This window comes from Passer montanus, unplaced genomic scaffold (assembly GCF_014805655.1).
Source record: "Passer montanus isolate IOZ18808 unplaced genomic scaffold, ASM1480565v1 scaffold23, whole genome shotgun sequence".
Classification (NCBI taxonomy): domain Eukaryota; kingdom Metazoa; phylum Chordata; class Aves; order Passeriformes; family Passeridae; genus Passer; species Passer montanus.
This window is the reverse complement of record NW_024366926.1, coordinates 3703667-3772942: the sequence shown is the minus strand read 5'-3', so window position 1 is coordinate 3772942 and position 69276 is coordinate 3703667. Positions and strand designations below refer to the sequence as shown.

Sequence of the window (69276 nt, the reverse complement as noted above, 5' to 3'; positions counted from 1 at the left end):
GGTAGAAATCAGTAAATTGGAGTTAATAAGAGAAAAGATGGCAAGTGAACAAAGACTCATATTCTTCTTTTTGCTTTTAAGTGCTTCTATCCCAGAGTCATTCACGGCCAAAACCTTCATTATGCTCTATGGCATAAAGCAACTTCTTTTTGAGTATTTTTTTACTGCTATATCTGGGGAGGAACAAAACCAGGTGGCAAGTATTGACAGAAGGAGAGCTCTCATCTGGATTTTCTGCTTGAGGATCTGCAATGCGAAATCTAAAAGGTTCCAGTCTATAGCCAGAGCTGCGATCGGATCCTGACAAAAAAACTGAAGGAATGAAAAAAAGAAAAACAAGAGTAAGTTAGCAAATTGAAAAATAAGTAAAATAATGTTAGCTGAAAATCATTAAAATAATTAATGTTAATGAAAATGTTAATCTTAATGAAATGAAGAGAAATTAGTGTAAACAAACATGTATTTTCCTAAGCTAATCTGTTGAATTTGCACCTGAATATAAATTAAAGCCTCTTACCAATTCACAGTAGTTACAAGCCCTCTTCTGCTTCATATTGTAGACTGTGTGGATGAGAAAGGCCAGGCTAGGTCTGACCTTCTGCCTTTAAAAAGGATGACCTAGCTTCTGCAACCCTTTGAAAAAGGTATACTGCTTACATCAGCACAGTGTACTCTCACAAACTGCAGCCTCTGACCAACAACCTCAAAAGTAATGGATAAAGTAACTGCAAGCTTCAGGGTGCACTCAGGCAAGGCTCAGGGGATGTGACGGGGTCAGAGCTGTCCCTTTGCAACTCCTTGTGTTATTTTTTTGTGGTTTTCCCTAGAAAATGTGGCAGCAGCAGCAGCAGGGGTGAACATGTTGAAAAGCTACAGTTTGGAACTATAGTACAGTATAGTATATAGTATGTGTGTTGTGGGGGAAAGAAGGGCTATGCAAAGTTTTAAATGCCTGATAAATTACCAAGAAACAGTTTCTTTTTTTCTTCTGATAGCTTGTGAAACACAGTCCAAAAATTCCTGATGGTTTGATCTGACTTCTCATACTTTATGTATATCACATTCTGTTAAAGAGACAAAAATAAAACAGGTCAGTTAATCCTCAATATTTCCATTTATATTTAAAGCAGCATTTTATCTGATAAATTTTATAATCCTGTTCATAGATATTCAAATCCCCTTAACCTCTGGAATCTGCTTGTTCATTTGTTTTTCAAAGATTCATATGACAATCCCTGAGTTATGGCTTGATACCTATTCCCTTTATTCTTATGGCTAACGTAGATTAGAGACAAAGTATCGACACAAATCAAAAAAAGAGAAAGTTCTTGGAGCTTCTGTCCATCTGTTATGCACCCAGTGAAAGAACAGGTCAGAAGTAGTTTATGCTTAGCAGACAGAACAGAAGGACACTGTGCTTGTATACAATACCTTTTCCAGCAGATGCCAGTCAAACGTTGTGCGTCCTTGGAGAAGATCCTGCAGCTCTTCAGGGAAAAACATCTTCCAATTTCTAGCTGGGCAGCCTCTTAAGAACCCTTGCATAAAGTCCTCAAATGGTTTCTGTACTGATTTATTGAACGTATAATTCACGTACAAATCAACATATTCTTTCCTGCAACAGATACCAAATGAGCATTAGTGGTGCTTTTCTAAAAGGAGAATTACAGAGAACTTTATTCCTTTGTTCCTGCTGTGGGGTACAGACTCTGTCTTCACTGAGACCACTTGTCACTGGCAATTAGTTATTCACTGAATAAGCTGGGAGCATCTTCACAAATAAAAGAGAATGCTGGCCAGAATGGATTAATTTTGGTAACACTCCTTGTACCTCATGTGAATGCTCCAATGAAATCCTGCCAGACACCTGATTATTATAAAAGATGGAACCTAGCACACCTAACTCCCATTGAATGCCCAAGAATTTCCCTGAAATAGAAACAGTATTTGCACAGCTGCTAATCAATAGTTTCACTCTCCTCTCTACTCCAGATGGGGATTTGTGTAATCACATTGTACTGTACAATCAACTCAATGTAAATGTTCTACTTCAAGCTTCTTAAACAGCCCTTTCATGGATCCCTATGGATCCTCAGGTCATCTGCATAATTCAGGACACAAAATTTCTCTCTGTCCTCTGAGCAGAGATTAATATTGACACAAAGCCTTATTGACAGATTGCTCCTTCTCCTTTATGTACAAGATACATTCCATATACATAACTAAGCAGGAAACATTTTGCTTTTAAAAAACCCTTACAGAGGTGTACCTATAGTTGGGTTTCCCAGAAAAATCACCTGGTTTTGCCTGAAAATACTGTCCAAAGTTATATTTTACATTTGTTAGGAATTTTCCTGTTAATGCAAAGTATCTGTATATGCAGACACCAGGATATCCAAGGATACCCATGTTATCCACTGCCTGCACAAACTGCTAGTGTTTTGCACATGTGCAGCCAGTACAGCAGAACTGAAAGTGTGCAACCTGTTGGACCAAGACCAATGGCACAACACAGAACTCAATATTTTCTAGCAGTATATGGGGATGGGTACAGACATGTTATTTCATATATTTGAAACAAGACAAGAGGATTAAGAAATATAAAAATAAAACTGACCTGTTATCCTTAGTGACGGGAATGTTAGCACCATTTTCTTTAAGTTCAACAACATCCGTGGAATCTTCTTCCATTTTCTATGCAAATAAATGAAAACATTGGCTGCTATATCTATATGTGTCAGATATATGCTTGCCCAAGTACCTTTGTGGGATGTCTTACCGTGAAGTTCAAGTCCAAGCTATCATCACTTTCTTCATTCAAAATTATCCGAAAACTCCTGTCCAAACACAAAAGGTATTGAAGAGAGAAGAAATGTGACCATTCAGTGCACTTGCAAATTCTTCTAAAAAACACCCTTTGACAAGCAGTATTTAAATGCATACATGCACACAACACCTACACTCACACAGAAACATGATATATGGCCCTGAAATTTCATCATGCTGTGACATAAGCTGAGCACAAATGCCTCCAGTAAAAAAAGTTTCCAGGCAAGTCCATCCCCATGCTGTGTGGACAACTTTACACCAAGTTCAGTGACAAATGGGTTGGGGCCACAGTATTGCTTCCAGACATTATCTAGTGAGGAATTAAGTGTGGAATAGAGGGATGATCTGGGAGAATTGTTTTGGGGTGCAGCACCTTTCCAAGTACTGCAGGCAACCTTGTGCTCCAATTCACTGAGGAACCTCAGTGAATTTAGCACCGCAGGAATTTGGCACCTCAACACAGTCACTGGCTCATGGGATGGGGTTCTCATCTTGGTTGTTTATATCACTTCAGGGGCCTAAAAACATTATTTTGGTGGCAGCAGCACCTCTCCCTCTTATATCTGCCTGATATCTCCTCTTCCAGTGCATGGAAGCTCTGCACAAGGGTTCTCAGAATTGGCAGCATTTTGTAATACTGTACTTGTGCAAGGCAATATTGTGGAAATTGATAATTAGAAATTAGAAAAAAACCCCAATTAATAATTGAGTCATTAGTTCTTTCAAGTCAAAACTACAGCCCAAAGTGTTTTGAACACTTATATATTCACAGTGTGGACTTAAGCTGTGGTGGGGCAGAGATCTGATACCCTCTAAGTCATGAGGCTTGGCATTTTGTTTTGGCAATGCTAGCCTCTGAGAGCAACATCCATGCCCTGGACAAGGACGTCCTTGGATATATGTGCCTTCTAGCAGCTTCACAAAGGCAAATGCAGATGCCATGGATGCCCCAAATTCAGCCTCTGGGATCTCCCAGTGCATGGTGAAGGCAAGGGACCCAGCTGAAGCTTGGGCTATGCCTGGCTCATACTGGCCCACGGTTGGCAGCAGATCCTCAAGGTCCTCTAGGGTGGGGGCCACGTCCAGTAGCTTTTTGTAGAGAGCCCTGGGGAAGGGGAAAGGCACCGTGCACTGGTTAAACAGGGCCATTCCACACAGTGTCCCGATCAAGAGGAAGATGTCCTCATCCTCACAGCTTGGGACCTGGTTAGGAACAAGCACACCTGGTTAGGAACAAGCCATGAGTGCCTTTTCCCATGCGTGGGGCCCCCACCCACCCCCGCAGGGCTGCCTTACCTGTCTGGGGAACCACACGAGGCCGGAGCGGAAGTGGCAGAAGATGCTGGTGCTGGGCTGGCAGAGGGTCCTGGCCGCAATGCTGAAGAGCTCCTGGGACACTGCACCTTCGTCCACCCCCAGCTCACCCACAAAAGACACCTGCAAGGCCAGAGACAGCTGTAGACAGAGACACCCATATTGCTCACAAAATCAGATTCCTTACCTGGGGTGCAACAAGCCAATAATTACACACGAGAGAGAGAGATGCTGATTATTTATCTCACGGTTGTGCCAACCTGGGTACTCGGTGGCAATCCACAAATCAAACCCCACCAGACTTTTTGAGCCATTATTTGTACACAGAAATTCAGAGTTAGTAACTGTCCGAGGCTGTTATGCTTGGTTAGTAATTTCCAAACAAGTTACACAAACCCAGCTGACTTCCACACACCCTCAGGGGAAGGGTCTTCACCTGGGCAGGGGTCCCTTTTGCCCTGTGGGCATGATTTTAACTATTATAATCAACACAGTTCAGCTACAGCCTACGTGGACCTTGAGTATTTTGCCAAGTTAGCAATGTATACACAGACATACATCAACATCTTGATTTAGGCATTTAGGCTTTTCATTCATCCTTTAGGCTTTTCATTCCCGCATGTCCTTGGCTAGGGAAGGACACTGCCTGTTCCACTGACTAGGTCTCCTTTCTTCCTGATTAAGCTTGAAAGCGTGCAAAGATCTTACACCGAAAACCATCCTGACGTAACCTCGATCTGTTTCACATCGCGGAGCAGGCACGGCGCCCGCTGAGGCGGAGCGGGGCGGGCGGCGGGGCGGGCCGCGGGCGGCGGAAGCGGCGGCCGGCCCCGGGCGGCCCCGGGCGCGGCCGGCACTGCCACCGGGCTCTGCACTCGGAGCGGGAGCAGGGCTCGGGTTCGAGCTCGGGCTCCGGCTCAGACTCGGGCTCCGGCTCGGCACGGCCGCAGCCCCTGGAGCCATCATTGCTGCGCTTCCTGGTGTGCCCGCTCTCCAAGCGGCCGCTGAGGTGAGGATGGGGCGGGGGAGCCGCGCCCCAGCCCCGGCAAACCCAGGTTAGTCCCTGCTCCTCATGTTTTCGCTTGGCTGTTTCTCCTCCCCCCACCCCACCCCGATTTGGCTGACCAGGTACGAAGAAGCTACGAACGAGCTCATTAACGAGGAGCTGGGCATCGCGTACCCCATCATCGACGGCATCCCCAACATGGTTCCCGAGGCTGCCAGGAGGACGCACAAGAAGCCGCCGCCGGCCGAGGGCTCGGAGCAGCCGTGAGGAGCCGCCGGGCACGGCGGTAACGGGGCCGGATGGCCGGAGCGGGGCTGCTGCCCTCCCTGCCCACGCTGACCGTGCTCGTCCCGCTCCTGTCCCTGGCAGGGCTCTTCTACTCGGCCAGCGTAGACGAAAACTTCCCCCAGGGCTGCACCAGCACAGCCAGCCTGTGTTTCTACAGCCTCCTCCTTCCTGTTACAGTACCGGTTTATGTGTTCTTTCACCTCTGGACCTGGATGGGGATTAAGCTTTTTAGGCATAACTAGTGCAATGCCTTTGCTAACCCCTGGGCTTCTCTAAATCAACATAATTTGTTTGATCTTGTCAAGTATTGCAGTTCGTTTGAGAGAGTTTCCTTCTGGCACTAGTGACTGGCATCGTTTTCCTGGTAGGATCTAGAACTGTACGAAGCAGCAGCCCACTGTTAACTACTGCTAATGCAGATGAAGAGTAGGAGCACTAATTAGAAGCACTAATTCCCTCTGTTTTATCCTTTCAAGAGTGCTGTGCATTTGTTGTGACACTAATTAGAACCTTAGTTTTCATGAGGAAGAACTGTACTCTGACCGAATAAACAAAATTAAAATTAAAACATGCAGTGATTTGAATCTCTCTTTGAGAGCTTTGGGGGTTTTTAACTAGATGTGTGTACTGAAATATGTTTGTCTTACTGTCAGAAAAGCAAAAATTAAAATAAATCAGGCTGGTGTTTAATAACAAGACTTGAGATCAGTTAAATTAAGACATTTCTTTCTTGGATGATACCCATGTCTGTATGTGCAGTACCTGCAGATCTTTTCTTTTTGGCCATGATGAGAGTGCCACAGGCCAAGTTCTCACTATTGTCTTAAAAACTTTTTAACAGGACACAGCTATGAAGGGGGCAGGTCAATGCTACAGTGAAGGTTTCTTTTTTATGTTTTGCTTTTGGGTAGTTTGTATTCACAACACGGAACACATTTGTGTCCTTTACCTGCTGAAAAATGCAGAAATGAAGCACCAAGTTGTAAATGCTGCACCAGGCTGTAAGTGCTGTGGATACTAACAGTGCAGTTATATTTTTCAGGCTGCTGCTGGGTAATATTGTGCATCACATAATATTGTGATGCACAATGTGAAAGGCAAGAGGTGTGCCCAAAGGCTGACTTGAGCTAAGGGCAGCTGTTTGTCAGGGCATGTACAATAGGTGGAGACTTGAAATCTAGAGAACAGTACAGAGCACACCCTCACTGCCTCTGTAAATAAATGCCTCTCTCAAATAGTGAGGTGCAGTGAGGAACCAGGAAGGAAAGCTAGCTCTGGGAGCCATTGTGAATCTTCTCCTAAGTAAATGGGAAAGAAAAGCTTTGACAGCTCTGTTTGGCAAGAAAGCTCACTTGGAAAGCACCAGGGCACCCAAATTCCTGTGGCACAGGTGTGGTGCCAGACTTTGTGTTAGTGACAGGTGGGGCACATGGTCCCTGAGCTGAACTCTGCTCTGGGCAGGTTCTGCTCCCATGTCAGGCAGCTGATGGTTTCTGCAGGGCAGGGCCAGTATCACCATTCCTGCAGGAAATGCAACTGCCACAACCTTTGGATCTGTGTGGAAGCTACAGATTAAAGGCACGTGGAGACAGCAGCATTGTAATCAGATGCTCATCTCCCTGGCAGCACTTTCTTTCCCTTTGACAGCATCACCATGAGAGAAATGTAATTTCGTGGCTGTGTTGCTTGCTGACCCCTCCGGCTGGTTCCCCAGACATTAAAACCCCCAGTAGGAAGTCTCAAACGTCAGTCTAGCAGCAACAGGACTGGACTTTGACAACTGAGCAATTCCATTACCCCAAAGCACCCTCACAGTGAATAGCGCTGCCACTTGCACCTAACTTATGCCAACAAAGCTACCTGGAATAAGGATGTAAAATACTGCCTCCAGATTTACTCTACACCATCTATGGAACATGTTTTATAATAATTTGAGGAGCAGTTCTTTCGCTGTATGCTCAGAAGATACTGAAACCCTTGTACCAATATGCTGTAACACTGAAAATCAAGGAACACTTTAGCAAGATACTCAGAGCTAACAAGTAATACAATTTAGTGTCTTACCTTTAACATCTTCCTGAAATCATGGTTTGAGGCAGATTTTAAATTTTTCCATATGTCTTGGAGAAGGCATTGTCTTCTGACGCAAAAATTCCATGCCTCATGGGTCCATAAAAAGGGTATCTGGATAAGGGGCATCCAAGGATTGAAGCAACAGTCTGTTAGCATTGTGGTTATCTCTTCTGATTGGTAACAAAATTGGTTGCACTTACAGTAAAGACTCTGGCCAGAGCCTCGCATTCTGTAGTATGAAGGCTTATCTTGTTTTCCCTGTCAAAGATGCATGGGTACTTGCTCAGCTGCTGTAGGACTGTCTGAAAGGAAAGGAAGAAAGGAAAAGACGCTGATTTTCCCTTGTGAAACCAGAGTTCAGGGACATGTCTGCAGACTGAACTGCCAGTCTGTACCCTGGCAAACTTCTGTGTCTCTGAAACGAGCCCTTGTGTGCATGAGCACTGCACTAACAGAGGTTCACATCCTACAAACAGCTCCTACATACTCCTGTGAGTGAGAAGCAGAGAGAGGTATCTAACTTCTCTGTGCAGACAGACACTTGTCTACAGTAGTGTCTCTAGAATAAAACAGAGAGAGTGATTTTAACAGCATCTTCCATAATTTAAACCAAAATGTTCTGGATACTCAGGTTATGGTACATTGTTTTTAAAAACTGCTGGGTTTATTATATGTAATACCAAAAATAGATACTGGTCTAAAAATAATCTAATTTAAAGTGTTACACCTCCAGTGTGATAAGGCACCAACTTCACGTAACATCCTAACTGGCTTTTGGTTATAATCTGTTGCTCAAACTTCCTCCTCCACCCTGGTTAATTGGTACAAAATTGGTACATTACCAAACAAAAGTTTATGAAGGAATTATGCAGTTGCCCTACAAATTCCAGCAAAGTTGCATGAAAGTTGTTTTTTTTTTTGCCAAAGGAAACCCCTACTATGCACATTTCCATTTCATACTGCTTCCTCTGACACTGACTGCATTTGGTAGCTAATTCTCACTCTGTGTCAAGAAATGCCACAGATTATTTTTTATTATCACAGCTTTGTTTTAAGATGTAAGTACATTGAAATGCTGAAGAGGATTTCTAAATAAAAGTTTAAAGACACCTCAAAAGATTTCTCTTAATTAAACATAATTTACTTAATTAAACATAATAAAATCCAGAGTAACACAAAGTATAGCAACCATCCCTTGTGCTTCTATTTCACAGTGATTACTAGTGCAAAGCAAATAGAGCTGCTTAAGATGCTGGAGGGCAGCTCCAACTCTCAGAACCAGGGACCATCTCAGGAAAAGCTCTATTGTAGCTGCTGGAACACTGGGATGGTAAAGGGCTTGTATAATTTAAAGATTTGGAGAACTAGGGAAAATGAAATGCCTTTGAGATGTGCTGGGTTAGTCTCTAGAGTTGACTTATATATATATATATAAACTATTTAAATAAAAGAAAAAAGAGTGTTTTGCACTACTGGTAAGATTTATACTTACTACTATATTGAAGAATGAACATATGTTGATAATCTCTCTCACCGCATGTACATGGAAGATGCTTTCATGTACTCCAAAACCAGTTCTGGAGTTCACCTGCATTGAAACACGCAATATATCAGCAGCAGAACTAGTGAGCTGTGTCTGTCTGGCAGGACAGGACTGACAGGGCTTTCTTCAGAAAGGGTTCTGAGACCCTGCACAGAAGTTACAGGATAAAAGTGCTCAAGAAGCACAGTGCTCCACAGTGAGAAGTCTTAGAAAGCCTTGTATAAACTAGCAGGAAAGCAATTTTCATCTACAATTAAGATCCCTTAGCAGGACTCCATCAGAAAAAGTGTATTTCCCTTGGAGTGTCTTTCATGTTTCTGCAGTTCTCTATTCATGTTCCTGGACAAGATGCTTGCAGGGGGACAGTGAACATTTAAAGCTCCAAATCATATAATCACTTACAGAGGAGGGCCTGCTGCATTTTTTAGTTTATTTATCTGCATAAATACAAATTTGAGAGTCTAAACTTTGAGGCCCAATTATGCATTCACAGCCAAAAGGATATTCAAGCCTGAACAAAATTTAACAAGTCTCTCTGATTTATACTGTGTGCTTGAGCTCTTAACTTCCGTATACTCTGAACATCTCCACAGGAATGTGGAGAGAAAGTATGGTTGTCCAGAAGAACACAGTTATTGCTTCCTTTGTTTCCCTTGTTCATGTACAGCTAAATATGTTCTAATGCTGTTGCCCCAGAGAATCTGTCAGGTTAATGGACTCTTAAAGCATCACAGAGCATTTCTGTGGCAGCCACAATGTGCCAAGCAGGTAGGTTGTCTTTCAAATGCTCTGAGCAGTTACTGGGGCGAGGGATCTGGCCAGCAGAAAGGGGAATGGACATGTTACGTAGAGGACACCACATCCATAACTGTGTAGGCATCAGTGGATGCACTCCTGACACCACTGAAAGCATTCTTCCCCCTGCCAGGGCTATAACATGCTTTAGCTCTTCATTTCTGCAGAGGGTCAGTTTGGCACAACTCGAGCAGGACTTCTTCAAAACTGTGCTGGTGTAGAGCCAAAGAGATTCCTGAAGCAGTGTCAAACCCAGAGAATTCAACAAGTGAGAAGTATTAAAATACTCTAGGCTACATTGAGGCACCCTGTCTAATTGGGATCCAAGCACCTTCTCACCTGGTAAAGCATCTGCAGTATTTGCATAGGCCCAATTTCAAGCGGGTCCAGGTTGAAGAGACGGTTTAGCCCTGTGGCTTCGAACTCCTGGACAAATGAGAACAGAACTTCCTGGGAAGCCCTCTGATACAGAATGACCAGCTCCTTGAAAAAGGATGTTTCTAGATTTGACCATAGGCATTCTGTAAAGAAAACAGCTAGTGAGGTCACAGGTAACATACAGATCACTGCAATTTGTGGATGAAGCTGCTTTTTCTCTTTATCAAATGAATTGAACAAAAAAAAAAGTTTAAGCTTGCACTACAAAAACGATTAAAAGTCGGACAGAATTTTTAAAATTCCTTGCTGCATAGTTCCCATGTTTCTATGTCTATCAAAAGCAATTATTTCAAGCTCTGGAACACAATCATCAGGGATAATAACACTTGTTCTGCAGCAGAAAATGACCAAGCATTTAAATAATTCAGTTCTACCATCATAAAACCCTACCAAGAGTTTGCAGGCCTTCTGGCTGGAGCTTCATGATGGCTTCAGCCAGAACAATCAGAGAAAGGACAGGGAATTCATCCTCCTCCCTTAGAAGAAAAGGCAGGATCAAGTAGACTCTGAAATTTTCAGGTGAGATGGGAGAGGAAGACAATGATGACAGTAAGTTCCTAATCCCCATTTGCACCTTCGGAGGGGAAAAAATAAAAAGAGACAAGGGTTAAAATGCAATTATATTTTGCCAAAGTAATTGGGTTAGCATGAAATTCTTAAGTTTCATGCACAAATCCAAAGCTCCTCACTATCTGTGTTGTGAGCATCCTTATATCAAATCCTTACCTCCTCGCAGACTCTTTGGTTTTTACTGATCTTCTCATAAAAACGTTTCACTTCTGACATGTCTATGCCTGAGACTTCTTTGGAAGTTTTGAAATGTTTGTCGCTATCACAACATTAAAAAACAAACAAACAAAAAAAACCACTAAATAATTTTTGTACTGAATAATGAAGCATTGTAATATCAGAAAATACTTGGAAAGTTCAGCCCCAGCTCCCATGGGTATAATTTCATGTGTTCTAAGAAGACAGACAACACAAGCCACTGTTTTGTGACTTGATTAATATCCTGTCCTTTCTGTCTTGTGTGGCTGTGAACTATTAATGGTAGACTCCTGTATTTCACCCTGAAATGACTTCCACTTCAGTCCCAGAAGGAGCTGTTAAGGATGCTTTCAGAGCTGTAATATTGCATGGGGGATTATCATCATCTGCCAAATATCACTAAAGGATAATCTTCTAAAATGTGAGTTTCTCTAGCACATTTCAGTAGGACCAGGGCTATAAAAATCTTAATAATTAGCCTGAGCTTTGAAGAATAAAGACTTGTTTTTTGCAAATTCAGATAAAACTAATCTTTTCTACATATGTGACCTAAAATAACATTTTCTAAGTCAGTTTACAAGCAGCCAATATATTCTGTTATGTCTAAGTCAGTGTGTACTACCTTTTGTCCAGGAAGCTTCCATTGATGCAAGCCTCAGATGAAAAGATCAGTTTGATATCCCTGATAGTAAAAAAAACAAAAAGTCAACGTTAGGATTTTAATTCTGAAAGAACAAAAAACGTGTATAAGGGTGTCTGCACCTGACCACACAAAACTTTTCTTAGCACCACTTCCCTGCCAGTGTTGCAGAAGACGTTGGACTCATGGAGTTACTGATCTTTGGCAAGCCACCTCTGCTCTCCTGGGCCTTGTAAGGGAACCTGCTCAAGGTTCTGCCCCATGCCAGCCAGTGTTCCATTCTGGTGAGTGTTATCATGGACATTCTTCCCCTCACAGGTCAGATCATTAGCTGCTTTTGTTTGTTATGCAAAATAAAAGGCTCTGTAACATGGGAGGGAGGATAATCCCCTCCACTGGACAGCATGTGAAGGGAAAATCCATCAGGCTATCAATTTACTACTGCACAAAAGCTGGGTTCCCAGAACCTGAAGGGATGTCAGACTTACTAACTTACAATATTTCTGGTTCTGTTCTTATTGAAGTAGCTGTTTTATCGAGCAATTTGCTGTCAAGCCCTTCCTACTGAGATCTGGAAAGAACCCTCTCTTTCACCCTCTCAACCACCACTTTTCACATGATCCAAACTGTTCTAAATGTGGTCAGGGAAACACTTAGTTCCAAGTTAGCCAAGCTTTTGAAATGCTCAAAATCAGCAGCTGGAGCCAGATTTTCCCAAAGAAAATAAACTCCCATATAAAACCCGTGAAAGACTGTAAATGTAGGCATATCACAGTGGTATATACACATATTGCTTTTGAAAATGGGTAATTAAAGAAGTGACCACTAATTTTTAAATGCTGGTGCAGCATTCCAGTTTGGGTACTCTGGATTAGGCTTTTTGCACAAGGCCTTGGTCTGCAGGCAGGGTCCTTTCACTGATTTAACTTGTCAGCTCCTCATGAACTTTGTGCCAAGGTACGAGATTGTGCCTTGGCTAAATTCTTGAACAACAGTTCCTACAATAGCCTCCAAAGAATAATAATTTGTAGAGAAAATCATGCAACAGGGAAAAAACCACAAATGAACCTAAACAGCAAGTTTCTGGTTTACCTTTTTATACTCTCATGACATTTAGAATTAGAAATCCATGCATCCACTTCTTTATCCTCCAGAGTGGCAATTCCATTCAAATATGAATTCTGTGTGAAATACATGAAGACATTGACAAAATTAAAATTGTAGCAGATGGGATTCTTTTTTTTTTTCAATCCAATCATAGCAAGATTTCAGCCTAAGTATGAACAAATTAATGGCCATCCAGCATGATCCAGATGCATTAACCACAGAACATATATAACTGCAATACAAGTTAGTCTGTAGGTAAAGCACAGAAAAATCTGCAATAGATACATAAAAAACTGAAGTGCTACAAGTGCGTTCAAAATTCCAAATGTTTCCAGCAGTAATGTGGACAGTGGTAAAATCAGAAGCTATGACCAAATGTGAACATACCTTGTTCTCCTCCTTGCAACGGGCAAAACTTTGTTGTATTCCTTTAGTAATTTTAATCCCCTTTTCTGATGCACCCTTTTCTGTGAAAGAACAAAAAGATTGTTGTAGGAACATTTGAAGAGACAGTAATTATCTTCAGAGAGTTAAGTGCACAAAAGTGGAACAGTAAAACAACCCTTCATACAGTAGTTATTTGTTGAAAATTTGATTCCATGAGACCATTACCCATGATAATCAAGCAGCAAATGGAATAACTCCTGGCAGAATTTGTTGGGATGGCCAAGCAAGCATGAGACATAATGTTTGCCTTTCAGTGTAAACATGAAATCAAGAAAGCAAACATCTCCATGGAAGAAACAAATACAGATTGTATATATCTGCAGTGGTCATTACCCTGGTAGGATTTTCCAGTATTCACTGGTGAATTGATGGGAAGTGGTATCAACTGACTGGGCTTCCTCTCATCTTCCAGTTCTCCTTCATCATCAGAACCAAAGAAATAGAATTTGTCCAAGGAACGGACATAGACCAGGGTGTGTTGTCTGCTCAGGGAAAAAAAAAAAGTCATAATAAGTGAAAGCCACAGGGCAAAACAGAATAAAATTTACAAATACATTTTCAGAGTGTACACCTGAAGCTTGTCTTTAAAAGTCCTGACAGTCTAGATAAAGAATCCCTTAACCACAGTGTTACAACTCTTCATTGCATAAGCATTCAGCAATAAAGACACATATGGACTCAGATTTCCTATACTACCCTCTAATGTTTGTGATTTACCTTGGTTCCACGTACAAAAATAGTTACAACATGCTTGCTTCACACCCTTCTGTTTTCAAACATGCAGTTTCTGTGCTGCTGAGCTTGATACCAAGCCCAGGTGAGTTGTCAGAAGATTTTTTTTCTGGCGCAGTTCCAGAAGGTCAAAGTGAAACTGGGTAATTATCACTGCTCTTCAATTCTTTCAATTAAGACCCAGCCAGTTTGTCAGTCGGGTTGGGAATTCAGTGGCTCTCTGGATGCAGGCTTTTGACAGTCCTTTGCCCTTTGGAACCCAGTACAAACCCAGTGTATTGTTTATGAAAAGAGAAAAAGACCAAGGGCTTTTCTGGTGCTTTTTGCAGCTCTCTACCACTGCTCACCAGGGACTGAGGGTGCTGCTCTCACTGGGGCTCTGGCAGCAGGGTGGCTTATACTTGAACAGTGGATGGATACTCTGACAGTGCTGATCTATTGTGATACAGGGATTTCAACATCTTGGTGACCCCCTTCCCTGCTGTTCTTCAGTGATTCCCCAAAGGCATTGACCTTAGAAGTCATTGGCACATCCCACCTGCCACAGGCAATGTGTGAAACCCTTGCTCCCCACAGCTCAGCCACCACACGAGGCAGGAGTTCATTCTGGGTGGAGTTGTGACCCAGCTGGCCAGACTCTCCTGCTCCAAAGGTGCACACCAGCCCCTCCTTGAAACGAAGAACAAACAGGATCATTGCATTATTAACAACAATCAAACGGTCACGACCAAGAATGAGGGCCAGCAAAACATGCTATGTGTTACTTGATTCAAAACATCTCTGATTCCAACATGAGGAGGGTTCACTTTGTATCAAGTCAGATCACACACTGAAAATCCAAATCATTTAGCTCATGAGAAAAGCAATTTAACTTTGGAGGATAACTCCCTGTTGCTTAAGAATTTTACTTGTATGAGTAAACCCTAGTGAATTACATGTCATTCACATCTTCTGATGTCCCCAATGTACTATAAAAGTAAAAAATTCATAAAGTACTGGGAGTTGAACTGCACCTTTTTGTCTCAGGATTCCCATTCACCATATCCCTGCCAAAGGTTGCATGCAGGTGACAGGAATATGAGAAAAGACCAGCTTTCCCAAAAGCTTAGAAAACATCCCTTGGGGATCACCTTCAGGCTTAGGTGGAAGCACACATTACCATCCCAATTTCTCCATGTTTTCTCTTTTCTTCATCTCTCTCTCTTTTAGCAGTGTCTCTTTTCTCACAAGGTGAGGTCTCAGATGCTGACTTTCCACTTCAGACTCACCTTGGAGAGAACTGCAGTGTGATCTCCCCCACATGAGATAAATACAGTCTTCCAGTGCTCTAAAGCTCCAACATATGTTGGGCAATCCCTGTCTGAAAGAAAGATAATACTGCTAGATTGAAAGAGTACTGGAGGGTCTCATATACCGAAAAAATTAGAAGACAGGAGGATTAAGTGTTTTTCAGCCCTCTCTCACAGCAATTAATGTAAATACAGTTTGGGTTTGGGTCGTTTTCCCTCCAGTATAACATATTCTTTCTCATAATGTTCTGTGTTTTTCATATTACTTTATTTTCATTTACTTTGGTCTGAAACAAAATGCAGTACTTCCGTATCTGCTTGCCAAATGGTACTTGGCTTTAAAATATCTGATTTCCAAGGTGTGGACACATTCAGATTACATGTTCTGTCTGTCTAGGGCAACTCTTCTCTAGTATTCTACATTTGAAGACAAGAGGTGATTTAAATTCTTCTCTCACTTTGTTTTTACAGAGGATTAAAGAAGATTAAAAAATATAAATTTATTTCTTTCATACAAGTGGAGACAGGAGTGGAAACAGATATGTAAGACCTCAGAGGCTTTAAAAGCCCACACTATCCAATTAGCCACATAAAATAATTGCAAGTTCTCTATAGAAAAACAACCACTAAACGCATCATTCCTGCATGCCTTTCCTTGTCAGAAAACAAAGAACATATCCTGATATACTTTTTTCAAAATACTTTACTGCCCACCCCTGTTCCACAGGAGCTTGACAATAGTGAGGAGCAATTTGGTGAGCTCACTGACCAGGCAAACACCCTCCTGGTGCTCTGTGCTCTCCTTCCTTACCTTTTGTGTCTCCGAGTCCCAGCTGTCCAAAACTGTTCTTTCCCCAGGAGAACACAGCTCCAGAGAGTGACACGGTGGTGCTGTGAGCTCCTCCAGCAGCAATCCGAGCAAGTGGGATGCCCTTTAGTCTTTCCACCAGCTGTGGTTCAGGAGTAAGCGTGGTTTGGCTCCCCACTCCAAGCTGTCCGTGGGTGTTCTGGCCCCAGGTGAAGAGCTCACCCCCTTCACACATAGAACAAAAGAAAACAGCTCAGCCACACTGCTTCTTCCCTTGAGTATTTGCATTTTGGGAGTAGGAGCAAAACTCAGTGTTGTTTTCAGGAACCTAGCTCCAAGGCAAGAACATGATGTGTGCCCAAATTTGTTCTCTTTTGACCTCTTTGGGACAGTCCCATGTTGCCACGTAACTCAGCACAGCAAGAATAAAGGCCCCTAAAGTCATACCTGCTAGAAGTTCCCTACCAGAATGGTGTTGCAACTTAAGAATGAGCAGGTCTGGTGACTGCAGAGTGGGGCAGCCACATCTGCTCATCACAACACACCTTTGTGGAGGGGCAGTGCTCAGGAACTGGAGAGAAACATAGAGAGATCCCGGTCCCTGGGTGCTGGGAGGAAGGAGCAGCACTGACAGCCAGTGCACTTTGTGTCCCCAGCTGCTCATTACTCTATAATGGTGTCACCAACTACTGCAAGTTGCACAAACACTGCCTTCTCAGAGCAAGCATGACTCCTGTTTGGAGGGAAAGTATTCTTGAAAGAGGCTACCTCTGGATAACGCCATGGCATGCTGGTCCCCACATGCTATTTGAACAATAATTCGGTTTTCCAGTTCTTTCACCAGCCTGCAAAAATAAGGAAACAAAAATCAAAATAAATAGATGCTGTGCTGTGAGACCAAGTAAAGGACAAAGATCATCTGCTCACCAAGCCCTATCACTTTTAGCAGGAAATATGTGGAAAAATACAGGTCAGCTGTGAGCTGATTCACCCTTCTCTTATGCTGACCTGATGTAGCTGGGCTAACTGACTTCACTGTGGTTTGCTCCACGAGAAGCTGGAAAAGAACCATGCTCAGCCTGATTCTGTTATCTTGCTCTGGGCAAGAAAGTCACACTGCAAACTGCTGGACCATTTGTAGATGATGGTTACCCTGACAGTTTCATCAGAAGGTGGTAAGGTTCAGACATGCTTGTGTCTTTCACCTACAGTTTCCCAAGCCATGGGTGATTTGCAAGGCATCCACATTGCTCTGGTATGTTCTACTGACCCCTTACTAAGTTTGAGAGAACCTGTCTCATGTGCATCCAAAGCAGCTCAGATCTTGGTATCATCCTCAAAATCTGTGCACTTCTGGCTGGGTTAAAAAAAGGAGATAATACTAGGAAGGTATGTGTTCCAGTTCTCTCTCTACAAAAGGAACATGCCTCAAACTCTTGGATGCTACCTTGGGGAAAAGCAGGCTGCATTTTCTGACCATTGCCATCCATACCTCCACCCTGTGAAAGCTTCTTACCTTGTCTTGGGGCAGTTTCCTGAAGCTTCAGCCCAGTGTTCAGAAAGCTTCCCATCAGGGGAGAGAATGAGCTTATGTGTTGCACCATGGTTTGAGCAGCGCACCTCCTCGTTCCTCTGCGACTGTGCGCTCTCTGCAGGACACAGACAGACAGACAGACGGTCACACTATGGCAGCAGGCACCTTAACCACCTTGGCCCCTTCCCGAAGTCTCAGTGTGCTACTGCTTTCTGCAAGAATTGCTGCTTCTCAGGAGGAAGGGAGACTGTGGAAGCCCAGGGCACCAGGAATAGTTCTCTGTTGGCTCTGGGGTGTCCTGACTCCCAGGGGAGCACTGACTTTGATCCTCATTCATGGAGAAAGTTTCCTAGACCTCAAGATAGTCTAGAATCCACAAAAGTCTGAAATAGATTATAGAGAGTAGTGTAGGTGTATCACTTGCTGAGAAATTTAGGTTTTGGGATTTTTAGTATGTTGTGGATGGAAGCAAGATGGAGGGCACAGGGTGTTGTCCTGGGTTTCTTCTTCATGCTTCTTCCTTCTTCTTCATGGGTTTGGGTGGCATTTTGTAACTGGGCAGAAAAGCCCACATTGGGGGTTCTTTGGGATCAGTTACTGGGTTAAAAGGGAAAATAATCTAGGTGTCAGTTCTGAATTGGATAGTTTAGTCTTAAAAGACCTTGTAACAAGAGATTGTTAGCCGTTTTGTGCCTTCGTTTGGAATGGCTGCCAAACTCACAGCAGTGAGACTGTTTTACTGATAAGAAATAATAAACACCTGAGTCCGAACATGAATTACTGTCTCAAGTGCCTTCAATCCAGACCCAGAGAAACCCACAACTGGAACCTCCACAGGAGACAAGTGTGTGACTTATGTTCTCAGGCCCCTTAGGGTTTCAGTGTCCTGCCTACCCACTGGCTTGCTTCATGACTCCGCACCAAAGGACCTTTCTCCATCTCTTAGGCTGCTGTGCCACCAGCTCCCAAGACAACCAGTGAAGATTGTCCCAAGACAATCAGCAGAACAGTCTGTTACTCTTGTACACCTATGGAGAGTGTCTGACACACTTTGGAGACAAAGTGCTTCCTGAGGCATCTGGCCACCCCAGACTTGTTACTTGGGGATAGGATGCCTTCAAGTCAAGCACTTCACAAAGTGCTGGAGAAGCAATGATAGAAAATTCACTCATTGCCTCTCTACAGCAGAAGGAAGTACCTCCTTGTCTATAGCTGAGGGGCTGCAGATACTCTCCCGACCTAGAGGCACCAGGGACTCAGTCACTCGCATGTAGCTCTGCTCCAGCACAAGTGTCTGAGACCCAGGATGTCCAAGAGTGAAAGGCGGTCATCAGCAGAGCCTGCCCTAATTTACCTAACACCTCTGGAGACTCGCTGCCCACCCTTCTCACACATCAGACACGGAACTGGAGAGGAAAACCACTGTCCATTCCCCGGCACGTTCTCCCTCCTTCCAGTCCCGCGCACTGGGACACCTTTAAGCCCCTCACGCCCCGTCCCCGAGGGGCCACCCAGGAGATTGCTGCACCTTCAGCGCTCCCACCTGCACGGACCCATCCCCGGGGGTCTCCCAGCGCCCTCCGTACCTCCGGTGCCGCGCCCCCGGCCCCGCTGCCGCCGCCGCCTGCCCTCCATCCCTCCTCGCCCGCCGCCAGCTCGGGAGTGCCCGGGCAGCGCCGGGAACGCCGCACCGGGGAAATGGAAACCGAAACTCATCAGCGGCTGCGGCAGCGGGAGGAGCAGCGGGAGGGATTCCCGAGACCTGGGAGCCCGGAGCTGGGAAACGCTGACTCCTGCGTGAAAAGGCATGGGCTAGTAGGCTCCGGTGGGTTCCCGGCTCCCCTCAGCCTGCTGCTGCTGCCCGGGTGGGATGCCGGGGTCTGCCATGTGCAGAATGCGCTTTTGACTTTATTATTCACTTCGGAGAGTGACCTGCCCGTGCCCATCCTGCGGAGGGTAGAGAGATCTACTCTGCTGCTCAGCTGTATCCCAGCCGAGCCCACGCACACACAGAGGGGCTGCTTGGCTGCGGGAAGTCAAACCGCAAGTGAAACCCTCGGTTTGGAAATACATCAGCATCTAAAAGCCATCTGCTTCCATTCTCGCATAGTCTCTGCTGAATCTCCCCCGCCTTCAATGACCCTGTGAGCTTCCTCCGTCCCAGAAAGACCACCCTGCCTGCCTCACCTCCCACACTGTCTCACTGGAGTGATGCATGCAGGACAATCTTGGTGATAAAATAAGGGATACCCGTGTGAACAATGAAACAGATCAAAACACATAAGATCACTTTTGTTGTATTCGTAATAGCTGCCACTGATTAATTAAATTCAATCTGTTTGTGAGAATTTTATGCTGCTGAATACTAAGAAGAGATTTTGGTAGGGCACTCTACAAAAGTCCCAAGAAACACAACATGAATCTACAGATTTACACTGGTGTTCACTGAAATTCAGTGGAAAATTCATTACTGAGACAGCAGGAGCATCTAATGTAATGTATTTGTGCAGCCTGTGGTGCACAAAGAGGCACCCAGAGGTCTCTGAGGTGAAGAAAAAAGGATGTGAGACTGGGGCATACAGTGAGTGACTTCTGCCCAGGGAGGAGCAACCCAGCCTTATCTCTCCCAGCCAGTTCCCTACACGCACTTTGCGGATCATATCTCCTTCCACAGTATGCAGGAAAGTCTCGAGATCAAGAAATACCGAGCTAGAGCAGTAATGCCAAAGCATCGGCTGAGAAGGGACACTAGAGGGCCTTCTGCGCCAAAGCATGAACTAAGGACTCCTCCCTGGGAGGAAAAACTGCTCCAAGCACTGCCTCCCGCCTGGCATGGAAAGAAACAGATTCGAAGGGAAGAAAGGAAAGCAAACGTGTTGATGTCATCCTTTCAGAGCTACATTCTTCCTTGCTCCAAGTGGACTGCTGACAGTGATTTCATGTGGGAAAGGCTCGCTCTGGTAAGCAGGTTCATTAAGCTCCCTGTGGTTCTCTGCCCAGGAGTGTCTGGGCTTGTGATACTCTGGTGAACAGGAATCTAGGGGCCTGTGAGGGAGATGTGTGGCAACTGGCAGGAGACAGCAAAAAGAGGTGAACTGTGCAAAGTGGTTTTTGTAGCGAGAACTGACAACCAAAATGTGTAAAACTCCTGGAGTCTGGGGTACTGCTTGCTTATGAGGGCAGCACTTCTCCCAGGAGAACAGCACTTCCAGAGTGAGAGGAATGGAGAAATCCAAGGACACATATGCAGACACCATGGTCCCAGGAGAAATGGAGGAATGTCTCACGCTGACCCCCAGGGAGCCAAGGAAGCATGTGGTGGGAGTCTGTTCCCACAGTGTCAGCAGCTGAACAGGCATGAGTGGGTCAATGCCTTCAGAGCAGATTTGGGAGCATAGGGAACTTGCAGCCCCTCTCAGCTGGCCTGAGTCACAGCTCCAGATGCTCTCTCCATGAAAAGGGACACGGTGACCTGGGGGCTACCCAGCAGGGCTCAGCCAAACCTGGCAGTGCCACAGTGTGGGACACCAACTACCTCTGTTCTTCTTCTCCCAGAGTGCCAAAGCAGCACCCACTGTGCAGAAGCAAGGCTGAACACCCTCTTGGCCATCCTGCCCTGCAGGACATGGCAATTCCTGCAGGCACAGGCAGGCATGAGGGCAGGGAATATGCTGTGCTGCTGCCCCTCTGCCTGAGGGGTTTATCAGCACCATGGTGCTTTAGGTTTGGCACTTTCAGGACACTGTTTTGACAGCAACATTGCCCAGGGCTACCTGAGGAATATTCCCAGTTTCTGCTGGTGGCAACAGTCCCCCACTCTAGGAGACTGTCAGGAGCCATTCCAGGGCAGGAGCCACAAGCTAAGGTAAAAGAAGGCAGCAGAAAGCAATGTTGTCCCAAAAATGGATAAGAGAAACCAGACAGCTCTCCTTTTCCTCCTTGCTTCCAATCCTGAAGGAACTTGACAGGCTCACCAGCACCTCTGCAGCACCCCCACAGCCAGTGGGTGTGAGCTGAGCATGGGTGGGTGGCAAGAATCAAGGTTGGAAGAGACCTTTAAGATCATCAAGTTCCCCCGTCCATCACCCGGCACCAGATCCAGATGCCTTTTAAACACCTCCAGGGATGGTGACTCCACCATCTCCCAGGGCAACCAATTCCAGTGCCTCAGTGGAAACTTTTCATCCTAACAGGTGAAAAGTATGTTTCAACAAAAACATATATATTGAAACATACATATTGAAAATATGTCTCAGTATCTAGTCCGAATTTCCTGTGCCTCAGGCTTAAAGCGTTTTTCTTTCATTCTCTCACTGCAGGCACAGTAGAAGAGACAGATCCCCCACCTCACTGCAACCTCCTTTCAGGGAGCTGTATAGAGGGATGAGGTGCCCTCTGAACCGCTCCCTCAGCCCCTCCTCGTAATGCATGCCCTCGATAGATCTTTCACAAGCCTTGTTGCCCTTCTCTGGACATGCTCCAGCACCTCAATGTCCTTCTTGTAGTCAGGGGCCCAGAACTGAACACAGTACTGCAGGTGCTGAGTACGGGGGGACAATCCCTGCCCTGCTCCTGCTGGCCACACTTACTGGGCGAGGCCAGGACGCCACTGGCCTTGGCCCTGGCACAGCTGGCTCGCGTTCAGCCGGCTGTCACCCGCTCCCCGGGGCTCTTTCTGCTGAGGCAGAAGCGGGAACAGCCGCGGTGCCGGCGCTGAGTGCGGGACAACCGCGCACGGCGGGCTCAGCCGGCGGTGCGGAGCGCCCCGCGGCCGCGGGATGGCGGCGCTGCCCCGCTGCCGTGCGCTGCGGGGGGACGCTGCGCCCCCGGCCTCGAGTGCGTGAAGAGCCGGCAGCGCCGCAAGGCGAAGGGCGGCCCGGTTCCCGCCGCCGCCGCCGCCGGCCCGCCCGGCGTGTGCCTCTGCAAGAGCCGCTACCCGGTGTGCGGCAGCGACGGGCTGACGTACGGCAGCGGCTGCCAGCTCCGCGCCGCCAGCCTGCGCGCACAGAGCCGCGGCGAGCCCGCCGTCAGCCAGCGCAGCAAGGGAGCCTGCGAGCAAGGTGCGGGGCGCTGGGCGGGCGGGTGCGGGACGGGGAGGGCCGCGCTGCTGCTCCCGAGCGCTCCTCCTGCCGAGTTATCCCGTCGGGGCGCTTCTTTGTGGAAGGGACGTGATTTCAGACCCGCCGTAAATGGACTGGAGAGTCCCAGTCGGATGGCGCTGCCTAAACTTGGAGTAACTCTTCGGACCAGGCGCAGAAACGCAGAGGAACTTGGGCACTCGCTGTTGGCTTCCAGCGGTGCTGGAACTGCACTCCCTCGCTTTTCGTACTTTGCCTGAAGCTTGCCATTTGGGCTGCTGTGAGATGGAACTAACGGGATGAGCTATCCAGGGGAGCGTTCTGCCCGGGATGGTTGCAAGCAGAGAGGAAAGGAAATGGTTAAATGGATGTGAAATCCACAGAAATTAAGAGCCAGCACTCACTGGCTTGCTCTGGTTCTAAATGAAAACAGTGACTTTCCTGTGAGCTGCACATAGCGGTTTGCACTTGCAGCATTTTCGACCAGGAGCTTGATTCATCCCAAGCTTTTTCTTAGGGATGGTGCTCAAGGAAGAAATTGTTCTGCTGGAGCCTCTACTAGAAATTCTGGCCTCTGAGAGTAGTTTTTGCTGGGCGGGAGGGAGGAGTAAGACATCGCATGCAAAGCATATCCTAAACATCTCAAGGACAAGATTGCAGCGCCAGTGCTGTTTTGGTGGAGGAGTGTTCTCATAAACACAGTATCTGCAGGTCACAACCTCCACCTCCTCCTTCTCTTGCTTCTCATAACTGAGGCCAAGTATTTTGCAAAAAAATGTTTCTGAAACTCCCAAGGCAGGCAGGAAAGACTGAGTGAGGATTGGGTTATGCGCTTTGACATTGCCCATTAAATGCCCTGTGTGGCTTTTCACAAACCTTGTCCAAAGCATTAGGCTTACATATTAGCCAGAAACAGTGTGGTACAGTATTAACTCCTGGAGGGAAGGAATTTCAGCCTTCGGGGCAATGTGGAATGAGATGAGAATGGCCTCAGTCTGTGCCTGTGTCTAGTAATTTGGAAAGAGCCTTTCCTGCCCAGTGGCCTCAGGAGTCCTAAAATGCGTGCTGCTTCTTGGCTCTGCCAGCCCAGACAAGTGAGCAGATGGGTTTGAAAGACGTCATGCTTCAGGTGTGCACTTTGAGAAGAAGGCTGTGTTCTCACTTGTCTTGCCCAAAATAATATGAGAGTTCATTGCAAAGCAGGTATTGATACTTGTAAGATACTGTCCCAACCCTTGGCTGCACTTCCTGGTGTCTGTCCCAGACTGGGTACTGGTTTGACCTGGTGGGGCTTTGATCCAGACTATGGAGACAGAGTTTGATGGGGTCAATGCAAACATGAGCTATTGGCAGGGGGCGTGGAAGGCCACTGACCTGCCAGCTTCCAACAGGTCCCACGAGACTTCCTCTGTCCTGTGAGCCTCACAGCAGCAGCTTTGCTGAGGAAGGGTCTGAGAGTGGGACAGCCATTCCATGCACAAACTGCATCCCTTCCTTGGATAAGGTCTCTTCAGGTGTGCAGATCTGCAGCAAGACACCTTTGCGGGCTGTTACCTGTTCAGGAATTTCACTGGAGCATGTGGTGCAGAGCAACTGGCAAAATGTTCTGTCCTCCATCATTCAGGGGACCCATTCTTCTTTTGGCTTCTGCTGCTGGGAGAGCTCAGACCCAGCATGTCAGGGAAGGGAGCAGGATGGACCTGGGCTGCTCAGCAGTGGTGTCACAACTGACCCTTCGGAGATTTCCCCCAGCTGCATGAACCTTCCTTGTGCTGAGGGCCTTCTTGTGATATGCACTGCTCTGTGGCTTGCAGCTGAGGCAGGGGCTCGCCCAACAACCCTGCTAGACAGCTGGAAGTATTTCTCTGTCCCTCAGGGCCGCCAGGCAGTTAGGAGCATTGGGTGGGAAGGGCGGGGAGTTGTAATCTTCACATGGATTTTGAAACACTGACAGGAGAGAACATCCATACCGTCAGCCTGACAGGATAGAGCCTTTTCCAATATCTTTCCAGAGAGGACATGACACTTTGGTAGGTTTCTAGAAGGACCTGAACATTGTGGTAGTCAAATAGTGGAAGTTCTGGTTTTTGCCATTTCCCACCAGAAATAAATGCAATCTCCTTAAGGCACTGTGCAGGGTGGGATCCAGCACAGGGAGATCACAAACAGGCAGGATCAGTCATTTTTGTGACAGTTTTTGCACAAAAGGAAGTCCTTGGGTGACAGAGCACTTGGGCTTCCTGCTTGTGACAGATGGGCTCTGAGGTGTCTGCGTGCCCTCACACGTCCTTTCAGTCCAAGAGAGAGCAGCTTTTCAAGACAGTTCTCTAAGAAGAGATCCAGAAACATCTTTTCAGCAGTGGGTCCTAACTGTGTTTGATTTCTCTTGGGATTTAAAAATTTTTTTTTGTTCAAATGGGGCTGGAGGGGGGAAGACTCGTTTTGCACATCCTGTTGGATCTTTCTTTGATATTAAATACTGAAAGGAATGAGCACGTTCTCAGCCCTGCAGAATTAGCCTTGACCTTGTCCTTGATTGTTTCCCAGACCTCTCAGATGTGATGTCTGTGTTTTGTACAGAAATCATGGAGCCAGAGAGAAAAAGGTAATTTTGCAGAACCAAAACTTCCTGCTGCAGGGCAGAGGAAGACACAGTTGAGAAGAGTTTGAAAGGACAGAAATAACCCTTGCTCTACCTGCACTTGGCAGATGGAGAGGTCCAACTGGTCCTTTCTGGAGTGGGTTTTATGTGGGCAGGACTGTTGGGGATGTCTGGAAAAAGGCATCCTACTTGATTGCCAACTCCTTGAAGCTGCCTGGCTGCTCTTGGTGCTATGCCAGCGGAAAAAGCTGCCTGCCTTTTGCTCTGGGGAGCAGGCAGTGATGCCATGGTGCTCCCTACTTTCTGGGCTCCTCCTTTGCCTCATGCTTGCACTCAGAGCTGGCCCTGGGTTTGCCCTGCTCTCTGTCAGGGCACCTGCATCCCATTTCTACCTGTGTATCCCAGCAGCCTCATGGTAGCTAATTGCAGCACTGAGGATGCAGGAGGTGAATGCTGTGCGGTTTTCCATCTCCTTTCCAATATTGCCTTTAAACAGATTGTCTGTTTGCTCTCTGCCCATGAAAATACAGCTCAGATCTGCCTCCAGGTCTTGCAGGCAGGGCAGGTCCAGACACAAAGCAGAAGCTTGCTGGTGGGGTAGGTACCCACCCCAGGTGGTCTGGGGTGCCTCCTCTGGTGGCCCCCTTGGCAGGAGGCGAGGCTGCTCTGACAGCTGGGGAGATGCCCTGTGTCACTGCTGTCACACAGCTGTGCACAGATGTTCAGAAGTGCCTCAGAAGTGCCTCTCAAAGAGTTGGTGGCTTCAGGAATGTAGGCTGAAATTCAATTTGCAGTGCACACACTGGGGCTGTTTGCAGCCAGCTGGGACCTGGGGCAGGAGGAGTGTGGTACCCACTGCCATGCGAAACCAGCTGGCATAAAGAATCAGGCCTGCGTGGCTCAGCTCAAGCCAGGCAGAAAAACAACCTCAAAGCACCAGCCCTCATTAAAAAAAAAGCTATCAGGATTCCTGATGATGATCTCTGAGCTGAAAAATACCAGGCATTGACTTGTTGCCTAACCAATGCAGGAAGGGACAAATACCCCTGAGTCTTTATTATCGTTACCTACTAGCAAATGCTTTGAGAGACATGTTGTGAGTGCTGGAAATACTGCCAAAGTTGCCTCTTATATGGTTTGAAGTCCCTAATGCTTGTTCCAACAGGGTTGGGGTGTCCAGGTTGTTTTTCTGTTGTCAGTCAAGACTTTCTTTTTGTGTTATGCTCCCTCCTCTCTTGGTGGAAGCCAAACTCTTGTACTTGCTCAGATGCAGTGTACCACAAAGCAGCTCTCAGCAGACTTCAGAGGACAGTGTTTCACTCTCAGGGGAACTGGTGCTGCTTTCTACCTACCTACAAAGACCTCCTGGGGGTAGAAACTCAGGGCCTCTCTGTGTGAAGGGTAAATTTGCTGGCTTGCCAAGCATTCTGCTTTTTTTCTGTTCATCTGAGTGTGGTTTAAAACTCTGTGGCTCCATGAAAGTGATTTTCCAGTGCTGGGAACATGCAGGGCTTTTCCTTATGATTGTGAGGGTTCACAGGATCCCTCCCACAGATAAACAGCAGAACCACAAGAGATTCTTGTACAAGAGACTGTAACCAGCATTAAACTTGTCTAAATCTCACCAGCAAGGAAATCCCAGTCACTGGATCTGTGCTGCCCCCTCAGAGATATATCTTTTTGACTTCCCAGAAGCCCAGACAGCATCCCTCATGGAAAGGGTTTTTTTTTTTTCGCTGAGGTGCCACACACCAGCTCTGGGGCACAGAAGAAGGTGGGTGTGAGGTTTCTTGGCTGTCCACAGGATTTAAAAAAACAGTCTGATGGATGTAGGATTGTGACTGCCAGGATCTTGTGGAGACTGGCAGCCCTAGGGGCAGATTTACCTCCCCTCCAAATTCCTGCCTGTATACCACATCAGTGGTTTTGCTTTGCTGATGCTTTACTGTTCCATAGATGTTCATCTGTGCTGCAAAGAGAGAAGTGCCAGGTTCCCACAGGTCAACTTCAAAACAAGAAACATGAATCACATCTGTTGGCTCATTCCGTCCAAATTCAGCTGTTGAGGCTTTGCCAGAAATATCATAGTTTTGAGGGTGGTTTGTTTTATTTTTTTAATCCACCACCAGAGTAGAGCAAAAACAGGAATTTGGGAAAAAAAAAAACAAACTTGTGGGAAATGGCAGACTGCTGTTATCACTGAGATTAGCTCATCTTCTCCTGATACAGCTGCCTTAAGTACAAAGGCCCCCAACTCTAGACCCTACAAAACATAGTTCATAGCCAGGCACATTCTGCAAGAAATTCTTCTAGATTTGTTAACAAGAGGTTCAGATTGCTGTAGTTCTTTCCTTCCATTCTTCCTTTTCTGGATTTTAGGGGACTTAGAAGAATGTACACATTTCATGAGTGGTTTTGTCTTTGCTGAGGAGAGATTTAGAAAATTTTTTGCTAAGTTATCTTGGTTGGAAATGAACCTAGTTCCCTATTTTCCTGGAAATCTCGTTTGAGTTTCTTCATCGGGTGGGAGTGGGGGTCTTACAGCAGTGGCCTGCTACCTGCTGGCTTCCACTGCAAAGGAAAACATTGCTTTTGTAGCTGGATCTTTCCAGCATTGTTGTGCTGCATCCTGAGAGTCTGTGGCAGAGCACTCTGGGGTGGATCCCATCAGGGCCCACAGACTTGTGAGTGTCCAGCTGGCACAGAAAGTCACTAATCATTTCCTCATGGATTATAGGGGCTTTGCTCATCTCCCCATCGCCAACTTCCAACTCTGAGGACAAATGGCCCTGATATATAAGACAAAGAAGCTATTAAGTGCCTCTGCCTTTTTCTCATCCCTGTCACTACACTACTCTCTGCATTCAGCCAATGATGGAGACACTCCTTTGCCCTCCTTTTTGCTGCCAATGCATGCATAGAAACTTTTTTTGTTGTCTTTAACTGTAGCAGCCACATAAAATTCTAGTTGGGTTTTGGCCTTTCTAATTTTCTCCCTTCCTGACCTCACAACATCCTTATAGTCCATATAACATCCCATGTTACCTGACCCTTCATCCAGAGATGATAGATTCTCCTTTCTTTTCCTGAATTCCAGCCTAAGTTTAATGAGGCTAGTCTTTTTCCCTGGTGATTCTACACTTGGGGACAGTCTGCTGTTGAATATTTAACAATTCCTTTTTTAAAACACACCCAGCCTTCCTGGACTCTTGTGTTTCATGACTGACTCCTCAACACTACTGTTCATTGCTTTCAGTGTTCAAAAATACTGGTGATTTAAAATTAATGTGTGACTTTGGGGACTTCCACTGTTGTAGCACAGGTCATAAATTCCTCCTTAAAAGGCATTCCACTATTTGAAAAGGTTTTGGTTCATTGGAGCTTGAGTTTTTATGGTTACTATGGAAAGTTCCTATGGAAATTGTTTAATATATTACTTGTCAGTCCTAGAGAGCAGCAGTATGCCAGGGACTATGCAGAAGCTTCACTGCTCAGGAGGATCCCATATTTCACCTGTGTCTTCACTCTCAATCATCACAGCATACCCAAATTCACTAGGAAGGAATGACTACTGATCAGCAAATTCCACCCTATGTTTGTTTTTTCGGTTGCTGGAAAGGCATGCTGTGTTTTAAAAATGTGTTTAATCCTTTGTTGGGCTGAGGTTGACTGAGGTTAGAACTAAAGAGGAGATTACCACGTAACAAGTCTAATCAGGTCGGATTTTTGAAAGCCCTGCTTGCCTTTCCATGCATAAATGCTGCCATGCCTTTTTTCTGTCTCCGTTTTCACATTCTTTCCAGGCTTTAGCTCATGGCAGTGGATGATCTTGGAAGTCCCTTTCAAGGCACAAGGTCTCTGGAGGCAGCGTTCCCAAACCACAGTAAAACACCAGGGCTGGGATTTCCAGCGGCAGTGCTGTGCACATGCTGAGCCCAGTGCTGTGGAAGGCAGGAGTTTCTCCATGGCACAGTGATGGTGGCCCAGGGCTCTTCCTCACTGAGCTGACTCAGGCTCAAGTCTGCAGGGCTTGGGCCAAAGCTGTGTTTGTGTTTGCAGCCTTCCCAGGGCCTGCTGGGGAGCATCCAAACAGACAGAGCATCCAGCACTCGCTGCCTGCTGTGGCTCCTTAGTCTCCTCAAAGACAGGCTACAGAGGACCAGAAATGCCTTGAGAAGAAGGTAGCAGAGGAGGCTTGTGCATCTGCCAGAAAGCTGGAGGCAGCTTTGGGAGTGGGGAAGGCCGGGAGCTGCCCGCGCTTCCCGACTGCTGCCGCCTCTCACAGGGCACTGACGTGGGAGGGAGCAGCTGAGGCCATGCCAGCTAACATGACTGGATGTCCATTGCTCGTGGCAGGTTTCCCTTTTTCCATATAAAGTAATTTTCAAGGGAAAGTACTTTACCAGCAACTTAGGAGACTGGAGTTGGTTTATTTTCAGACTTACAATAGCTTGTGAGAGTGAACAGTGTTCAGCTTTTGCTTGGGTTTGTCCTCTTGGGGAGTGTTCCCGGCCTTGTGTGACCTGGGGCTGTGGCAGGGCAGTGCAGTGCTGCCTGGGAGCCAGGCTGACACCCACGTGAGCTTCAGCCTGTGGTACATGGCTTCGTGTGTTCATGGTCTGGGCATCCAGGCACTCCCCAGCACCAGGACATAGCCCACGGTGATTAATGCCCAGCTGATTTTTGCCTTTAGTCACATACCTGTAGGCCCCTTGGTTTTAGCAGAAAAGTTACTGCTCTGCTTGCTGTGAGGTTTTTATTTGGTTGTGTGTGTGAGCAGCAAAGGAAGATTGGTGAGGAGGTGCAAACCCTCAGCTGAGTGACCATCCAGGAATCAGTGAGGGACAAGTGGCTGGGCTGAGAGATGCCAGGTCCCTGCCAGCTGAGGCTGGGCACAGAAGGGGTGCCTGGTGCAGGAGGGGTGTCAGGAAGAGATGCCAAATAATATCCTCATCGAGGACACCAGAGGCTCTGCTGTGCACATTGCTGTGGCAGAAAAGCAACTGCATATAACAATGGGAACTCCTTTCCAGCTGCTATTTTTGACATAACACAGGCTGTCAGTTCCCTGCAAGCTGCAGAAAAAGTGTTTTCAGGCTCTGTCCCAGGGTGAATGAGCTCTGGGGCTCTGTAAGAAGCGCCTTCCTGGGCCAGGGAGAGCTGTTTGTTTTACAAACAATGGGCAGAGCACAGAGGAAATGCTTGAAGTGCCTGTGGAGAGCAGCTAATCTCCATCAATAGCCTGGGCTGTCATCTTATTTAAGGAGCTCATGTGCAGTCAGGGAGCATCTGTACATCCACAGTGTCCCCGGCAGGACAGTGAGGACCACTCAGCCACCTTGGTGGTGGTGACCATTTTTTTGGGCAGGTGCAGCTCTCAGGTCCTCAGCCTGAAGGAAGCTGATGGAGAAACCATCCCCTCTGTGGGCAGTGCTGCCAGTGGAGCAGCAAGGCCTCCGAGGTGCAGGCTGTAGGATGATGGGAGGGGGATCTCCTTGCTGGCAAGAATCAAGACATCTGCTCCGTACAAGGTGGGCTGGTTTCCAGTCCCAGCTTTGCTTCCTTCACAAGAACTCCTGGAGCAAGAGGGGCACTTGGAGGAGGGAATGTCCTCACATCTTCTGAAGTGTGTGCAAGGCTCTGCCATCCCCTGCCTCTCCTGCTGTGACAAGTTGCCGTGTCATCTGTCCATCTCTGTCCACTTTGAGGGCTGAGCATGAGTGGGACCAGCACAGGCAGCAAGCAGGGTGACTGCCATGCACCTGGATGTCAGCTCACTGTGGAGAGAGTTTAGCTACTGCTGTGGCCAGTTGTGGTTTGACTTTAAATATGATGACTTCTTGGCCTTTCTCATTTATTTTTAGTGGCGGAAGAGCTCAGCTCTAGAGTTTTGGCTGTATGGATTTAAGTCAAATGTCCAGAGAGAGCACAGTGACTTTTCCCATGACACTTGCTGCATCTCTCAGGATGTGTATTCCCTCCTGGCCTCAGAGCTGTGTCAGATACAGGCAGAGGCCTGTGGATGCTTCCAGCTCATTTTACAGCCAAATGTAGAACGTCATGTTCTGCCTGGTTGGATCAGGATGTACATCCCGAGCTCAGGACAAGCTCATAACAGCCAAGCTCTCACTGTGCTGTGACTGCTGTGCCAAGCCAGACAGGGCTTTGCTGTGAAGCTGTGCAGGCAATTCCCCTGTCCAAGAAGATAAACAATTTATCCTCACCCAGGAGGTGGGTAGAAATTCCTTATCTCTTTTCCCCTGACAGCAATTGCTGCTGAAAAATCGTGATATGACGTGTGCATCCTGGCAGGGAGAATAAATACCTCTGGGCAAGTGGGTGCCTAAACCCTTGGCACAGGGGGAAACTCAACAGTAACCAAGGCTGAGACACCTCAGGCAGTGGATTTAGTGGTGTGCTGAAAGCTGCCAGTTCCCAGCCAGGGGAGAAATGAGCCAGATCCTGGAAGAGCACAATAATGCCTTAACATCCACCTGGCTTTTAATGTAAGAGCCAGGATCTCTCCTTTTCTGTGGTGTGAGACGGTGATCACTGGGAAGCACTTGTGTTTTTCCTGCCTCATGGAAGAACCCCAGCGATAGGATGGTGTCCTACAGGAGCAGACATAGCCCTGGCAGCCCAGGCTCTGCTTTTGGAAAGCAAATTTGCATGTGGAGGGCCGGACAACAGAACAACAGCAGCAGGCTTTGCTGGGTGCATATGAGCTGCAGACCCCTCACAGAGCATGGGTCCAGCCGAGCTGCCTGGGGACATTGTATCCCATCACAGCTTCCCAGCACCTTATTGTCCCTATTGTTTAAGGGATACCAGAAAAAAGAGCAGCTGGGCTGTGCAGGAAGTGCTGCACTGGGTAAGGGGAGCAGAGTGCATGACCTGAGGTGGCCCCATCCTGCAGATGGCAATGGGCTGGCCACTGTAGGGTACTCAGGGGAGGAAACCTTCAGCAGGGTGTTGAAATGCTGCTTAAATCCTCTTCTCAGCTGAGAGACTCATCGCTGTGCTGATGAGGAGCACCTGGGTTGTGGTGTCTGCCAGGAAACCAGCCCGTGCTGACTATTAGGTGTGGTTTCAACCATCGCCCAGGGCTACACATAAAACTTTTCTGCTTCTCCACAGCTGCCTCCTGTTAAAAATCAGAACTGGGATACTTCTGTAGCAGAGAATGTTGAGTGGAGCCACCCCTAGTCTCTAAGCAGCTTCCCTCCAGCAGACTGTGTGCAGTCATTCCTGGAGAGAGAAGTCTCGAAAGAGAAGCGCAAACACTTTTCTGGGTTTGCAGCAGCTGCTCAGGAGCAGGGAACCACCTCAGCATCTCTTGGGCTAAAATAGAAGCATGGCTGATACCATTTGCCTGTGATACTCGTATGGATCGTGAGGAGGAAGAAGACACCAACTTTGTGCTGATGGTGGTGCAGTGGGATGCACTTGAAACCTGCACCCCACTATCTGTGACAGGGCTGCAGGGTAGAGTGCACATGCAGGGCTGAAATCAGTGCAGATTCAGGACCCTATACGAAGCATTAGGATCTATATCTGCCCCTCTTTTACAGGACTGGGAATGAGCTGGGTGTGGTCTGTGAGCCAGTATACCCAGGAGCTTCTGTCAGGCTGGCTCTGGAGTACCTGTCTGCATAGGAAATGCCTTCTCCTGATGGAGCCTAATGGGAGCTTTAGTTTCCTGTTACTGCCTGCATCTTCAGAGCAGAAGGGGGAAAGCTGTTTGTGGCATTCTTAGAGCTATCAATAACTGGAAATAAACACTCTGTGCTCCTTTGGTCTGCACTTCCTATTGCAGGGAATTAATAGCTGTGTTTTACAAAACAGCTTCGCTAAAGAGGGATTGAACAGAAACGGCCTTTCTTCCCTTCCTGGGATGGGGGTTATGTCTCCAGCATTTCCCAGCCTGAGGGATAAACATCTCCAGCCAGATCTGCAAAACAACCCTGCTCTGATCTGCTTTTGAAGCAACTCTCTATTTAACCAGGAATTGGAGCTCTCTGGAATAAAACAGAGCTTTGCAGTCACCTTCTCCCTTCCCGGATTTCACCCATGGAGAGTTCTGCCACCACCCAACTAACCTTCTTTGGCTGAGCATTGCACACAGGTAGAACAGGAACAGCATAATAAGGAATTCTGCTAGCCCACATTGAAATCATGCTGGGAGAAATGATGCTGCAAAATTGGGCAAGCCCTTCATGGCATGACAGAGTGGGATGCACCCTGTCTCCTAGGGGTCCTTTCCTCCATGCCAGCTGACTTGGTGACTGCATGGCAAGCAGAGCCAGCAGTTGGTACAGTTCTTCTCAGCCCCGGAGATAAGAGAATACACACAGTATTTCACTTCTAACCTCAGCCTTGTGAGGAGAGGACTCATCACCTGAACTGCTCAACACTTGATGTTTCATCTGGGGCCCATCGGTCTGGATAGCTCAAGGCTGGGTGTGTGTGTCACTTTGGAGAGAGAAGTGTTGTGAGGGGGGATCAGTCCAGTGAACTTTGCTTCTAGCAGAGATCACCTTCACATTATCCTCAAAACCGTGACTGGCTCCCACTTAAAAGGCTTAGCATGGAGGCAGGCTTGCAGTCTCCTGGGACTTAAAAGCTTTTCTCCCTTTTTTGCAGGACCCTCCATTGTGACTCCTCCTAAGGACATCTGGAATGTGACAGGAGCACAAATCTACCTGAGCTGTGAAGTCATTGGCATCCCAACCCCTGTCCTCATCTGGAACAAGGTAAGGGCCCTGCTAGGAGCTCTTACAGCACAGCAAACCTGAGGTGGCTGAAAATGCCTGGTAAGCACAAAGGCCATAGCAGATCTCTGTAGAAACACGCCTCTTTGATGAGTTCTCTCATCTCTGCAGTTCTGTCCACCCCCTCACATCTGGTTTTGCTTAGTTTTTAGACATTATTTAGCAAATAAACTCTTGTTGCTCCCAAGCCAGGACAGGACTCGTGTTTCTCTTGGTAGCGCCTGGTATTCAGAGCATGTAGGGAATGTCCCTTGACCTGCCTTCACCTTCACCCTGCTGGCCGCAGTGACTCTGAGGTGGCTAGACATCGCCCACGTTGGGAACAGGAACCACATGGGGCAGTCACTGAGCTCCAGTAGCCTGTAGCATGTTGATTTTGGCAGCACTGGTAACATCTGGCTTAGGACGGGGCCAATGTTGAATGGAGAGGATCCTGGCCGTAGGGCTGAGAGGCACTGCATGGTTCCTGCAGCTCCTCAAGTGTGCACAAACCTGCCACAGGTTTGTACACACTTGTGAAGGGTCTTAAAAGTAAGCTGAAACATTACTACTTAAGGATACTATGGAGAAAAAAAAACCTAGGTTGGCCTGAAGTTTGCTGTAAGACAGCAAGCTTTATTTGTAGGAGCTCAAGAGCAGATTGTCAGGTGAGCATACAGTTGGCTTGTTGACTCAGGCAGCGTGTTCTGCTTGTTTATGAATAGATGCTGAGTTTACACTGTCAGTGCTGCTCTGCTTTTCATGCCTCTCCCTCATGGCTGAGAGCCTGCTTGACCTGGTGGTAACAAGGGCTGAGCACCACTTACCCCGTGCTGGGCTCAGGGCTCAGATACTGGGGAAAGACTGCAGTGCTGCTTTCCCATTGATGCTGGGACTGCCTGGTTTGCTGCAGCAGAAACAGGCAGGGCTGAACACACACACAAGGTCTGTGAGGCCAGATCAGCACAGGGCATCTTGGCACACCCCACTGCCCAGCAGCACCTGTCCCAGAAAACTGGGCCACTCTGCTCTGCTGAGGTGAGGGGAGCGCAGCCTCAGGGCTGAGGGCCCAGCAGCACCTGTCCCAGAAAACTGGGCCACTCTGTTGCTGCTGAGGTGAGGGGAGCCCAGCCTCAGGGCTGAGACACTGGGGTGGTGTGGCTGCACTACACAGGGGACAAGGTGAAACTGTGACACTAGAAATACCCTGCTGCTGCACAAAACTCATCCAGGCATATCTAATGTTGATCTGTGTGCAGGTATGGCTCAGCATGCAGTTCCAGCATAAATTAGTCCCAAAGTTCTTACCCATTCCTGCCCCTCTGTTTAGATAATTCGAGGACAGTATGGTGTCCAGAGGATGGAGCTTCTGCCTGGGGACCGGGAGAACTTGGCTATCCAGACCCGGGGGGGCCCTGAGAAACACGAAGTGACTGGCTGGGTGCTGGTAAGTACTCTGTGTGAGCACAGAGCTGCACAGGCAGCAGAGTGCAGTGTGCCAACTGCTCATGGACAAAGAACAGTATAGCAGACCAATGGCAACACAGGGAATTTGGAGGAAAACAACCTTTGTGAGTTAGAGATGAAGGGTAAGGGTGGCTGCTGGTTCCAGTCTTACCTGGTGCATGCACCCTTCCTCTGTCTAGCATGCAGCATTTTGCAGTGTGCATACCACTTGCAAAATCAGAGGGGGAGTAGAGGGGAGGAGAGGGTCTGACACAAAGAAGTTCTGTAAGATACCTAGAAACAGAATCACCTCTGCTGCCAGTGATGCTCACTGGGGGAGTGGGGTGTGTTTCTTCCCTTAGATATCTCCTCTGAGCAAAGAGGATGCTGGGGAATACGAGTGCCATGCATCAAATGCCAAAGGAGAGGCAACAGCTTCTGCGAAAATCCACGTTGTGGAAACTCTGCATGAAATAGCCCTGACCAAAGGTTGGTAAGTGTGGCTGAACACTCAGCAGCTCTCTCCCCTAACAGTTTATTGTTATTTGATATAAAAGGAGCACCTCTGTTTAATGCTTTCCAAAAATATGCCAACAAACCCTCCCCCCCCACTAGAAATACCAGTTTAATGTGCAGGTTTTTGTATTTGACAGAACATTCCAGCAAATCTTAGCTGCTAAAGTACTCAAGGGATTGTTAAATACCACCTCCCCCCCCCGCCCTTATGCTGTGAAGTACTGGAAATACCAAATAAACATTAAGAAACACCTTCTGGGTTTTTTATAGAGCAGTTTCCAATGGGTTTCCAGCCCTACATTTGTATCATCCTTTCATTGTTGTCTGGATGCTTTCAAACCTGCTCCTCTCTCCTGGGAGCAGTATTGGCACAGCAGAAATTCCAGTTCCTGCCCTGTTCTCTGCGTGCTGGGATGGGAAACCTCAGATTTGCCACAGCATGTCCTGTTTGCTAGGCTGTGTGCAAAGCTGGTGGCAAACCAGCCACCCTCATCCCAGCTGCAGAGGATGGCTCAGTACCACAGCCACATGATATGCTTAGGAATAAATCTGGAGAGCCAGAACAGTAACTGTAACCCTGCTAGAGGCAGAGGGACGGGGAATAAAGCACATGGCTAGAGAATACTGAGCTGCCCAAATCCCCTGCTGGATGTAATCCTTAGTTTTAATCTCTGCTAGCTTTATCCAAACTGTATAGTCTTGACTTCTTGTGTCCTTATGTCTGTGAAGAGCTAAAATACTTCCCTTAGAAGAGCATTAGCAGCACCTGGCACTGAAATGAGAGCTTACAATGAATCCAAATTATCATGCACAGGAACTTTGCTAATGGTTTTAAGGTAGTCTCTAATCCCTTTTCAAACATCTTATTTATGGATGTGAATAAAATTGAGTTTTACTGAGTTGTGCCATGAACAGCAAGCTTGTACCCCAGAACAGTTTGTTTCTTGCACACACCCAGCACATACTACAGCTGGTTCTTTTCAGCTGTAGGAAAGCTCTGAGGCATCTGGAGCGAAGTGATAAGTAAATGTAGTCTGCCACTTTAAAGGAAATTGGTGCAGTTAATGGAACAAACTGCCAGACATCATAGCTACACCGTGAGGGCGTGTGTGCCATGTCCAGGTGATCTCAGCACAGAAAAACGTGCCTATTATCACCCCCTGCAGCAGGGAGGGAAGGAAAGAAGGCAGGAAGGAAGGAGGGGTCAGGTCTCATCCTCAGCCAAGAGATCCCAAAGCTGTTGCCAAAGTTGCAATATTCCCCCTTGGAACAGGACAGAGTGTAACATGTTTTTGTTTTTCCACAGATGATGGTGCAGAGCTGTGATGTGAGGACTTTCACTTACGCACAGTTTTAAATTAGTATTTTGGAAAGCTGCAAGCTCTGGCTTTTTCTAGCTGACTAATCAGTCCCTCTTAACTCCCTTTTTCTTTGAGTCCCGATTTGCTTGCACACTTCTTTCACAGATACACAAATAGATTCACAAGCTTGATTACAAATTTTAATTCTATTTACAGGAAATAAACATACTTTTGAACAGCACACAGCAGATGAGTAAAACTAATTTTGAATGCAACGTGTACAAAATGAAACAAAACCTGAGCACTTCACTTGAGTCTCATAATTAAAAAAAAAAGCCCTTTAAAGGCTAAACACTCATCATACGAGGTGCAATACTCATAGACATCAGTTCCTGGAAGAGGAGCTTGCAGGCGTAGGGCATTCGAACCAAAGATATCTGGAAAGAGATTGCAAAAGTCTTGTGATAAACACTCATAAAGCATCAACTTCCACATCCTCTACACAAATAACTTCGTTGAGTTTTTGGCTTAAAAGCAAATCTGAAGTTATGCATGAAAGCACTTAATGAGAATTGCTCACAGACAGTACCAAAGCAAGAAGGAAGCTGAGCCTCTGTAGGGGCTACAGAGCAGCTGTCCAGAATGTATTTTTAACATAAAAATGCAGCAAAGGGATCTGATCCCAAACAAGAACCATTTAACAGAACATGTGCATAACAGAGTGTGCCTGAAGTGCATAAATGCAGGTAAGGCTTCCAGCACACATCACTCTGGAACCCCAGTGCCATTGTTCAGAGTTGCAGCAGTCAGTCCTTGGCACAAAACCAAGCCTGTTCAAGGCTACTATTTTTACCTCTGCTACCACTGTCCCTTGACATACTTCTGTAACCAAGCATGCACTGCAGAGCTTTTATTAAATTAAAAAAAAACCCACCAAAGTGCAGCACAAAAGACCTCCCGTGGGGACTCAGCTCTGCAAGCATAAATATCTTCATGGGACAGTCACAAGGGCGATGCCTCTAAATTCCTGTGATTCTGAGTTTTACTTCTAAAAATAAGTTCTCGAGCATTTAAATTCTCTGAAAACTCTGCACTGTACAACACTTGAACAGCATTTCCTGCCAAGTGACAAGCCAACACTGTAAAATTAATAAGGAAGCATCCAAATTGACTACAACGCTATAAACACTTAAAACAGTTATGAAACTAAAATAGCAATTGTTCTGGTGCTTCTTTAAATATTTACTTCCCTATACTCCTGCTTCACTCAAGTGGCATTTCCTCCTGCCCACAAGGAGAAACAATGGCTGATGGAAACCACACACACCTGAGTTTTGTTGCGGCACCCGCGGCATTCGTAGGTGTGAGTCCTCGTGTTTGCAATTGCCATGATTCCACAGAGGTTACACACGTGGACCTGGTATGGGTCTGAAGCTTCAAACAATCTTTCTCTCAAGAACTGGGCTGCTCCATGAGCAATCTGGCAATCTCGTTCCATTTCTCCAAAGCGAAGGCCACCATCACTAAAAGGAACAGAAAAAAACACCTTAACTTTTGAGTTCACTTGCAAAATAATCAGTTCTTGTTGGTGGAACAAGTATCTGTATTGCAACGCAGGACGAAAGCTCTGCATCAATTTCCATTTCTCCAAAGCGAAGGCCACCATCACTAAAAGGAACAGAAAAAAAACCTTAACTTTTGAGTTCACTGGCAAAATAATCAGTTCTTGTTAATGGAACAAGTATCTGTATTGCAATGCAGGACGAAAGCTCTGCATCAAATTTCCTCTAACACCACAGAATAAAACTGTGAAAACAGTCCTTAATAACTGCTGATGAGCATTTCTACAGCTGGTGTCTGACAGCCACAGCACAACTATACAGCAAAATGAAGTGCACTATTAAGTCACACTCTGCTTATGTGTGATGGCTGTCTGCCAGATGTCCACCAAACAGCTCTGTGGTCCCCACCATGTCAAAAGGACATGGGGAGAAAGTAAGATGGAAAAGCTCATGAGTGGAGATAAAACTAGGGAGATTGCTTATCAATTACTTTCACAGACAAAACAGATTCAGCACGGGGAAAATGAGTATATCACCCATTAAAAATGGAGTAGAACGATGAGAAACAAAAGACAAAATTAAAAAGTTCACCTCCCCAACCTTCTTCCCAGGCTTACATCACTCCTTTATTCCCAACTCCTTTCTCCCTTCCCTGTGATGACTGGGAGAATAGGGATTGCAGTCGGTGCATCACAGCTCCTCTTGGCTGCTCCCTTTGCCTCACAATTTTTTCCTCTCCACCATGTGGCCCCTTCCATGGGACAGTCCTTCACAAACTGTTCCAGCATGGACCCTCCCATGGGGTAGAATCCTCCAGGAACAGGAATCCTGTGAGCCTTCCACAGGCTGCAGGGCAGTTCCTGTTGCATTTCCTCACTCCTCTCTCACAGCTTCTGCACAGCATTTTTTACCCTTTCTTAAATATATTCTCACAGAGGTGCTACCAGCTCTAAGTGGCTGGGTCCAGCATGGGGCAATCCCTGCTCCTTTCTCAGAGAGGCCACCCCAGCAGTACCTCCTGCTACCAAAACCTTGGCACCTGCACCCAATACAAGCTCTTAAGCCAAACACATTAAAAAAATGGGTGGCTATTTGGGGTGAGCTAATTAAGCTGCAAAGCTGAACCAACTACTTGTTCAGGGCTAAAAGCTGGACAGGAAAACAAAACACCACAAAGAAACTAGCAGGGATCCTTACCGAGATCTGCCTTCCATGGGCTGTCTGTTAAGGATCTGGATTGGCCCTCGTGCACGAGAATGGATTTTGTCATCCACCATGTGCTTCAGGCGCTGGTAATAGGTAGGACCAATGAAGATCTGGGACGTGATTTTTCGACCAGTGAAGCCATTGTAGAGGACCTGGAGAAGTCAATGTAAACCTTACTACCCATCAAAGGTGTATTAAAAAAATTACAGTGGATTGATACTTTGATTATACCTCATTTCCTCTCAGATGATAGCCATAATCTGATAAAAGGTTGGAAATCTTTTGCACGTTGACAGCATCGTTAAAAGGTGTAGCATCACCAATTTCTCCCTTGTTTGCAGACACCTACAGAGAAGAGATTTGGAAAAGTTTGTCAGGTTTCTGAAGGACTGGTTAGACCACATTTAGCTGTTTCAAACAGCTGTAACTCGTAATACTGGAATTTGAGATTCCATGCCAATGGTAGTACCCTATTCTCACTGTTTATCTGCCACATATTTTAAAAAATACACACTATAAACAATTTTGCCTCTCCTTATTCTAGGTCAGGGGAAAATATCTGGAACAAAAGCAACAGATGAGAGAGCACACTGTAGGTAGGACCTGACCTTCTGGATAAAATTTACAGGACTGTACATTTTCCATAAGAAACCTCCTTTTGCTATCAAATAACTGGAGAACAATAATTTTAAAATAAATCAACACCTACTACATAGTGTTTATCTTTACCAAGAAAAAAGCAAAAAAAAAGCTCAAAGCATACAACAGTCCCCACCAAATCTTAATTCATATTGCTGAGACATGCAGTATAGAAGACTGTTCTTACCTTGCCCTGAAGACACTCAATCAAGTGACCAATGGTCATACGGGAAGGGATGGCATGGGGGTTGATAATGATATCAGGTGTGATGCCTTCACATGTGAAGGGCATATCCTAGAGCAGGGAAACACACAGTCAGCTCCTCCCAAAACATCATATTTAGGAAGAGTATGTGCCTGGATCCAAACTACGTCTTTTAAAGAATTTAAAAGGCATTGGAATATGTAAAAAGCAGCTGTGTCTCCCTCTAAAAATATTTTAGCTACATTTCAGTCAATATTGCACCTGAGTAGATATTCCACAGACAATTCACTTAAGACAGTTCCAATACTAAGATCATCACAGGTAAAATCAGAAGAAGAAGAAAAAAAGACAACCTCTTGCCTGTACTGGATCCCACAGGTTCCTTTCTGACCGTGTCTGCTAGCGAATTTATCTCCAATTTGTGGAATTCTTACAGAACGTACCTGTAAGCCCACAGGAAAACATGCAATTGGTAACTTAAATACAGACCAAAGATCATTAAAGCAGAAAGCCCAAACATCAGTGCTCACCCTAATCTTGCAGAATTTGTACCCTTCCTGGTTCAGGGTTACCATGACCTGGTCTACAATCCCAGTCTCACTGGTCCGCAGGAAGGTGCTGCAGTCTCTCTTGGTGAAGCGCCTGTTGGTGCTTTCCAGCTCATCTTCATTTTCTGGCAGAGTGACTGTTTTGCCAATGATGACATCATCCCCAGACACACGTACCCCAGGGGCTATCAAACCATCATCATCAAGTTTGTCGTAGATTGCGTGTCTCATACCTTGGGGGGAAGAAGGAACCAAAAAAGTAGAGTCCCAGATTTTTCAGCATACCGACTCTTGATGTTTTGCAGTAATTCAACAAGTCTGCTTGCAGCTTCAGACAACTGCTAAAATATCTAATGCAAATACGTCAACTGATACAGTAATTTCTATAAAATACAGAAATGTCTGTATAAATATACCCCAAAATGAAGACTGAATCAGTTCAACACTACCTTTCCCACAAAACCTTACTTTAAAACCACTCCTTTATCTTACCTTGGCAAGTTTCACGTGTAGGCTTCTCAAAAACTTCCTCTTGGTCATACCCTTTCTTAGACTCCTGCTCTTTGTATGAGCGATAGAACACAGACCTGAAATGAAGTTATAAAGTCTTCTCCAGTGAAGCCAGCATCATTTTCACCCATATCTCATTTTCACATATTATTGCTACTGTTACTAACGACAACCAAATCCAAATAATAAGCGGATGCCACACAACCTCTCCTCTGATTTCCTGTTAAACTGACCTTGACTGAGGGCAAAAAAACCAACCCACCGCACAGAGAAGTTTTAGAGGGTATTATGATGGTCACTTTACAGATACTGCCAAAGTACCTAAGATAACAGGCTAATTTTTGATGAACTGCAAAGACTTTTGTATCTGCTTGACACCACAGAAGCAGTTATCATTCCTAATGATTATTCACATCTTCAGCATATCATTCTTATATTATTTTCCTCCTTATGCATGCAATTTTGCAAACATTTTTAGGCTTCTACAGCTACCTTTCAGTGCTACACTCAGGACAACTGAGTTGCAGTGAAAAATTTTCAATTTAATCTAAGGCTCTTTCTGGTGCTTTAAGGGTTTCTGTTTGCTGCCTCAGTTGCCAGCACACCAAAGTGCTTTCAGATACTATAATGCATGAAGTCACATCAGCCACCAGCTGTGCCAGCAGCAGTTCCTTCTAAGGAGAGGAACATTCCAATCCTAACTGGTAGCAACTGTCTCACTAATAAAGACAAGACTATGCTAAAATGCTGGAACATTGTTCTGGTAACTGGCAAGACTTATATGAAAATACACCAGGGAAGAGTCCAAATGTTTTTTCATTAAACTGTGATACAAAGGACCCTGAACAGAATAAAGATCAAAATGGAAGATCAAGAAGACAAAGCGGGCAGACAGGTTTCATGGTGTTTTGCTAAGATACACATTCACTATTTTCATTGTGCTGGCCTGTCAATCCTTACTAAAAAAAAAATTAAAACGCTACTCAAGTGGAAAGATTCAGAGAACGGCATCTTCCAGCATAAAATGAACTTTTTTTGAGCCTCTGGACAACTCAGTGTAGCTTTTTCTTTTATTTCCAAGCAGTTAAAAAATTTACAGTCTTACCTGAAAAAGCCTCTGTCAACAGCAGAACGGTTCATAATGACAGAGTCTTCCTGGTTATAGCCTGTGTATGATGCAATGGCTACAATCGAGTTGATACCTACAATAGGCACAGAAAATATTTTAAAAGAATGCACACATGCCCAGACAGACACTATTTTAACTTAAAATAGGCTGTACTCTCTACAGTCATGCTGTTCTGCCCTTTCTCAGATAAAATCTCTACATCCCACACACAAAAACATGCAGTATCAGCAAATTGAACTCTGGGTAGAAAAGAGAGTCAAGAGTGACCCCTTGTGAAAAAGCTATCAAACATCAATATAGAAAATGCATTTTTTCAGTTACATTTTAGCAGAGTTTTTTTTGGGTAAAGTAGTTTCAGCAAAAACATGCAGTATCAGCAAACTGAACTCTGGGTAGAAAAGAGAGTCAAGAGTGACCCCTTGTGAAAAAGCTATCAAACATCAATACAGAAAAGGCATTTTTTCAGTTAGATTTTAGCAGAGTTTTTTGGGTAGTTTCAGTTGCAACACTACCAACAGATTTTTTGCAGTCTAGGTGTCCAGCTACAATCTAACACTTAACCTACACTTAGTTCTTAAATTGCACACATTTGCTTTTTGCAGTCTAGGTGTCCAGCTACAATCTAACCTACACTTATTTCTTAAATTGCACACATTTGCCAAATGTTCAGGTATTCTACACACACCATTTGTGACATGTTTAAAACAAAACAGAAGAGTAGTGTTTTTGTTCCATGAACACGAACTGACAACACACCTGCTGGCAACTCTCTGAACCTCAAGTACTCCATGGAGCGTGTTGTTACCAGGGGCTTCTGGGGATAATACAGCACGTGTGCCAGCGTATCCATACGGACATGGAAGTTGGTGATGTAGACTCCCATAGCCTGTTTACCCATAGCAGACTGGTATGTGTTCCTGGGAGACTAGACAGACAAAGGGAAGACCATTAATTATGGACATAAAGCTCCTTACACACACCGGTGGGTTTTCTATCAGCTTTAAAAGCAGGATTTCAGCAGAGGTGCACTGACCTGGTTGTGATCAGGGAAAGGGATAATAGATGCACACACTCCCAGGATCATGGATGGGTGAATCTCACAGTGTGTGTATGTTGAACAATATGCCACACCTTTCTCTTGCAAGTCATCTGGAGTCATTGCCAGCATCACAGTCTCTTCTTCCAGGGTGTCAATGTACTCTACCACACCACTGGCCACGAGATCCTGCCAACTGAACAACCAAAAACTTAATTAACACCTAAAACGGGTCTCTTCAGCAGTGACAGAAAGAAGGACTTCTCTGTCTTATTACTATTACCACTGCCTCAATGTGATTAAAAAAACTGATTAAACTACCAGGCAGAGAAAGCATCTTTGTGCTGCACAAAGTTTTAAACATTCCTCTCTCCAAGCTGAATGTAGCACCTTCCAAGATGGAAAATGACACCTTCAGCTGAATTTCAGGAATGTCCCTCACCTGTAATTATTATACTCTCGTTCCTTCAGTTGGTCAATGTGCCTTTTCTTCAGCAGCAACTTCTGCTTCTCCACAATCAAAAGGGGCCGACAAATTCTGCCTGCATCAGTGTAGATGCGGATTTCTCGCTCACGAATGTCTCTAATCATGGAGACCTGGGCAAGACAGAAGCACCTCATGAGTACAAAGTCTCAGCTTGGAATCAGAACTACAGAACACAAAACAGGATAACCAAATTCCCTAAAGCAAAGTCTTTTCAGGCACTATCAGAAGCACAGAACAAAGAGTAACACTCCTATAAACAGGAGTGTTTCAGAAGATTATTTTCAACTGTTTTGTCTTTCAACTGGATCCTCTTTAAAAACAAACAACCCCCCATAAAAAAAACAACCCCACAACCAAGCAACAAATCATACACAATCAAGCATATAATAATAAAAAAATAAAATTCAAATGCACCAAACACAAAAGCCTCCCAAAAAAACCACAAACCAAACCCAACAGGAAGTATGTTCAGAAAGAGACTTGCAAATAATGCTACTTGAAACTTGCAAAGTAGTATCAAGGTATTATTCTCTCTTGCCTAAAAGGACACCCCAACTCTAGAAGTAAAGATTTGTACCTCAGACACAATGATGTCCATCTGACGACGAAGCTTCCTTAGCGTATTCATCAGCTGCTCCGGATCTTTGTGTATTCCTACCCAGCAGCCATTAACAAATATCTTGGTAGCACTAAAAGGGGAAACACAAATAATAATTAAAAATATCCCATCCCACCAAATAACCCTCAAACCCTTGAAGTATTGTGCAGGATAAAGCTTAAGTCTCTTTGAAGAGTTTTATTTGCACGTACTCAGCTATTGCTGCTGGAGATATTTCTTCTAGGTTTTCCATACTCCACTCTTCCAAGAACTCCAGAATTGGGGATGGCTGCGACCCCACAGAAATGTAAGCCATCAGGGCTAAATTCTTCACAAGTCCTACTGCATGACCCTAGCAGAAACACAAAGTTGCATTTTCAAATCAAGAAGATTCACAAATTTCAACTGAACTCCTCAAGGAACTGGACACAAAACATGCTTCCAACCACCAAGTTAGCTATAAAGCTAAATATTTGTGTCAGCATTATTAAAAAGTGCAAGGGATCATCACAAGTGCCATGGCTACAAAATGACTGTGAGGGAAAGGCAGTTAGTACACAAATCCTGCTTTCATTACCTCAGGGGTCTCAGCAGGGCAAACCATTCCCCACAGGGTGTTGTGCAGCTGCCGGGGCTTGGCCAGTTTTCCATCTCTACCAATCGGAGAATTCAGGCGTCTCAGGTGGGAAAGTGTGGATGCAAAAGTCAGGCGGTTCAACACCTGCATATAGGAAGGAGTTCAGTCAGTCAAAGCTTCTTAAGTGTGCTGCTGACAGGCATCATGGCACACTGGCACAAAGGATCAACACCCTCTAGCGATGATGTGCTTAACTAAAACAGCTTTGATTTTTGTTAGCTACACTTTTTAGCTCACCTCTACTAACCTCACACTACCCCTAGAATCTCAAGCTCCTAGTTAGTGTTTTAGTGGCAGAAGTTCCCAGAGCATGTTTTTACCACAGCAAGACCCTGGGCTAATAAAGTCAGTGCTCCTCATAATTTGCCATGGAATAGAACTTTTATATTATAAGGTGTCACTCAAGTTTTTTTAACTGCCTGTGAAGCGCTGGAAGTAACTAAAGGAAAGAAATCCATCCTCCTGGATGATTCCCTGGGACTAGGAATTCACAAAAAAGTGTATGATCAAAGAAATAAAATCTTTACAAGAGTTGCACCAACTGTTTAGCAGTGAATGCAACAGCCAAAGCAAACAAACTATGACAAAAAGCCCCTAAACCACACACACTAATGAAGATCCAACTGTTTGGATCTGTTTGACCTGTGTCACCTAAGGAAACTTCATTTTAAGAATATTTCTGTTTAACATACAACATGCATGACTGCTAAGCAATGTTAAACTCTCCATGAGAACAGTTTTAACATAAGAACTGTAAACCAGACAAAGCTCTTATTGTACCTGAGATACTCCTGCTCTGGCCTGATGAGCTTTCTTCTGGTCACCCCAGTTTCCAGTTGCCAATGAATATTTCAAACCGTCTGAAATAATTCTTGTTTTAATTGCCAACTCCAAGTTGAAATCTTTCCCTCTGTCAATGAACTTTTGTGCATATATTCTCACTTCCTTCAGCAAATTCTTGAACATTCTGTAGAAGAAAGACACCGAGAAATCTGATTAAACAGTACATGTGCAGTTCAGCCTACTCAGGGCTATTTAAAAGAAATGCCACTGGCATCCTGAAAAGAATAAATTTGTAACCAGGGTGAGGGGGCAGAGTGGGATAAAGCAAATGCAACTGTTTGTAAACAGGCACAAAATATGCTACAAAACAAGTCAGTGCTGGCCACCTGTTACAGAAAACTTAACCACTCAATGAAAAAGTCATAATTAGACAGAAGCTGTGTTGCCCAAGACTGACTCTCTGACACAACAGAATTAGTCTGACTTAGAAGCACAGAGCTGGCTATGCCTCTGCCATGAAATAAAATGTGTATGTGATAATTACCCTCTGAACAGGAAAGCCAAGAGTGGCCCAGCAAGATCCAGTCTTTTGTTGCCATAATGATCTCTGTCATCCAGCTCTCTTCTTCCCAGTGCTGCCAGCAACAGTCTATGAACCATATACCTAAGCAAATAAGACAGTTTGTTTCAAACTGACAGCAGGCATTCACAACAAAGATTACATATTTTCAAAGATAAGTCAGTAAACTCTTTCCTAAAAGCTGTCCATGCTAGATCTTTAGGATACCACTGCCCTAAAATAAACCTCTTCAACCTTAGAGGTGGATGACCCACAGAAAGTTCAGGCTAAGGACAGAGAGAAGAAAATATTTACATCATGATGGTCATGCCTCTTCTGCTAAATATCTGCCCTGTACTGTAATACAGGATCTACTTAAGCACATGCAATCAGGCATAAAATCACAAGTCTCCTGATGCTACAGTTCATCTGCATACCAGTAAGCAATCATCAAGACAACGTGCTACTGGTTTTAAAGAGTGGTGTACATTACAGTCAGCTTACCAGTACTTATCTAAATCTTAGTTATCAATTTCTAGGTGTTATCTATGCAATTGGATATCAAAAAGTCATTTAGCACTATCATCATATTTAACTTAAGATCCAAAATGTGTTTGAGGCTCATTTTGTTCTTTTATTTTTATCTAGTTTATCAAAATTTGCATTTCCTCAGCCTAAAAAATGTATCAGTGACCCAAGGTTTATCAAAGAGTGTCCAGAATACCGAGGTTAAAACAAACTTCCATTCAAGGCATTCTTCCAATCATATACATGAATAAAAAATATCCATTTGCAGCTGTGAGTAAGAGTTCTGACATACCCTAGAAAATAGGCCTTTTTGGTTTCACAGAAGTCACTGACACCAACATGAGGGAGCATTTCTTTCTGCAACACTTCTTTGGCATACTTGATTCTCTTTTCTTTGGTGACACCCGGCTTGGCACCTCTTGAGCCAATGAAGTTTAGGGCAACATTTTGCTCCTGAATGACAAATGCTTCATCCAGAGATGGTTTGACCTAAGGAGAAAAATACAACAAAATCCTGTAGCAACCAGTGCCTGCTGGGGCTGAAGGAAACTACACAGTAGTTTGTTAATGATTCTTTTCAGGATCTGCTAATTATTGATCCAGGTCTTTCTGGCAGTAGAAAACAGCAATGAAGCATGCAGGATGAACACAAAAAATAGTCTGAACTTCAGAAAATAGTTCTCATTCAAGTTCATTCTGGGTCTGATGCTGTTTCAGGCATAATCAAGATTTCCTAGTTAAAGCCAACAACAGCAGGAGAAGACCCTAACTCTCCAAATACATATTAACTCTTAAAAATTTCCACTGTGCTCTGTCCCCTTAATGTACTCATTAGAATAGATTCAGGCAGAGAACTTTCAACACTTCTAATGCAGAACCCACAAAAATAATAATTAAATTACAACAGGAAAATGAATAATGCTTCAAGCGATAACTACACGCACCGACACACCACCAAACATGAGAACAGGAAATAATTTAATATATATTACCATTTCCATCATTTCTGGGTCTTCAAAATCATATATGATGTGCTCTAGAATGTCCCTGTCAGACACAAAGCCGAGTGCACGGAAGACAATGATGATGGGCACCTCTTGTTTGATATATGGCAGAGTTGCTACAATGCGCTGACCGATGGCACTCTTCTTTGCACCCTGCAAAGATGGGGGAGAGCAGGGCTCAGGCTTAAATCATCCTGCATTTCAAGAAAAGTCTCTAAAATCATCCTGCCTTCAAGTAAAAGTCTCTCTCTGGATTTGGATGATGCAACACAAGCATATTTGTTCAAGCACCACCACAGGAAAACACAGCTTCTCAGCAGGCCAACTAAGGAGCTGCTCTGCAACCTGACTCCAGCAATGAGTTTTTATTTTAAAAACATTTCAAGCTTTAGAAGCCTGTGAAAACTTGTAAGGTTTTTGCTGATACAAAGGAATATAAATACTACTTGTTCACCCATATGCATCATTTCTCTCCCTCAGTGCCAAGAGCAATCCTATCCACCTTCAGTGTTCCTTCACTCAGCTTTTCTAACCCACTGTGCAAGTGATTATTTAAGTAGCTGCTCCCCTTCTCCAGAAGAAAATGCTGTAGGAAGCACAGGAAATCAGGAGTGCCTCAGACACCTGGACTGAGAATACTGTCAAGTTGCTCTTGGAAAATTTCAAAACATCAGTGCAATACTAAATGAGTACTGTCACCTTGTGCTTTAGAAGTTACAAGTAGCACTTATTTCCCCTCATAGATGGCAAAATTAGATGTTAAATGTGAATTAATATGTGGTCTGCAAAATAGATCTCAAGACTAGCTTGGTCATCGGCAGAGAGGGTCTCTTCTATTTATTCTTCATGAAAAAACAAGAGCAGCTTGTCTGAATTTTCTAAAATCTCATGTATAGTAACTTAAAAATTATTTTTAGCCTTGCCTTAAAACCTGCCACAAGTTGAGTCTTCATTTCAATCATCAAATTATTTATCACAGAAACAAGCATAATGTATGACAAACAAATTTTCATTTACTTTTATCTTCTTTACAACTCAGCATTAGAAGAAATTTCTTCTCAAAATTCTTCTCAAAAAAAGCAAATGACACAAAGAGACAGGACAGTAACAAAACTCCTAAATCAATCTCTGGGGTTATTACTGCCTAGCCATACCTGTCCACCTCTGGCCAGCATGCTGACCCATATAGTACTTGTTGGTCGAGAGGAATTTTCCAGACAAGATCTACACTCTCCTGTGTAGGCATATTTTGAGTCTTTCTTTGCAAACACATACACTGTGTTTGTAGCCATTTTCTCCTGAGCAATCAGAACCTGTGTGAGAAACAAGAGCATGAGTAAATAACTGACAAAAGAGAATACTGAAAGCAACACTCACACTGTTTCTACTATTCCTTCAGGTGCCTCAACTTTAAGAGCATTGCACAGTGTGAAGTCAATTAGCCAAGTTTGTATTTTAAAAATACAGATTTAAACAAAATATAAGCTAGTTAAGATAAAATAGCACAAACAAGAGACTCAGACAATAATGTTGTCTTTTAATACTTACCACACATGCTGGCTGTGCTGAGACACTTCACACACTGACAAAGAAAGCATTTCACTATCTGTTTTTGCAAGGCCAATGCAATACACAGGCAAATTTAAATGCCAGCTCAACCATCAAAGCCAATTTTTTTTTCACCCAAGAAGAAATAGAAAATTCTAGTTATCTTGCTGTGTTTGCCTGGGTTATCAGTTGGAAAATACTGTCACAGTTTCACTGGTGAGGCACCAACAGGATGTGGATATGATTTACTGAAGCTGCTTCCACAGCAATGGAGGCAAGAACCTCTTCTCAAAACAAAATGCATCAAAAATACAGCAAAATCATCACTAAAAATACAGCTGTGAACAAGCTGGAGGACATTCTGATTGAGGAATTGCCTCATTTCAGAATGTATGCTGCTCTGCAATACTGGAAAAGGAAATAAAAATATCTAGAGCACTTACTCACAAACAGTTCACAACAGGCAAAGCAGTTCACAAAACCGAAAAAGGGAAGAATTGAAGATGGGACATGTGCCTCAAAGAAGAAAAGGTGGCTTGAGAAAGCCCTAACAGATGACTAAAAGCCCATCTTTCTGCAAGATCAGGAGCTCCCACAGTATCTCTGGTACACTGGAATAAGAGCATTTATGCTCCTGGCAAAACATATGGGAACAAGTGACAGAACTTCCAGTGTCTGTCAAGATGGCTGTGGAGGTGTATCCCTTACCTTTTCTGATCCATTAATGATGAAGTAGCCACCAGGATCAAGTGGGCACTCGTTCAGCTCACAAAGATCACGGTCAGTTAAGCCATTCAGCAAACAGTACGTGGAACGCAACATGATAGGAATTTTTCCTATAAAGGTTTTCTGATGCTGGGTCTGCAATTGGTCCTCCCCTTCTTTAATAACTGTTTTTGTTATATCCACATACAAGGGGGCAGAATACCTACAGAATAAAAACACCACTGTGTTACCTTTCTGTACAACCCTGAGTAATGAAGGCAGTTATTCAAGCACTCACTGGCGTATTAAGCATTATTACCAAATCATCAATCACCATCTGCATTTAACTAGACATGGAACTTTAAACAAAGCAGCAATTATTACATTTTCACGGCACTGCTATATTGCAAAAGGCTATGAATTAATAAGGTAGAGGCAGTTCTTCCTTGTGATTATCCACCACAGAGTTGGCTCTTACGTGAGGTTTCTCAGCCTGGCTTCATTTGGCATCATAGGTGAGGGTGCTCCATCTCTTTCCCAATGTGTAGGTTTGGAGAGATAGATTTGTTCAAACTTCAACAGATACCGGGGCTGGAAAACAAGAATATATTTACTTGGAATGGAAGAAACATCTCTCCTATTAGCAACCAGAACTGTTACTGCAGAAGAACAGCCACTACCAATAAATGAAAACAGCAAGTTGGGTAACACCAATTCCTAGGAAGATTCTATAGGACAAGTAAACAAAGTAAGACTTGCGTTTTTTGAAAACTATCTGGTTTTTAAAATGCACAAAAGCTTCTTACAACAGGAGGTGGCAGACCCTTGTTGGCAAATGTTTTGTAGGTCAAAAAATCTCCATCCTTGTGTGCAGAAACACCTTTTCCTGGATTTGCAGCAACAGCCACATATAGTACTGTTTCCCAAGTTCTCATGAAAGCTATCTTAAGGAGAATATGTTTACCACCACTCTCATCTCTAAGCATGGTTGCTAAACCCTCTCATGTGCTCTAAATTGCCTTCAAAACTTGAGACTGAGAAGCAGAGGGAGACAGAAACAAATCAAGTTTCTCCCAACAACAGCCACATATAGTACTGTTTCCCAAGTTCTCATGAAAGCTAACCAAGTTTTTCCCAATACACACATTTCCTTTAAATTAGTCCAACATCTTCAAATGTGGTGAGAGATTGCCTACAAGTGCCTCTGAAGGAAAAAGCAAGTTTTCTTTTTCCCTCTCTAAACCTATTCCTAAAAACTTGCATTTAATAAATGAGATTAAGACACTATTTGAGAAAGTGAAATATTAGCCTTTGGGCAAAAAGAAGCCCAGCACAAACCATGCTTGTGATCTGAACTGTGACCAGGCACAGCACAAACATCAGCTGCAGAACTGCACAAGTAGAGAATTCTGCCACAATATACACAGAATAACAGAGGAAATACTAAGAGTTAGTGAGCTAAATGTTTATGAACTATTTGCCTAGCAAAGAAACCAAAAGACATCTCAGTTATTCTCTACAGGATAGTTCTTTGCCTGCAAAAAATGCAAAGGAACAGGAAACCAGTGTAACAAATTCAATGCTTTGGTATCCCAAAGTTCCTTTAAATCCCCAGAGGGAAACATCAAGGTAAGTGACTCACAGCAAGGCAATGGCTCTTCACCATTTGCACTTATGGAACAGGGATCAAACCACACCAGGGACACAGGTGAAAGCACCAGAGCCACTGCAGAAGGTGCACACTCATGGTAGAGGAGCCATCACAGGGTGCAGAATTGAGACAATCTGTGCTCTTAGGAACGTGGTGCCAAGGGAAGAAGATGAACAACAGCACCCTTTGAAAACCTGGACCTAACCTGAGTCAAAGCTAAGAGAGATTTCAGCCATAAGCCTGCCTTGCCATGGTAAAGCTGCTGAAAAACCAAAATCTCACCAAAACACAGCTTGCTCTTGGCTACCTGACCTGCTCTACTGAATCTCTGTCCATGCACTTTTGCAGAGGAACTGACAAGATGGGCTGCAGCAGCCATTTGTTCTTGGTCACTTCTCAACTCAAATAGCAAGACAGCGGTTGAATAAAACAAATGAAAAATCACTCTGAATTGTAAAAACACACAATCTCTGCCAAGGTTCTCCACTTACTGGCTCTTCCACTTCTCCTGAGGCATGCTGGGCTTCAGCTTGTAAATCAATTGGTGGAGCATCTTCAACAATTCTCTGCACAGACATCTGAATAAACTCATCAAAGGAATCCAACTGTTGCCTGACTAAACCCTTTTCATCAAAATATGAGCTAGGAAAAAAAAAGAGCAAGTTAATAAAAAAATCTTAATTTAATTAATGTACTTCACATACCAACAAACTTAAGATATAGTTATTACCAAAACTCCACAAGCCATGAAATATAATGCAGATTCAAACACATTCACTTAACCCAAGGCATGGGTTTCAAACACAGATGCTCCTCAGAAATGTTTAACAATTCCCTCCTTTCCTGAAGACACAGACACTTTGGAGTGACAGACTTGCTGCCACCTCTTGGGTGAGCCATGACTGCATGCACATTTCCCTTAAATTGGAAGAGAAACGTGATGACAAACTCACTGAAAGCGGCTTCAGCTCAAGTTTTCAATAACACCTGTAAATTACTTTGCTTAACTGATTTTCAATGCTGCAGTAAACTAGGAGCATGCCCCTAAGTCAAAGTAACGGTGCTTAGAACTTTTAGATTGGATCCCTTCTGTTCCAGCCACACAGGTCCTGGACGCTCGTATTTTGCTAGAAAAAACCACCACCAAAACGGTGAAACCAACCCAGTACTGATTTCCTAATGCCAGCATCAGCAGTGAGATTAGTGGGCAAAACCATGTGCCAAAACCACCTCTTTCTCCTCTGAAAAAAGCGTGTGCTGGGGGTCAGCAGAGCTTCTGAAACCCAGCCCACAGCCCTTTGTTTCTACCAAAGGCCCGTGCCGCAGCACGGGGTTTATCGTAGCCGAGCCAGCAGCTCCAGGCGCGCTCCCGGCAGCAGGCTGGATGTCACCTGCCAGCCTGGAGCAGGCTGGATGTCACCTGCCAGCCTGGAGCACGCGTGCGGAAGGGACGGGGACAGCGGCAGCACCTGATAACAATCCAGCAGGCTTCCTGCCACAGGTCGGGCGTGATTTCATCATCGTCCTCATCATACTGCATATCTGCGGGGAAGCACAACCTGTGAGTTAGGCTCCAGCGCCGCCGTGTCCGCCCTCGCCCGGCTCAGGGTCCCCCCGGTGCCCCGGGACAGGCCAGCGCACCCCCCATCTCTCGGCTCCCGCGGGCCCCGGCGCGCCCACCGCCATCCTTGGCCGCGACGGGCGGGAGGAAAAGGTGGGGAGAAAGAAAAGGAAAACCCCTCACCTTCGTCCGCGTCGTACATGGTGGCGGCGGGAGGGGCCGCGGCGGCGGCCGAGCCAGGGGCGAGCGGGAGCGCGGAGCGGCGCGGGCCGGCGGCGGTGGCACGGCGCCTGCGCCGCCCGATACGTCACGCCCGCGTCTGCCGCGAGGCGCCCGCGCGCTCCGTGACGTCGGGCGTGCGCGCGCCGCTCGGTGCGGTGCCGGTGTCCGTGTGTCCGGTGTCCGTGTGTCCGGCCCCGCCATGCTCCGCCTGGGCCCTGCGCTCCTGGCCCGCCTGGCCCGCGCCCCGCTCCGCGCCTCGCTGCGGCCGTGCGGGGCGGCGGCGGGCGGCTATGGCGAGGAGCAGGAGCGCTTCGTCTTCCGCCCGAGCAGCACCGCCGCGTGCTGAGCGCGGCCCTGCGCCGCCCGCCGCGCCACGGCCGCGGGCCGCTGCTGCTCTACGTGCTCGACGTGATGGAGCTGCCCGACCCCGTGCTGCCGCAGCTGCCCGCGCTGCTGAGCCCCGGCGTGCCCGCCGCGGGCGTGCTGGTGGTGGGCAACAAGGTGGACCTGCTGCCCGCAGACTGCCGCGGGCACCTGGGGCGGCTGCGGCAGCGGGTGGCGGCGGCCTGCGCCCGGGCCGGGCTGCGGGGAGCCGCACTGGTGGACGTCCGCCTGGTGAGCGCCAAGACCGGCTACGGCGTGGAGGGGCTGGTCAGCCGGCTGCAGCGCTCCTGGAAGTGCGCCGGCGATGTCTACCTGCTGGGCGCCACCAACTCCGGCAAGTCCACGCTCTTCAACACGCTGCTGCGCTCCGACTACTGCAAGTCCCGCGCCCCCGACATCATCGACAGGGCCACCGTGTCCCCGTGGCCAGGTGAGTGCACTGCTTGGCCCTCTGTAGCACGGGTAATGGGGGATGCGGGGTGTGCAGAAAAGAGTGAGCTGTGCGCCTCTGGGCTGCTCTCGGCCACCCCTGCAGCTGGAGACCCTGTCACCAAAGCAGTACCTGCCACCCTGAGCTCCTCCGTGGTGGCAGCAAAAACTAGAAGTGTGCCATGCTTCACGTTATCACCTGTGAGGAGTGGCTGAAGTGTTTAACCTGGAGAAAAGGGGACTTGGGAGACGTTATCACTCTGCATCTACCCAAAAGAAGCTGGAGCCAGGCGGGAGTCAGTCTCTTCTCCAAGGCAGCCAGTGACAGGAGAAGGGGACGTAGCCTTAAGATGCACTAGGGCAGCTTTAGGTTGGACATTAGCCAGAATTTCTTTACCAGAAAGGTAATTACACATTGGAATGGATTGCCTAGAGAGAGACGATGGAGTTGCTGTGCCTGAATGTGACTAGACTCAGTGCCATGGTCCAGTCAGCATGGTGATGATCTCAAGGGTCTTTTCCAGCTTAATTGATTCTGTGATTCCTCACAGGGGGCAGCAGGGGTGGGATACATGTACATGTGCTGAGGGTACTGCACATCCTGTAGTGCTAAGAGGCTTGTTAAACCAGAGAGGGTCTCTGTGCACCCCTGCCAGTTAAGATGGCACCTGATGTGCATGCCTACCCTGTCCCTGTGCATTAGAGGTGTCCTCCAGTCTGGAGAGGCCAGGAGATGGAGTGGTGAGCACCTGTAGGGCAAAACAAGCTGCCTGGAGTTGAGGCTTGAATGGGGTGTACTAAGTCAGCCTTGGCACCACTCAGCTTTGAGACCCTTTTATCCAAACTATAGGTTTGGATAAACAGGTCTTAAGCAGGTGGATGGCTTGTTTTTGCTTCCCCAGGTTGGGAGGCCTGTACTTTATGGGAGCAGCTGTAGTTCCACCTCTGACTTTGTTTCCAAAAAGTCAGAGGAGGAGCTCTTTTGTAATCTTGTTCCTTAGGTGAAATATGTCAAGTAGTCAGAGATCCAAAAGTGCCTTCTGTTTGTTTTTCCAGGAACAACACTGAACCTGTTGAAATTTCCAATTATTAACCCTACGTGTGACAGGATATTCAGAAGGCAGGAGAGGCTAAAAGAAGAGGCAACAAAAACGGAAGATCAGCTAAGCAGTGAAGAAAAAAAGTACCTTAATCAACTTAAAAAGCAAGGTTACCTAGTGGGTGAGTAAAGGTGTTATCCTTCTGCCCCTAATGAAAACACTGAATTACACAAAGGTTAAATTATTTTGACTAATGTTTGCTCCCAGATTAATGGGGGCAAGACCTCTATCTCCTCCATAAACAGCATCATTGGTACTTTTGAATACCTGTCAGCTGCTGTAGTAGCAGAGAGTTCCTCTGTGCAATGCATCTCCTGTCTGATCAAGGCTGGCAAATTCTGATGGCTTAGTAGTTTGCAAGGATATCACAGTATGGGCCATCTCTTGTTCCCAAATAAAGAAAATAAGTTTAATTTTAAATAATCACATTTGGGCTGCAGGCTGCAGGGGTTGTACATCATTTTAGTATGTATTCAAAAGAGGGGGTTGCCAGAAGATAATTCTGCGTTTGACAGTCTGAGGCACTGAAAATAGAAGGCAGCCTGCTTTACCATAAATTGGAAATCACTAAGTGTCTGTGATCTGGTCCTTGCTGAGATTCTGGGGCATGAGGAGTGCTAAGCTAGAATTATAGAGGGGATTTCTTATAATTTTGGCTTTTGAACACACAAATTTCTAGCCACATAGTGTCTTTATCACCTTTATGCTTCTGGAAACTTTATGCTACTGATGTGCATCTCTTTACATAGTGTCTTTATCCACATAGTGTCTTTATCACCTTTATGCTACTGATGTGCATCTCTTCTAAGCTATGAAAGTTGCAGATGTTTGATTGAAGGAAAGCATGTTAAAAAATAAATTACCAGGAAAACCTTTCATTTTAATCCAGGGAGAGTTGGAAGAACATTTCAACAGCAGAAGTCTAGTGCTGAGATTGACTTCGACCCTGACACACTCTCCTACAGCATGGATGAAGATCCTAGAGATTCCCCTAAGAAGTTTGAGGAAAGGGAGGAGTTCACTCACAATGAAGTGAAGGATGCTCGGTGGTGTTTCGACACTCCAGGGATTGTAAAGGAAGATTGTGTAGGTATTCTGTGATGCTGTGTTTTGGGATGACAGGGTTAGGGAGGACTGTTCTGCCTTAGCTGTGCCTGTGGGAGAGTGCTTCTGCTGTAGTCCTGGCATTAAGATTCTCTTAGCTTGGGAATTGTGTTAAGATAAGGTTTGTATTTACTTGAGAGGGGTTCATGTGGTAATGCTGTTGCATTTCTGAGTAGTGCAATACTGCCAGCTTGGCAAAGGAGCTGCAGGGCTGCATCACCACAACCTCTGAACCAGGGGAAGTAAACAAGAGTGCTCTTAGCAAGTTCACACCAGCATCACCCAATGGAGCTGGCACTTCTTCAGCTCTCCCAGCCTACGCAAGAAGGTGGAGCTTAGGAGGATAACCAGAGTTGTATGACCAAACCACATCTTAGAGAAACATTCTCCTGAAGCTAGGAGGATCTGCAGTGTTGTTGCTATGGCTCCAATATTTGGGATGACAGGGTTAGGGAGGACTGTTCTGCCTTAGCTGTGCCTGTGGGAGAGTGCTTCTGCTGTAGTCCTGGCATTAAGATTCTCTTAGCTTGGGAATTGTATTAAGATAAGGTGTCAGGCCTTTGTCAGTATAGCAATGCCCTAATCAAGCCAGTGCTCACAAGGTGCACGTGTCTAAAACAGGCATGTTTTGATTTTTGGTCTTTTTAATAGCCGTGCAGAACTGCAGGTCATCTTCTGGGGAAGATCTAATAGTACAGGCAGACAGGAAGGTTCTGAAGAGAATGAAGTGCAAGGACTGTGCTGAGACTTTACAGCTCAAGTGCCATTGCTGGTTTCATGAACACTAGGAAGATTCCTGGTTTTCTAGTGATGTGTTTGTCAAACCATAACCTGTTTTACTAAGCTGCATTTTGGTCTCTGAGAGCCAATGTAAAGACTGGCATCAACTTAGAGACCTGATTTGGTACCTTGAGACTGTGTATGTTCTTCCCCTTCTTCTGGAGTTTGATACTTGTGGAGAATACTTCCTGCATGCAGAAATAGTTGTTTCTGATTCTGATTATTCTCGTGCTCTCCTTTGGTGAGCTCCATGCCAAGTTTTTTCTGATCAAACTTTGTTCCTGCTGTCAGTGTTAAATATGAGTGGAGGACAAGCAGATTTTGGCAGGGGACAGTCTTCCTGTTTGTCGCTTACTGTGTGGACCAGAATTGAACTGTTGTGTCAGATGTTCTTGATGTTGCTTTGATTGGTCTTTTTTCTCTATCAATATAATGCCAATACTAACTTTGTTGTTCCCATTGAAACATCTGGAATGAGTTATGACAATTTATTTTGCAGGTTTTGAATCTCCTAACAGAGAAGGAAGTAAAACTGGTTTTGCCATCGCATGCCATTGTTCCACGGACCTTCATTCTCAAGCCAGGAATGGTGTTGTTTTTAGCAGCCTTGGGACGTATAGACTACTTAGAGGTAAAGGAAAAAAGGATTTTGGGAGCAGGTGCTTCATCTCTTACTGTAGTATCAGCCATAAAAGGCTTTTTGGGTAGCTTTTCCAGACCCTTTCATTGCTGCTTTGGCAGTTACTGAACCACTGCATGAAGTCAGAATGCCTTGGCATGGGTAGTTGAAAGGTTTGTTACTTGCTACCAGCATGCAATATTACATTGTGTATAATGGGAGCTGCTTTTGAAAGCTGACAAACATCTTCAGTTTAATGTGCTTCTCCGACATACAGAGAGGCATGAGGGAGGGAAGAGAATGTCAGAATTAACTGGGGAAATAGGTGGGTTGCCTCATTTCTGTGTTTTGTGAAACCTGTCTGCGAAGACAGAAAAGCATAGACATTTTTGTTTCCTAGCAGACCACTGAAGAATTTGCCTGAGGAAGCAATTGCATGTGTATTTTAGTTTCTGTAAAAAGTATTTTTCAAATGTGTTGTGTGTCTCCCCTACCAATAATTTCTTCCATTTGTTAAAACTCCCATGCCATACACCTTTATTGAACTGTGTGGAGTTGACCTCCCGTGTTGCTTCCTCTGTAAGGGGCAGTTTCTTTCATAAGAACATTAGACATTATCATAAGTCTTAGATAATTTTCTCAGTCGCTTGCCGTGTTTTAGGGGTGTGTATGGCTATTCCTTTGTTTCAGTCTGCTTTCCAAGATCACCACAGAAGTGTTGAATTGGTACTTTGCTAAGGACACTCCTGACCTGCTGAATCTGGAAGAAAACCAGAAAGGTGGAGGGGGCAGGATTCTGTAAAGTTAAAAATGTACTGGTATGGCAGGAGCACACATCAATGTATCCTCCTGAGATTTTGGAGAACAGTTGTGCTCAGATCATGACAGAAGCTCCTGCCTCAGCTTAGACCTTTGAGCTTGAAGGAATTCCTGCCCTTATTTCTGGCTGCTAGCAGTGTTTGGAGAGATCCCTTCTCTTTCTGACCTTGTTTTCTCTTCCTGCAAATGTGATGAGAGTGCCTGCTGAAATTCCTTCACCAACTTTGCATAGCTTGAGAGCAGCTGGAACCAAGTCCAGTAGAATGAGCACTGTGTGCTAGAAATGTAGAGTGATAAGAGAAGAAGCGCCAGACCAGATGTCCACCACCTCTTGCACTGAATAACCACACTGAGTTTGTTCTTGTGAATTAAATGAGAGCAAAGATGTCTCTTGGATGATTTACCTGAGCTGAGCAGCTGTGCTGGCTGTAAATGTGGCATTGGGGGTGCTTTGAGGCAGGATGGTGAAGCTGTGGGTCTTCTCTTCTGGAAACTCAAAGCTCAGTTTTATAAAAACCCTGGCTGCTCTCACTGGCAGAGGCAAGGACCTGTTAAACAAGGGGAGGATATCAAGCAGGGCAGGTTTTCAACATACAGGAAAGAAATGGGGCAGGAGAGAGCAATTCAGGGCTGCTTTTCTCTTAGCATAATTAACACCCTTTCGGTATTTATTTCAGGGAGAAAAGCCTGCCTGGTTTTCTGTCTTGGCTTCTAACCTGTTGCCAGTCCATGTTACTACACTGAGTAATGCAGACACCATCTATGAGAAGCACGCAGCCCAAGAGTTCCTAAAGGTGAGGAGAGGTGCTGGGGGGAGCTTGTGGCTGCAGGTAGGCAGGACCCCTGTCTGGAGCACAACTGACAGGGAATACCCACAGGTATCACGAGTTTGGGACTTGTGCAGTGGGTGAGTGGAGATGTGCAGTGTGGAGCAGTCTTGCACAGACTGTGTGGCTGAAGTGTGTTAGGAGAGAGCACTCAAGATGATGCATTTTCAGCAGTTTCTGCTTTTAGCATTCAGACTGATAAGATTTGCAGTGCTCTGCTTACTCGGCTCTTCTTGAACAGCCTTAAAATGCAGGCAGCATCAGGGATATTTTCCATGGCAAACCTGCAGACTGGGGTTTCCAAACAGATTGCAGCTGAAAAATTTGCATTTCTTATTTTTTCCCTTCTGCATCTTCTGCACATATCTTGATCTCTTGGTGGTCTGACTTTTTCCTTGATATGGCAATGTTCTGTGTAGTACTTGCATATTGATGGGGTGAGCTGTCCCTCTCCTGGTATTTCCATTCCTGTGCACATGAAGAACAAGTGCTGTCACTCACATCAAGGCAGCTGGCCTGATCCACCAGCTGCATCTTGCAGTGGGCACTCCATCTGTGCTCACCTCCCATAAGGTTCCTCTGGATGTCATCCTGACTTCTGTTCTGACTGAAATAAATCCTGGAGGTTATTCAGTCCAGCTCTTAACTGGCTAACAAATGTTTGATGTCTTTACTCTCCCTTGTGCCTCGCTTACCAGTTTGAGGTAGGAATGCTGAAGAATCTCTTGACTGTTAAATAATTTCCCTGTGTTTTAATCTTAGGTTCCCATGGGTGGGGAAGAGAGAATGAAAGAGTTCCCCCCACTTGTCCCTCAGGACATTACACTGAAAGGAATTGGTGCCACTGAGGCAGTTGCAGATATCAAGCTTTCCTCGGCAGGTAATTTAATATTTCTTCATTAGTTTGCTTTGCAGGGGCTCCACCCTAGAAACATTGACGAGAAGAGGTCTCTGAAGGGGTAAAGCTGTATTTCCTGCTCAGCAGGACTGTGAACAACACAAAATCATAACAGCCATGACTTTGTCCAGCGGAAGCATGGCAGCCTCCAAGAATGGAGATTGGCAGCCATACTTGTACGGGATGGCAACATTGGAATACTTTATGTTGTAGCTGCCATAAAGGTTCTACAGCATCAGGAATGGCTGTGACACTGTCAGCTGTCCAGGTGAGAAGGAAAGGGCAGTTGATTGGAAAGCTTCATTCTTGTGTTTTTGTAATTCCCACCATCCCTTTTGAGTTTACCAGGAAAGAGCTGTGTCTGAGAAGAGTAACGTGGCTTTAGGTGCTGCCTTCTGTTGGGAAGGGGCTGGAGATGACCTTTGAGCTTGATTTCTCAAGCAGCCGCACGAGGGTAGCACAGATTTTTAGCCACTCTGGGAGCAGTAGTTTGTGTCAGAACCTTGTTTTGATCCTAGGGACTTGTCTTCCTCACTGTCCGTGTTCTCTCTGGCTGTGCAGGCTGGGTGGCAGTGACGGCTCACGCGGAAGAGGAATTGCTGCTCCGAGCCTACACTCCCAAGGGCACTGCATTGGTGGTGAGGGAGCCTCCCCTGCTGCCTTACATCAGTACCATCAGAGGGGCCAGGATCCCAGGCACTCCTGCCTACAGGACCAAAAAGCCTCCTTCCTTTGTGGAAAACCTGAGAACCACTGGAAGCAGATAGTGCATCTCATCACCCGAGCAAGGCAGAAGACAACACAGAACAGCCCCTGGAGAACCTTGTGACTTACTGGTATTCAGAAAATGTTGGACTCATTTTGAAAGGCCAGCAGGCACATTTTGGAAAGCAGGGCTGGTGGGAGCTCCAGAAGTCCACAGGTGATCCAGCTGCTGAACTGCAGCCATTTTGAATGAACTGAGGGGCTGGGACCTTGCTGTGGGAGGAGAAACTGCTTCTCCCTGGGATGTGCATCAATGGGCAGATCCCTTTACCTCTCCCCTCTTGAAATACAGGGTGGAACTCACCTGCCTGACCTGGTCGGACTTTGCTGCTCATGGAGTAGGTGGTTTCTTGCAGACATGCTCCCTCTTGTCAGAAATCATCACCTTGTTCTTAAGGTGTTTCCATAGTTAGGGGGTGGAGGGAGTTGGAAGGAGCAGGGAATGCTCCAGTGTGGGTATGACCCTCCTAGTGTCTGATGCTGATTCAGCAACATCGACCAGAAGTGTCCTTTCTCTCCAGCATCTGGAGCAGATTAGGGTGTGCAGTATCCTGCTTTAGGACACGGGAAAAGTGATTTAATGAAGAGCAGGTCTGCTCATGTGACTGAAGAGGAAAGTTTTGCAATTCACTGCTCTGATTTGGTTTCTGTAGCTTGGGTACAAGTTTTTGAAACCAAGGGTATAGAATAAAACTTCTCAAAGATGATCTTTTGCTGACCTAGTTGACAAAGCACTCTTTGTGTGGGTATGAGCATCTTGCTAAACGCATGAAAGCTCCAGTGCAATAATAAACGTGCTCAATCTGCCAAAGACAGGCAGACTGTGAGAGACACATGGCCAGTCAGTCTGCTGAAAAAGAGGCAAAAAAAGAGTATCTCTTTTTTTGTATCTAATCTTACCATTTCACTGATGTTTTCCTCAGTCAGTCCATTAGTCCCCAGAGACAGCACTGCTGTCCTTGGCTGTTGTCCTGAAGAAGCCTGAGTGATCAGCAGAAGTCATTGACTCATTCAGCATCCTCTTTCACCGTTATTGCCTGTGGGATGTATTGGCATTCCTTTAGTGAAGCCTGTCCCTTTGCCCTGCTCTTTGTTTCCCCCCATTCAGCCCAGACTAGCCATGTGGGTCTGTCTGAAGTCATTGGCTCATTCAGCATCCTGTTCTCCCCTTTGTTGCCTGTGGGATGTATTGGCATTCCTTTAGTGAAGCCTGTCCCTTTTCCCTGCTCTTTGTTTCCCCCCATTTTCAGCCCAGACCAGCCATGTGGGTCTGTCTACAGGGCTGCTCTCTTCCCCTCTGTGAGGCTGCCAGGGCCTCTTGTGGAGCCACTTTCTGTGCTCTGCCAGTTCTTCAGCTCATCCCTACCTTGCACTGCTGCCTCCTTCCCTGCCTCCCACTCTGGGGGCTGGTGAGATGGGGTGGGCCAGGTGGGATCATGGTGGCTTTGCGAAGCGCTGGGTGCCGTGGGGTTTGAAGTTCAGCGCTGTCTTGGGAGAGTTCCCTGTCCTTGCTGGGAGCTGCCCAGTTCTCCCTGTGTAGAAAATCAGTTTGTGAAGGTCAGTCTGCTGCCAGTGAACCCAGGGAATGTGGTTCACATGTGTTCAGTGTGTGCCTAGACTAGAGTTCCTCCTGTACATTAGACAAAATGTGTGCACTCTCGCCTTGACTTCTCAGAAAGTCTTTTCTAGTTCTTTCTAGAAGAAAAAACTGTGGCAGCATGTTCCTCACTGCACAGGCTGTGACTCACACAGCTCTCCTGTTTTCCTCTGTTTCTCTGTTGTGAAAGCCAGCACACGTGTAGCCACTCCTGGGCTGTGCTTGGCAAGCATCAGAGCACAGGCAGCAAGTTCCAGAATGTGTTTTTGCCAGCATGGGTATATAGGACTGTAGCTGTCTTCCTGGCTGGATTTCTTTGTGCTGTTGGCAGGCCTCACATTTGGCTGCCAAAATTACTGAAGGAGTTATCAGCAGGACTGGTGTGAGGATTATCTGTTTTAGCTGTGCTAATCTTCACAATGCTGTGATTTTCAATCTCCCTTTCACAAAGGGAAAAAACACCATCTTTTTAATGTTTAAGAACAAGATTTTAGAAACTTTTTTTTTTGAGAGATTCTTTTTAAAATTACTTTTGTGGTGATGGAAGAGAAAGTGCCACATTTATCTCAACTCTTGTAACACACACAGCAAACCAAGCCCTGTACAAATTCTGCCCATTCTTTTTGAGCAGGTCATGGATTTATCAAGTACTTTCCTTGACTTGCTCATAGCTAAATGGAAGAATCATGTTGCCTTTGTGTATCTTGAACATTTTTAAGCTGGCAAGAGGCTAAACAACTTCTTTATGTGTGTAGAAACAGCATGAACAGCTCATGTTGTTCAGTTTATGTCTTAGGCAAGATTACTGAGAATAATGCAAAAGAATTCCGAGACAGGGACTTCTGCATCTTGAACAAAATGCACCAATCCAAACTTCTTCCTGGATGATTTACTTACATCAGATGGTGGTGAGAGAGAAAGAGTATCAAGATCTGCCAGAACTGCCACCTTAATATCACAGCCCAAAAGCAGGTGAAGGTATTGAAAGATACCCAAGTGCCAGCTATTCCTTTTCATCCTTGGCTGTGTGACAGGTGTGGGGATGGTGTACATCATGAGAAGGGACTGGTAGACAACACTTCCCCTCTGCACATCAGAGGTGTGAAAGGCACTGTAGCTTTTGGGGGCAAAATGTTCTTGTAGGGATGATGCAATTCTGCAGTTGCCTGAATTCAGAGCTGTGCTTACAGGCCACAAGACAATCCATCACTCCTGCCTGTCTAGTTTCCAGCTTAAAAGTAGCTTTGGTACTGATTTCCATAAAAACATCCATTGCTTAGCATAATAGTCATGGGCTGTAGAGGTGAATACCCCTGGCTCTGCCTTTTTGCTTTGTAAAGTTCTCACACATATGGTGGCTTTAGTTCTTCCTGGAGCACTGCCTGGGGTGGTGTCACTGTTCCCAATGTGAAACAGACTGTAATTTGCAGAGGCTGTTCCTCAAACTTTTATAGAAGAATAAAAGTTTGGATTTGTTTTCATCACTGAAGTGTCTGGAAAAAGAAAGGTAAAATGATTAAGAGCTTCAAACATTCAAAGAGTGAAGAGGAGGGAAAAAGCTGGAGCACACAGAAGAAAAAAGTAAGTAGAAACTGCCTAAAAGAGGACTGCATTTAGAGACAAGAAGGTTTAAACTGTGGTCTTATGTGCACATCTCACCACAGGAACATTTCAAAACCAGAGCCTGGAGTTTTGGCCCCACAGACCTTAAAAGAGTTCTAGAATGGGGTACAATTGACAAGCGTTACAGAAACAGAGGGAAACATACATAGCTACAGTTTGCCTTCATGAAACTGTCAGAAATTTGTCCACAAAAGAAAAACATACGACTAAAAATATACAAAATATACAAAAGAAAAAACCACAAAAGATACAGCATTTGCTTTAATGGTACACCTGAACTCAGCAAGCAGATCTTGAGGTCAGAAGCAATACCTTTACACATTTACAGATTTGCTAATTGAAAATAAAATGTAACTACAACATTAGTCCTGGTCTTTCCCTGTTCATGGTAGATGATTCTGCATTTAGTCTGCAATTAATAAACAGGTATGTAGTCGCATGAATGTTGAAATTTTGAATTAGCTATCTACAGTTATAAAAGAGAGAGGTTTTATTCTACACCTCTAGAACATTTGGTGTGGCTTTGGTTTATTTGTCTACAAGATGAGGAAACCACTTCTACAGTACATTCTGTATTTGCAAAACAAGCACATTTAATTTTAGAAAAAAACTTACTGTGAAGTGAGAGAAGCTTGACATTTTTTCTAAAAGTCAAGGCAGGCAAAGTTAGAGGTTAGAAGCAGGTTCTTGATCTTCTAAATGTCAGATATGCCAAGACCTTAACAAAATCCTGCAAATACAAAATATGTTGTAAACATTAACAATGGGACAATAAAATAACAATATCTCAAATACACATGCAAAGGTTCTGAGAGTTTGCTGAACCTCTTGCAGTTACGACAAGCAGAGGAAATACAGGGAAAGAGAAAAGAAGAAAAAAAGTGTAAAAACATGGTATCCAACAAAGGGAGGTTAACCTCACTCACATGCTGTTCATACTTTGTTACTCTATAAGGTGAGGGGACCCACAGGCAGAGAGCTTTGAGTATATGACTCCTTTTTGTCCAAAGAAAAAGGGAAATTTAGAGAACTAAAGGAAATTCCTCCCAATGTGTATTAGGAAGCATGTTGGACAGTATGCATCTAAGTCTTTCAAATTAGTGCCTTAGAAGACATCTTTTTCCTGATGTGAACTATCTGGGAAGCCCAGTAAATATCTTTGACTAGAACCTACCAGGCAATGAACTGACACAGGGATTCACTGGGCAAAATTTAAGGTTTATCTGTACTGACAATCCCGCAGATTTTAAGGTTAGAGATTTTTGGCTAAAACTGTAGTGGACAGGCAAATGCTTTTAAATCTGAATGTCCAATCTTTATGAATCCAGCAAGCGTTTTGGAAGCAATCATTTGACATCCATGTTACAACCTACCGGTAGCACTTGCCACTGGGCTTTGGGCACTGTGGGCTTCCTCCATGGAGCTCCAGGACTTTTGGTTACATCTATGTAGTATAATTCTTTTGTGATAATACATAATTCAACCTTTTTAAAAGAGCCTGTGACCCTTTGAAATGCTGTGGTAGTCAGTACTGCTGCGTATGGAAGTCATGAAAAGGAATGAGTGTGTTGCAGGATCGCTGGCACCTGTATGGACAAGCACCTTTGGATGAGTGAGGGAAATGGCAGACTGCCACTTGGTTTATTGCTGGCAGTCCTGTTTGAGGAGCAGGGAGTGGCCAATTGAGCCAGTTCACATTAAATGTCTTCAGGCTGCTCAATTTATTTAAATGCGATACTGGTGGGATACATCCTGAGGATGACCAACAGTGATGTCAGAACTTCACAGTAAGGAAAGCTTCTGTGGCGAAGAAGGGAATGAACTGTTTATAAAAAATTATGCAATTGATCCATTTAATATCTTACAGTAAATCAATAGGGGCTGTTGTGGGATGGAACCCTCAGCAAATTAACAATGTGTAGTGACCTTGACAAATGAAAACCCTGAGAGTTGGGCTAAGCATATAAAGTCATTGAGAAAGCAGTGGGGATACTAATAAGTGACATTTATTAGCCTAACTGCACAAGGACTGACAAATCCTATTCTCCCCATTCCTAATTCTACATAAAAAGGAAAACAAGACAAGGCGGGGTCAGGAGGAGGCTGAGGGCTGTCCATGCCCTCTGAAAGAGGGTTATGTAGAGGTGCATGCTTGAGAAAGACACCAACACTACATTAAGCCTAGAAATAAATAAATTAAAACAAAAACAAAAACAAAAAAAAAAACCAAGTAAAATTTCTGATGTTTCCCAACCATGCAGCCCAAAACATGGTTCCTGTTTGAACCATTCAGAGACTTAGGTTAGGATTATACTTGATTCTGAAAAGGCAGCCTTTCAGTGAAGTTTTGATTGAGGGGACTCTGGAATCACTGCAGAGTGCACTGCACTTGTCTGGCTAATGGAGCATGAGAGAGGTGAAGCTGATGGTGGTCAAAGGAGCAGCACACTACAAATTAAAGGAACTGGCTCAAGTGGAAATGAGCACCACTGAGAGTGAGCGCGGAACTGTTGTACTCAAGGTTATCTGTGTGTACAGATCATTTCACTGTCAAACTGAAGATCATTAAACATGCCTAACTCTTAGATAACTAAATTGAGGTTAAAGCTGTCATTTATGCCAAGCAAAGAGAAATTCTAGCAAAACAACAAACTAACAAAACCCAAGCAACCCCTTCATCACGTTTTGGGCAGCGTCACTGAAATTCAAGGTCAACCAACACAACAAAATAACCACATGTATAAATCCTTAGAACACTACTTTAAAGGGAAAGTATGCATTAGGTTGACCTAGTTATGAAAAGAACATTTTGCTGTCTGTGACTGTAATTTTTGAAAATTATGTTCTTTTCAGTGTTAACTTGTTTATCTTGAACTGCATTATGAACATACATTGGTAAATGTATACTTGCACCAATCTATTTCCAGTCTTGGGTTAGGACTAATGTACATGACAGAATCTAAGTGTTAGGAAAGTGACATCGTTCCATTTTCTGCCAACAGGTCAGCTTTTGAAAAAGCATAAGGAATAATACATATGCTTCTGATATTCAACAATCTGTCGAAAAAGGTTTATATTGTTTTGAGTCCTCCTGAAATTGCATCACATTAACATCAAACCTCAAAAAACATTTGTCGTGCTGGGAAGAAGATGAAAACCTAGATGGAAATGGATATAGGTTTAAAAGAAGGAAAACCTCTTTTATTGCTTTTAATCTTTTAACTTCAATTAAAATGATTTCTAAGAGAGATGCCAGAGGCTGCCTGAAGGAAATACATTTTCTGTTGACAACAGTGATGACTATATTTTATTCATATTTGTGATAAAAGGGATACTGGTTTGACTAGGGCTTATTTACTTGGGTGCACATAAAACCTCAAATGATAGATTAGATTATTAATTCTTTGTGTTTACACAATGAGTAAACATAATAGCATTCCTGCTGATACTGCCACTGATTTTATTTACTTTCCAGAATATGATGCATAGTGAAGTTTTACAGCACACAGTTCATTTGGGCCTTGCTTTACTTCTGCTTTTACCTGAACCCACTTCCACTTGAAAGCATCTAAGCACTGCATAATCACTGAGCAACATGGCCCAAGGAATCTGTGGATTTGTGATTGTGTAACCTGCCACTAAATACTACATTTTACATCCCTGGGTTGTGGGTCAGGTGGGATATATCTTCCTTAAGCATCCAGACATTTTCTATTCCTAGAATGCTAGAAATAAGCTAGAACTATCTTGGTTGGATCTCTTTTTCTTCCTGGAGATTTACCACAGTAGAAAAAGAAGGACCTGCAGAATAATTCAGAATAATTTATACCTACACAATACTGGATTCTTTGGGGCTTTTTCTACATCTTTTTGCAAACGGAATAGTGAATTACCAGGAACACAGATATG

General features: G+C 45.2%; 5 protein-coding genes across 6 annotated transcripts in view; 3 read left to right on the top strand and 2 right to left on the bottom strand.

Annotated features, from left to right (window-relative positions):
- The window catches only part of LOC120502740 (E3 ISG15--protein ligase HERC5-like), a 20134-nt gene extending 882 nt beyond the window's left edge, over positions 1-19252 (bottom strand). Inside the window, exons 1-23 of one of the 2 annotated variants that reach the window (XM_039710450.1) lie at positions 19198-19252; positions 17594-17726; positions 16846-16922; positions 16081-16302; positions 15249-15340; positions 14519-14649; positions 13582-13730; positions 13189-13268; positions 12787-12875; positions 11677-11736; positions 11013-11115; positions 10677-10860; positions 10188-10369; positions 9003-9098; positions 7711-7812; positions 7502-7621; positions 4126-4266; positions 3860-4032; positions 2780-2837; positions 2618-2694; positions 1432-1615; positions 965-1064; positions 1-312 (exon numbers count right to left, since the gene is read on the bottom strand). The exon at positions 1-312 is cut by the window's left edge and continues 882 nt beyond it. In XM_039710450.1, the coding sequence (XP_039566384.1) occupies positions 98-312; positions 965-1064; positions 1432-1615; positions 2618-2694; positions 2780-2837; positions 3860-4032; positions 4126-4266; positions 7502-7621; positions 7711-7812; positions 9003-9098; positions 10188-10369; positions 10677-10860; positions 11013-11115; positions 11677-11736; positions 12787-12875; positions 13189-13268; positions 13582-13730; positions 14519-14649; positions 15249-15340; positions 16081-16302; positions 16846-16922; positions 17594-17726; positions 19198-19246 (2817 nt within the window). In that variant the 5' untranslated portion in view covers positions 19247-19252 and the 3' untranslated portion in view covers positions 1-97. Of the gene's footprint in view, positions 313-964; positions 1065-1431; positions 1616-2617; positions 2695-2779; positions 2838-3859; positions 4033-4125; positions 4267-7501; positions 7622-7710; positions 7813-9002; positions 9099-10187; positions 10370-10676; positions 10861-11012; positions 11116-11676; positions 11737-12786; positions 12876-13188; positions 13269-13581; positions 13731-14518; positions 14650-15248; positions 15341-16080; positions 16303-16845; positions 16923-17593; positions 17727-17824; positions 17986-19197 lie in introns of those variants that run through there. The other variant, XM_039710449.1, reaches the window with a different exon arrangement.
- On the top strand, positions 5011-6015 carry PIGY (phosphatidylinositol glycan anchor biosynthesis class Y). Its single transcript, XM_039710451.1, has 2 exons — positions 5011-5152; positions 5272-6015. The coding sequence occupies exon 2, from the start codon at positions 5449-5451 to the stop codon at positions 5677-5679; it is 231 nt and encodes a 76-aa protein (XP_039566385.1). The 5' UTR covers positions 5011-5152; positions 5272-5448; the 3' UTR covers positions 5680-6015.
- A 3055-nt stretch (positions 19253-22307) lies between the features above and the next one.
- IGFBP7 (insulin like growth factor binding protein 7) lies at positions 22308-37549 on the top strand. Its single transcript, XM_039710439.1, has 5 exons — positions 22308-22671; positions 33935-34044; positions 35372-35488; positions 35850-35976; positions 37310-37549. Exons 3-5 carry the CDS (start codon positions 35402-35404, stop codon positions 37327-37329), a joined length of 234 nt encoding a protein of 77 aa, XP_039566373.1. The 5' UTR covers positions 22308-22671; positions 33935-34044; positions 35372-35401; the 3' UTR covers positions 37330-37549.
- On the bottom strand, positions 37491-54402 carry POLR2B (RNA polymerase II subunit B). Its single transcript, XM_039710438.1, has 25 exons — positions 54384-54402; positions 54109-54181; positions 53131-53281; positions 51467-51579; positions 50992-51211; positions 49890-50048; positions 48724-48888; positions 48024-48220; positions 47189-47308; positions 46642-46828; positions 45802-45945; positions 45437-45576; positions 45204-45315; positions 44582-44736; positions 44137-44335; positions 43860-44028; positions 43080-43176; positions 41957-42051; positions 41447-41697; positions 41270-41359; positions 40899-41006; positions 40304-40417; positions 40064-40224; positions 38632-38827; positions 37491-37741 (listed from the first exon to the last, which is right to left on the bottom strand). Exons 1-25 carry the CDS (start codon positions 54400-54402, stop codon positions 37652-37654), a joined length of 3525 nt encoding a protein of 1174 aa, XP_039566372.1. The 3' UTR covers positions 37491-37651.
- A 146-nt stretch (positions 54403-54548) lies between these two features.
- On the top strand, positions 54549-62865 carry NOA1 (nitric oxide associated 1; the record flags this gene model as incomplete). Its single annotated transcript, XM_039710764.1, has 7 exons — positions 54549-55236; positions 56292-56456; positions 57225-57421; positions 58719-58850; positions 60335-60451; positions 61247-61364; positions 61944-62865. Coding segments are annotated over 7 exons (1623 nt in total), but the record flags the coding sequence as incomplete, so codon positions are not given.
- Between the last annotated feature and the right edge of the window lie 6411 nt (positions 62866-69276).

Coding starts and splice junctions, on each gene's coding strand:
- PIGY (XM_039710451.1), top strand. CDS start 5,449: ATGGCCGGAGCGGGGCTGCTGCCCTCCCTGCCCACGCTGACCGTGCTC.
- IGFBP7 (XM_039710439.1), top strand. CDS start 35,402: ATGGAGCTTCTGCCTGGGGACCGGGAGAACTTGGCTATCCAGACCCGG. Junction 35,489..35,849: donor AAGTGACTGGCTGGGTGCTG/GTAAGTACTCTG, acceptor TTCTTCCCTTAG/ATATCTCCTCTGAGCAAAGA. Junction 35,977..37,309: donor TGAAATAGCCCTGACCAAAG/GTTGGTAAGTGT, acceptor GTTTTTCCACAG/ATGATGGTGCAGAGCTGTGA.
- POLR2B (XM_039710438.1), bottom strand. Junction 45,946..46,641: donor CCAGAGCAGGAGTATCTCAG/GTACAATAAGAG, acceptor TCCTATATGCAG/GTGTTGAACCGCCTGACTTT. Junction 43,177..43,859: donor GTTCAGAGAGTTGCCAGCAG/GTGTGTTGTCAG, acceptor TGCCTATTGTAG/GTATCAACTCGATTGTAGCC.